The sequence below is a fragment of the Falco cherrug genome, chromosome 5 (assembly GCF_023634085.1).
Source record: "Falco cherrug isolate bFalChe1 chromosome 5, bFalChe1.pri, whole genome shotgun sequence".
Lineage (NCBI taxonomy): Eukaryota > Metazoa > Chordata > Aves > Falconiformes > Falconidae > Falco > Falco cherrug.
The window spans coordinates 39072590-39144678 of NC_073701.1; the positions used below are offsets into that span (position 1 = coordinate 39072590).

A 72089-nucleotide genomic window follows, 5' to 3' on the forward strand; every position below is an offset into this window, starting at 1 on the left:
ATTAACCATAGAATTCTTACCCAGGTAAGAATATTGCTTTTATTGCTGTTACCTTATTGCTATCTGCCATTCTTAGCACACAGAGTATTCACTCGTGATGTGATTGCACATGTTCAACGGAGCCTTTTTTGAACTGTCCGTTCACTGTAAAATGTGTGGAAATATGCTCAATGAATGTTGCATACATCTGTGCGTGTCCGCATTGTAATGCTCGCAGAAAAGGAATCTGCAGCAATGACGCTGGAACAAGCAGCTACAGCTGCTATGAGCATCGTTCCACACTAGGCGTCTCCCTTAACGTATTTATTCACAAATATTTACTCAGCTAAGTGCTGTAGGGTTCCACTGTCCGACAGAACATAGCGATCAGGTGTAGGTAAGGACAGCTAGGTGTATTTGTACAATGGAGCAGTAAACTTGCTACCTATGCAGAGGAAACAAATCTAACTTGTTTTGGAAAAAAAAATATTGAATTTGTATATTTGGTGCAATATGAAACAGTGGAGACAAACATTGCTACAAAAGACCTAGTCACCGCCTCCGTTTTAGTTTGAGTTAATTGATGCTTAATCCCCCTTCCCGTAAGCAGTCAAGTTTAGGTTTTCCATTAGGGGTACTAAGACCCAGTGGCAAATAGTTTAACTTTTTTCTGTCAACACTACAGAGAAGATAAGCACAACATGCACAAAACCAAGGCTTGAAAGGTGGTTCTGACATGAGTTTTGTACCTGAAGCATGATGTTAGTAGAGAAATTAATAGTTCTTTGCATGTTTGGTACTTCAGAGTTTAAGAAAGGTTCTTGTTTATTATATAATAAATAATAATTGCTTATTGTTGAAAACTTGCTTTGAAATAGAATTTCAGAACAAATGAAACATTGCTCCCTGGGTGTCTTTTTATAATACAAACACTTCGAGACTGGATGGCTGAAGGCTTTAGCTCTGTTAGGATATTGCTGGGGGTTAGTTCCACATTTCCATCTCTGAAATCCCAGGCAGACATGGGTCTGCATGCCAGACATGATAGATCTTCTTCACCTGTACAACTCACGTGTTCAGTGTATGCAGAGTAACTCTGACCTACTCACGCACTTGGTGTGTGTGAATTCACTGTGTAATGCACTCAAGCAGGTTTAGACATCCATCGGCTCCGGACAAGGAGGTGTTTCAGGCAGACGAGTGTGTATGGCTGTTACACTATCAGTGTAATCGCAATTAGTGCTTTGTCAGCAAGGAACTAAATGAAAGTGGGAATTGTCACCTGCTGGAAAGGGGCTGACTCAGGAAAGAGGGGACATTCTCAGTGTACCCTGAAATTTTTTTTGTCCAGATTTATTTACAATTTTTCTACCCCCTCGATATATTTCCAACCCCCCACCCCCCGCTATTCCTCATAGGTCCTTAAATTATTGTGGGTGGGAAGCAAGACAGCTGACTATGGTGGCCATGGGGGGCAGCTAATGGATAGGAGTGCAAAGAGGTAGCAGAGCACTCCAGGAGGCAGGCCTGGCAAAGCCCGAGTGCTGTCACTGGCTGAGGAGGTTGCATGTGGTCAAGACCTGTCACTGCTTGGCTAAGGGAAGAGTCATGTGAAAGAAGGGCAGGGGAGTGCTGCAGTGGGAGAGCTGGAATAGCATTGTGGTGATACTTGGGCTCCATCAAAGGGAATCTGGGGGGCAAAAAAGTGTGGGGGGACTACACACAAGAAGACTTGGGAGATCAGTGGGAGGAGTATCTCTGAGTTACTCTCACCCGAGTTGGACCCACCCTTTACCCACCAAATTGTTCATGCCTACTTTAACATACCAAATATTCTTCCTATGCTGTTTCTCATCTTGGCTACGCACCTTGCCTTATTCTTACCACAACCTGGTACTGGAGAAGTGGCTTCTCATCCCAACATAGAAAAGTAACTTGTTTAGAGAAAAATAATATTCTGCAATCCTGGAGAAGTTTTCATGCATGTGTGAAAAATCTTACTTTCTCCTTTCTGTAGCACTGCACTGGCTACTCTGTACTTCAGAAGTCACACTTTGTGTTTGTCTTTTACATTTCTGGCATTTCAGCAGAAATATTAGAGAAGTGACTCCTGGGATAGTTTTTAATTGGACCATTTTATAAGATAATCCCAGGCTTCCAGATAGATTATTACAAGTGCAATTGTTGGTCTGGTTTGGGATGTCAAAATGAAAAGGTTGGGCAAGATTTACACCTTCAGGCTTAACATCGAGTTTTCCTTGAAATAAACATGAATTTGTGGGTAGATAAAACATGTCCATTTTGAGGAAACATGCTGAGAATTGGTGGTAGGGAGGAAGAAACTCTCTGCAGCACTGTAATGTGTTTGGGTGTCACCTTTTTGCAGACAGAATCCAGCTTCATCCAAGCCTGAGAGAGGAAGGAAGGGAAGAGGTATCAACCTCCCTATCAGCTCTTTACAGTTTTGATAAGTCACTGCTGTTGCTAAATCATATGCTTCCCTTTTGGTCAGATGAGTTGACAGTAGTGAAACTAACTATAAGAAAGTAAATTAAAAGCAGATCAGAGATTTAATCCCTATGGGATATTTTTTTCTCCTGGATTTTGGCTGTGCCTTATACACATCTTGTTTTCATAATCTTTTTACTTAATTGTAGATAGCTGCAGATTTCTAGATTTCAGATCTGGTCAAGCCTTGCTATGATTTTTGGTATCACAGACTCCTACGTTGGAAGTTTGCCGGCTTTCATTTTTGTGCCTCCGTAACTAAAAAATCAAAAGCAATTGTTTGGTTTTTTTGGCTGCAGATATTATAAAACACATATATGTTAGTCCAGTGTTACAGGTGTCAGTACAGACTTCTGCTATTAGCATTCACAACTGAAGCTTGTAGCCTGCTCCTGTATATACCACAACCAAAGCCTTTTGCTAACGATACCTGCACCGAGCTCTTCCATTTCTTAGAATGTTTCAGAACGGACATCTGCAGCAACAGGAACCTCCTTACAAACCTGATCGCTTGTAGGGCCTATTAGTCATCTGAGCTATGCACGTAGAGGTTTTAGACTAGGGAATTCAAACGCTGGGGGCTGGGCATTTATTTATTTATTTATTAGGATGTATGAGCAAAGCAGCAAAAAAAAACAACCCCAAAGACATTTCTTCATGCTAGTAGTTCAGAATGTTTAGTCAGTGGCTCTGCTTATAAACCCTTTTACGGGATTCCTTGTCCTCTTCTAAGATATATGTCAGAGACAGGTGGAATGAATCACATTTGAGGGATGTCTCTACCTCTGTTGATTGTGGAAACAATCAGTGTAAGCTCTGCAGCTTGCTTTTAGACAGCTGATGGTAGAGGCAATGAATCCATCAGACATCTACCTAAATATTTCAGCTAGTTCAGACTACATTTGCTTCACGGCAAGCAGGGTGAGCTTGGGTCTGCTTGCAAGACTGTCTGAATGCATCCCTAATTCATACTGACCTTCTCATGGCTCAGCATAATGGGCTGTATTTCTCATCAGACAGGTATCGCAGCAGGCAGAACGTTCTTGCGAACTGACCCAGAATACTCTCTGGGTTTGAAACTTGTTTTATTAAATGCTGGATACGGAAATGGTCTCCCTAGTGCTTATGCAGGGACAGTATTACTTCTAGCTAATAATCCTCTGCTTACATATGGAAGGATCCCCTTAGATCTTCTAGGCATAGTTAAGCATTAGGAGATTGGTTAGTTTTCTTTTATCCCATTTTCAGAAAAAATCAGAAAGAATTGCTACTTTCTGAAACAGTCTCATCCTGTACTAAAATACATCTTCTATCAGCATAATAACTATTTTAAATTCTGAAATTATGCTTAAAATCCCGTATTATTTCAAATGCAGGCAAAACCACCCTTCCTGATTAGTGTTTATTCTAGAAACCTTGTTTACTCATGAGATATTAACTTCATTGAGAACTCTAAAATCCCTGAAGTTAGTAGGTGAATAAACAGTTTCTTCTGCAGATGTGGCATGTAATTTTGTGCTTTCTGCAACAGTTTCCAAAGGTTCCTAAATCAGATTGGAAGCTTGGCTGAGGTAAATATATACAAAAGTTATGATGTATAGGACCAAGAGGTCTGCAGTATTATTCATCAGGGAACTGCAGGTAGATTTTTATGTCATTTCTTCCACCCATGGGCATTCATTGACCTTTCCTGTATGACTTGCCACTGTAGAAAGAAAAGAGGAAAATGCAAGCTGGTGAGCTTTTCACTTTATCAAGGGCTACGAAATCCTTTGATCCCCTGTAAAGTGCCAGTCAGATCAGATGTCACAAACAGAAAAACAATGGCTAGCATAGCAGATCCACCAACCTCAGCAAGTGAATCGTACCAACCATGAATCTCTATTATTAGATCTTACATCTGGATCTCTGGCATAAGTGAACGTGATGCAAGAACCTGTAAAAATCACATGGCACCCCTTTGGTTACTGTAATAAAGAGACAGAAAAGACTTCTTGGATCTCCTACCTCAGTTTGCTTCCAGTGCAGAGAAATATAAGGGAGCCCCAAGGGTAAATGTGAGCGATAAAATTCACTAAGTTGACTGAAGGAATATCAATTCAGTGCAGTAAAACAGCAAATGCTGGGAGACCATTCAGTTAAAATACAATGCATGGTACCTGCAGACATGCATGTGGGAAATGTTGTCCTCCCTGCCCTTCTTTTCAGTCCTAATTCAGCAATGCATGTGTGAAATGCCTTGCTGCATCAGGACCAAAGACATTTAAACCACAAATGAGAAGTCTGTCTACAACTACATGCAGGTGACAGGTTTAGGGACACATTATCCTGTGATTAAGTGGCTATATGTTTTATTGATCAATAAGGGGCATGAAAAGTGATCCTTACACAGTTATTTCTTCCTGCTTCCACTTCAAATTCATTGAGAGTTGTATTTTGCTTATTTTTTTCTTTCATCTTATTGTTAAATGTTGGCAAAGACTAGAATGTTAATTTTAGTGTGTATAAATAATTTATTGAATAATAATATATGAAAATGAATTTGATATGCTTCTCTATATGAATGACATTCTATTATTGAAATTTATTAATCAGCACATTCCACTGCATCAAACCTAAATTTTTTGAGGAAGAGGAGGGGAGGAGGTGGAGAGGCAGTTTGGAAAAATGCAGTACAGTGGGCTGACTAAATCTGAATACTTGGTCTCTGAAAATGCAGCTATCAGTGTAATTCAAATCATACTGATGAGATACAGAACAGCTATACGCAGTCATAATACCAATTTATGTACTGTCGATATTAATAGCAGTGTCTGTTTGATAATACAGTTTTAAAATAGGTACATACAATTTTATTAAGTATAAAAAGACACCGTGCAGAGCACAATATAATATATTTCATCTTTAATTCTCTCAAACTCCACTGTCTTAATTGATATTGTCACCAATGACCACTGGATAGTATTATTCCTCTGCATAGAATGAGGCTTCTCTGGATAAATTCATGCTGTTTGGTTTTAAAAATACAGTAATTTCCTTTCTATGGCTACTTACACTAATCAAACACTGTCAAGACTGTTGGCTGGCCTGCATTTGGTTTCTAATATATGCTATGATATTGCCAATTTCCCCTGTTCTGATTTGCCTCACTCTGAGAACAGATCCTTCAAAATATTAATTGTTTCTGACTTTGTTCCAAGTTCACAACCAGAGCACTGGTTCAGACCATTTCTACATTCTTCACATCACTAAACTTTCACTGACATCAGCTGGAGTTTTCAACGTGCAAGGACGTCTCCCCTAAGCTCCTTTTCTCCCCCATCTTTTCTAATGAAGCATACAGGGCATGCTGAAAATGATTATTTTTTTAGAATTTGGGGGTTCCACTTTCATATTTTCTTGAAAGTAGATGACATTTATAGCCTTCCAGCTTTGACTGTTTTCTTTGGAAAAGCAGACGTGTAAACTTAAGAACTTAGTTATATATTTTGTTTGCACATTCCAATTTGGTTTGATTTAAACAAACAAAAAAAAAGTCAGAATTTTAACTTCATTTTTTTTTAAATAATAATGTGCAAGTCTTAAAATAACTTACACTTCCTCCTCTCTAAAATATATTAACATTAGACTGGAAAATAAATTAAAGAATACAGAAAAGCTGAGTTTATGCCGTCACAGTAATATTTGCCAAACAAAGCTTGGTCTTTTGCTAACATTAGCTTACTACATTTGCAATACATGCTAAGCAAAGACCCTAATTCTCTAACAGGTACATTCAGACAATATATATTTTATGGAATAAATATATAATATATCCAGTTATAGATTTCTGAATAGTAACTATAATAGATACAAGCAATACCTACGTTTAAAAATACAGTTCTAGGATTCCCTAACTTTACTACTAATACAATTAAAATTGACCTAAAACTTTCTCACTCTGTTGATGCATAATAAAATATATGGAAACACCAAGAGTAAAAAGCCAATTGCTTCTACAAATGGAATACTTTATAAATATAGTAAATTGCTATTTCCAGAGGGAAAATTGAAAATTATAAACAGGAAGTTAGGTTAAAACAGCTCTACAATATATAGTACAAAGTGGCTATGAAGCGTGATGTATGAGTTTGATGTCTGTGGCAAAATTTTGAACTGATGTAGTTCATTTCTGGAGATAACTGTAGAGAAAGATTCTGTTCCTAAAAGCAGCCAATCTTGGTCTCCTTAAAACAAAACTTTCAGTGACTAGAGAAATCCAACTGGCCAATTTTTCAGAGAAAGGAGTGCAAGATTAGATCAAACAGAATTATTTGGAAGCCCTGGACTTCTCTATTTCATAGGGTTTACCTATCATGTTCTCATTAGGAACAGAGTCACAGAAGTACTACATATTTGTGACTGCTGCGTGCTGAAAAGCCTTATCATGAAGGTACCCTCCCTATGGCTGTCTTAACTATGTTATTCTTGTACTGCACATTCTCCAGATGAATTCTGTTTCATGTTCCTGTAGTTGTTTCCTTTTGCTGGAATACTGAAGTACAGCTCCGGTTGCTTGATTACTGAACTCGTGATCGAGGCTTTTTTTTTCTTGAGAATAGCCTAGAATTAAAGAAATACATTTCTCAATGCAAGCACAAGGAATCGAGGAATTAAGTTGCTGGCTGTCTCTGCCTGCCTTTTTTCCTTTTTAGTTTAAAGAAAAAACTTTATATCAGTTAAAATACCTTATTCGCTAATGAGAAGATTTAAGTAGTTAAAAAAATGAAAAACTTCATGTGACTGCCATGTGTATGCCTCCTGCAATGGCCACATTTTATACGGAAACCCAAAACTTACTTCATGAAATGCTACTGTTTTTACCTCCTGTCCAAGTTGAGGCCCTGAGGTAGGACTGAGATCCTACTCAGAGCCTTTGTTTGCCTCAACAAAACTGGAATTCTGGTGGTCACAGGACAAGAGGGTCTATAAGGTGGATGTTCTCTAAATATCAAGAGATCAGCGTCAACATTAATAACAATGAAACCATCCCTGGGAGCTTCGGTTTCTGACCATTTGGGGATTATGAGTCACTTGTAGACTCTTACTGGTACAAACACCCTGTTTTGGAAACACCTTGTATGAGATGTGGAGGATTGGGATGTAAGTCATTGGCAAATGCTTCCTACTTGATTTCCTCTGGGCAAATAGAGCATATTTATAAATGTATTCATGTCACGCACTCACCGATTTCAGAAAAACTGTGTATATGGAGAATCTTTGTACTTCACACACCATGTATTTTGACTATGCTGGGAAATTTGCAAAGTCTCCTGGAAGCTACTGCAGTATTGAATGTCAGTTGAGTGGATGAAATACTTCCTATCCAACTGGAGTTCAGTAAGCACTTGCAGGTTCCCTGCAAAGTAACCCCCGAGTGAAGTTTGGGTTCCCTGTAGCAGGGAAGGGACTAGGAAGACTTTTCTTCATGTACCAACAGCAAATCTTGATGTTCTGTTGCAGAGTGGTAATAGGCTAGTTGAAAATACATTAAACTGTGTCTAAATCTTATAGCATATTTTTACTTGTCATAAATGCTCTGGTTTATAATTAAAAAAAATGTTCCCAGTAACTACAGGCTTATGCAGTCTTGCTCGCAGATAAGATGGAGCTGCACAGGTCTCAAGGTGATCAGTTGGAAATTGGCTCCAGAATTTATTAGCGTCTTTTGCCTGTTTTCAAAATGCATTTTTACTGGGATAGACCATGTGGATATGTGCCAAAGAATGAGTTCTTCCCATCCTCACCACAGCAAGTGCTTGCTGGGGCCCCGAGGGTACTGCTAGCCCCCTCTGGGGGTCCCCCCCCCTGCCCATGGCCCAGGACCCCATGGCAGCCCCCCAGGGCCATCAGCCCCTGCCCCAGCGATGCCCCAGCAGGGCCGGTCTCCAGCTCCCACAGCCCGGCCTGGCCATGGGCCCACTGAGCCTGGGCCACCTGCAAGGTCACATCCCAGCCTGCCCCCATCCCCAGGGAGGTGTTTGATGCCCGGGGCTGGGCCTGGCCTGGTGCCCCCCGGCTGGCCCGCTCCTGGCTGGGGCTGGGATGGCCTCTGGAGCCCAGCCAGGCCCTGCCCTGATGGACCCCCAGACCCCCAGGAGCTGTTGGCCCAGGCAGGGCATGCCATCGCTGGACTTAGGGCAGACCAATGAATCCTCTCACCTACGACATATGGTTTTGCTGTGTAGTTTGCTGCTGTTGCTGCTGCTGAATGAGCAACTGCTGCTGTTGCCGGCGCCGGGCTGTTCTCAGCTTTTCAAAGCGAGCCTCCATCTCCTCCAGCACCTTGGGAGTGTAGCGAACCACCAGCTTGACGCTGTCCTTAGCTGCCTTCAGCAGCTCCACTGCCTTCTCGTGGTGTTCTCCTTCCACGCTCTGGGAGCAGGGAGAACAGAATTAATAAAGAAAATTCTGCTTTGATCAAGAGCTCTGCCCTCTTTCATACAGAAAAGCTTTTGGGGTTTTAGGAAGTTTCCATACCTTACATTTTTCAAGGTATCACTAATTGAAAGTGTTGGGTTAAGTAAGATTTATGATTTATGCACTGCTGGAAACGTATTCATTTTCATATTTTAAAATAACACAAATCTGGTTTAGGTTACGTTACAAACCTAATTTCTGATCTGTGTGAAAAGGGGGGGGGGAAATGCTCAACGAGCTTTATACAAACAAAAAAGAAAGTTAAAAAAAAACCCCAAACCCCACAGTACAAACTCAAATAAACTGATTGCACAGTAGAAAAATAAAATCCTATTTAAACGTTGGAAAGAAATGAAGAAATTGCAAGTTTGAAATGGCAATTCCTGTTTTACACCCTGGCCCTGTTTGGATCCCGCAGGGAACGCCATGTGGTGATTAAGCAGTTGCTGAGCGGCAGGCGGAGGAGCATGTCTGCTGCTCCTGGGGCAGCCCACGTCTTGGGGTTAAGGGCATTGCTCAGGCGTTGGCTGTTTATGTGATACGGGTTCTCTATTGGAAATAAACTAGTCTTTATCTGGTTAGTTGTAAGCAATCAAACACTAATGACTGAAACACTGGAAGTTCTGGCTGAAGGAATATGCATTTTTCCCTCCCTTTCTGGAAAATGTTATATATGGTAAGATGATATCTACTGTGAAATCAAAAGCATTCCCAAAGGGGCTCAAGCTCTGATTTCTACGCTAACATTGTTTGAAACAGTAAGTTTCCAAAAGGGGGAAGTGGCTTGGCTGTGAAAAGAGTTATTTAATTTCTACCATTAAGCTGGACTGACTGGAGTGCTTTTCAGGCATGTGGATTGTTCCACACCTTAAATTTTCTAATGGTGTATGATGGCCCACATGTGTTGTAGGACATATTCCAAGAAATGAAAGTATCTCTGCGCAGAAAAAAAACCCCACACAACTGAGATCTTCACAGGGATTTTAGACCATTTAAGAACAAGTAATTTTCTACCCACATAAAATAAATCAAAGTCTTACTACATGCTGTGTTTCAAAACTCTTATGTATACCATGCTATTTAAAACGAAACTATACCCATAGGCTTCCAAAGAGAAGCAGCAGCATTCAAAATATTTTAACTTCAATTATGTGAAAAGAATACCTTAGCATCATTATGGTAACTGTCAGAAGAAAATTCTTTCTACTTTAATCTCTCCTATTTGACTGAGTAACATTGTACGAGAACAGTGAATAAGAATTACTTCTGCAGTGGCACACACTGTGTTAGAAATAATGATTTTAACATTTCAAAAAGTAGACACAATACGCTTCTACATGAATAATACAAACAACACAATTCAAGCTTATTGCCTTCCTATTTATCTTCCTTCTCCTGTTAAATATCCTTCAACATACTAATACAAACAATTATTTCATGTCTGGATTAACGGATTGAACTAAAAGTTCTACAGAAATGTTAAGATGCTTCAAAATTTTTAATGCAATTTATAGAAAAAATGAATGTCATTTCAGGTGCTGGAATAATTGCCAGAAACACAGAAAACCTTGAAGTAAATATAAATTTGATTGCTGAAATAAATGACTTCATGTTTTTGAACTGTATGTTCATGAAATTCTTCCAGCATGTTTCCTATTCAAAGAAGGTCAAGAAAATTCATTATCTGTGATGACCAGATTTGTTAGAAATTGTGATTGGGATAAATCTGCTGAACAAGCACTGCTACCAAAAATTAACTTGAAGAAAAAAAGAGTTTTCTTACAAATATTTGAAAAAGAGTTAATTGTTGGATAAAAAACAGTGAATGTGTCTAATGCTCCAAAGACAGCTAAAATAATAAGCAATAGAATTTTGTGAGATTGCTTTAATGAACAAGTCACAGACACAAATTAAAACTTTCCCATGTCCCCTACCCTGTAACTGCTCAATGTTAGAAGAGGCGATAATAACTGACACATATTGTAACTAGCTGTCTTTTGTAACCCACTGCTTTGTGACTGGCTTTGATACTGGCTTTTGTAAACACAGTCTTGACCTTACGAGGAAATCTGTAAGATTTGGCATTTTTCTATATTTCACGTTTTGCTTGTGAATCGCGGTCAGTATGACACAACATGGACATTCAGAGGAAATAACAGTGTATTCAGTGTTGTCGTGATTGCTGCACAACGGTGTGAATCTAGAACAGGCTATGAACAAAAATCATAAGCTCCCAAGCTACATGAAATACCCATTTCACATAATCACAGAATGGTCCAGAGTTGGAAGGGGCCTCTGGAGATCATCTAGTCCAGCCCCCTTCTAAAGCAGGTTCACCTACAGCAGGTTGCACAGAATCACATCCAGGCTGGTTTTGATTGTCTCCAGAGAAGGAGACTCCATACCCTCTCTAGGCAGCCTGTTCCAGTGCTCCGTCACTCTCAGAGTAAATAAGTTCTTCCTCATATTCAGATGAAGCTGCCTGTGTTGCGGTTTGTGCCCGTTGCCCCTTGTCCTGTCGCTGGGCACCACTGAACGGAGCCTGGCCCCATCCTCCTGACACTCGCCCTTAAGATACCTGCAGGCATTGGCAAGGTCCCCTCTCAGTCTTCTCTTCTCCAGGCTAAACAGCCCCAGCTCTCTGGGACTTTCCTAAGGGAGATGCCCCAGTCCCCTCATCACCTCCGTAGCCCTCCGCTGGCCCCTCTGCAGTAGTTCCCTGTCTCTCTTGCACTGGGGAGCCCAGAACTGGACACAGCCCTCCAGATGTGGCCTCACCAGGGCAGGGGGGAAGGATCACCTCCCTCAACGTGCTGGCCATGCTCCCGCTAATGCACCCAAGGATCCCATTGGCCTCCTTGGCCACCAGGGCACACTGCTGGCTCATGGTCAGCTTGGTGTCCACCAGAACACCCAGGTCCTTCTCCACACAGAGCTGCTTTCCAGTTGGTCAACCCCCAGCCTGTACTTGTGCACGGGGTTATTCCTCCCCAGGTGCAGGACCCTACGCTTGCCTTTGCTGAACATCATTAGGTTCCTCCCTGCCCAGCTCTCCAGCCTGTCCAGGTCTCACCGAACAGTAGCGCAGCCTTCTAGTGTATCAGCCATTCCTCCCAGTTTTGTATCATCAACAGACTCACTGAGTGTACGCTCTGTTCCTTCATCCAGGTCACTGATGAGTAAGTTGAACAGGACTGCAGCCAGTACCAACCCCAGGGGCACACCGCTGGCTACAGGCGTGCAGCTGGACTCTGCGCCACTGATCACAGCTCTGAGCTCTGCCCTTCAGCCTGTTCTCGATCCACCCCACTGTCCACCCATCTAACCCACACTGCCTGAGCCTACCTATGAGGATGTTATGGGAGATAGTGTTAAAGTCTTGATGAGGTCAAGGTAGACAACATCCACTGCTCTCCTCTTATCTACCCAGCCAGTCATTCCATTGTAGAAGGCTATTAAGTTGGTCAGGCATGATTTCCCCTTGGTGAATCCGTGTTGACTGTTTCTGATGACCTTCTTTTCCTCCACATGCTTCAAGATGACCTCCAGTATGAGCTGTTCCATCACCTTTCCAGGGATGGAGGTGAGGCTGACTGGCCTGTAGTTTCCTAGGTCCTCCTTCCTGCCTTTTTTGAAGAGTGGAGTGCCATTGGCTTTCCTCCAGTCCTCAGGCACCTCTCCTGTCCTCCATGACCTTTCAAAGATGATGGAAAGTAGCTTAGCAATAACATCTGCCAGCTCCCTCAGCACCTGTGGGTGCATCCCATCGGGGCTCATGGATTTGTGGGTGTCAGGTTTGTTTAAATAATCTGTAACAAGATCCTCCTCAACCAGGGACAAGTCTCCCTTTCTCTAGATTTCCTCTATTGCCTCCAGGGTCTGGGAAACTTGAGGGCTGGCTTTCAAAGAGTTTTATGGTTCTGACTTCAATCAGCAACTCTGATTGTATCTGTTCTGTAGGGGAATAACAAGATTGTGTACTTTAATACTTCATACAACTTAGTAAATTGCATTTAATTAATGATTCCCTGTTTTCTTTCCCATTTACCTCTGGCCTTGTTCTTCCAGTTTACAGCCAGTATTTTCTAATTGGAAATGAAGGGTTTGACTTTGTTGCTATCCAGGTCAATGGAAAACTCCCATTGACTCGAATAGTAATGATATAGAATTAAGCCTAAAGCTCTGAATCATAACTTAAGAGGGGAAAATAACAAAGGTAAAGTAAAAGATAGTGCTGCTAAATATGAATCCTACTCCCCAAATGTACTTTACTCAGGTCTTAACTACAGTTTTCAGCTGCTATTAATACAGTTGCTATACTTGCTCTTAACCTCTTCATTGCTGCTTGCACTCATGATTTCCAAGGCATTACAAACGCTTCACCTGCACAGCGACAACTGCACAACTGAAACAGCAGAGCCCCTTGGAGTAGGGAAAAGAGCTCATACCAGCATAGGAAGTTGTTTTGCTGTTCGAATTCTTCCACCTCTGCAAACCTCTGAAACTGCACTGGGAGAGGACTCCTGCTATATCAGTCATGTCTGTACAAGGGATTTTGCTGACTGGATTATGCTGGCTGGGGCCATTGTGAGGATCTGACACTCCTGTTACTTTAGAACCTCCCACCAAACATGGGATTTAATAAATTTGTTTCAGAATGTATAACTTTATTTAATATCTAATTTTTTATTACATATATTTATATATACTTAAGCCTTTATTTCCATTATTGCATTGGCAGATTGCATCAAAAAGAAGGATGCAAGATACTGTAAAGACAAGTACAGCTAAAAGAACTGCAAATATGGTGTGGGAAAACACAAAACATTACTATATCCATGTTCACAGACTTGTCATAAACATAAAAGAAAAAAATCCCACTCTTGCAGACAAAAAAGAGAATCTGATTGCTACTCCACAAGTTGAGAAACCAAGGAGAATATTTCTATTAGGTATCTGTGAACAAATGCTTGGGTGACAAATTAGCCATTATAAACCTATTTGGCATTCCTCCCTGTATCTGACTCACACCAGGTATCTGAGAAATGCAGAATATTTGCCAGATATGAACAGCCACCAGCAAGTGTCTTTGCTGAGCCATCTGCAGGGCTTACTGCTTTCAATTTCCTTTACATTTAGGGGGTATGGGACAGAAGTATGCAACAAAATCCTCAGGAAAATAAGAAAATACTTTTTTAAACATTGGTGAAACAGTCATCCAGTCGTGCTGGGATGAAGAATGTGGATTGTGAACACACAGCTCTAATTTTATGTTGATAATTATAAAGTTGGATAACCATCAACTGCTGAGCACAAACAGGTTACAGATATTTCATTTTCATTTCATGTTCCACTGCTGAGCGGTCTGTTGTATTGTACATACTGTATATTACTTGCTTTTCTCCAGCTACATTAAGAGAAGCACAGAGTGAACTAGTCCCAGTGAACAATGTTAAATTTAGACCTTTTTCTTCCACTCTCAAGCTGTCTGCAAACAAATTACCACTTCTCTAATTTTTGCCTTTTTATGAATTATATTGTGTGAACATAATTCAGCCCAAGATTGGTTTATGAAGAGTTGCTCAGAGGCATTATCTCAAGTATGCAATTGCAATCCAAACTTCAAATTCTGTTATTTAGACTCTGAACACAAAAATATTTTTTTGCATCTCTGAATTAACTTTCCCGTGTGCTTACATGTAATTGGGGTTTTTATATTGTGGGGTTTTTTTGCTACATTAGCTTAATACACATTCTAGAGCACATTCATGAATTTTTTTGAACAGAGTATCATAACATAGAGATGACAGCAGACTCAAATTCAATATATTTTGACATCTGAAAGTTCACCATTTCCCTCCCTGGTATTTGGCTAGATGCTGTTGACAGTAAAAGTATTTTTCAAGAACCATCCATCAATTAGTGAATATAAACTCTTTTTATCTGCCTTTTTATTCACCTGTTGAAAGAAGTGCTGAACAACAACAGAATTATTTGATCTACTTCCAATCAGTGAAGTTAATGCAATTTACTTCATTAAATGTTCAGCGGATTTCTGTTTGCTTGAGACTAAATAATCTTTTCAGTGGGTTTTCTTTACTTTTTTGGTATCTTTTCTTTCTCATTGCATACTGAGGCAAGCAAGCTTCCAGACCTATTATTTCTCTTTTGAGAACGTGATGGTTGATAGAAGTGGTAAAAAGTCTGAAGTGTTGCACTAGCATTCTGTTTCAAGAGAAAGGGAATAGCTATTGTTGAAAGAAACAGACGATAACATGAAAGAATGTCAAACCCAGCATTTTTTTCATTCTTTATGGGCTTACAACAAAGAAGAAATTTAAGTTGGAAAGTCCGATATTTATGACTGGATTCAGGAATTGCTCCTACGTGCCTTTGGTGCATTTAAATATGAGGTTTAGATGGAGGTTTTGCATGAAAAAGGATTATGTTTTCATTAAGAGAAGTATAGAGTTATATGAATGACTATGCTTACCTTTTCAGTACTTCACATTCCCTTGTAAAAGGCAACAAAAAGCAAAATGAAAGGCAGAATGTGACCCGTATCATGTAGTCAGAGCTTTTTTTTTCTCTCTATTCCAACAGCCCTTTTATTTTTACATCCATATTGACATTCACAGTGAAACTACTGCGAAACACTCCGCCCTGAAGTATTGACTTACATGAAAAACGGCTGTGTAAAAAATGTACCTTTTTATCGAGAATACATGCTCCCCATATGTGTACATTTGTACTGCTGATTTCTCTGACAATGATATAGCTGGATGAATGTTACTGAAAGATATCTGGAATGCACCTTCCATTGCAAATCAGTGCCAAACGTGCTTACCAAATTTCTTTTCATTTTATGTGCTCAAAGGCTCTGAAGGTTACAAGACTACACAAGTGCCACTGAGGCATCACTGTGCTTGGAAAGGGCTGTGTGGCTCAGATGCTAAGTTGTGCAAGAACATCAAAGTCTGCTATCACGCTTTTACTGCAAAAGGAATTTGCAGAATTATCAATTAAGAAAGACATAGCTTTCTTGGAAATTAAGCACGTGGTGTGGATTTGAAATGAAGCTGTACAACCACCCTGCATTACAACAGGAATTGTAGCGGCACAAAGTTGTCGATGCAGCTTTGCCTCGCTGCACCATAAATGCACACTGAAGGTCTCTCACGGAGCTCATTCTTTTTGTTTCATTTGGCTGCATTTTAAAACACAGTATTAGAACAGATGTGAAAAATGAAAATCCAGATGAAAATGAAAGTTCTATTAAATTTCCACATACCACTCCATTAACCGAAAGTAGCTGGTCCCCCCGTTTGAGCCCTCCATGCCTTTCTGCCACTCCTCCAGGAATGATGCGAGAAATATAAATAGGTGAATTTTGTTCCTTTCCTCCCATGACATTAAAGCCCAGGCCTTCATCAGTCTTTGGCAGCTCCACCACTCGTGGGTGTGAATGGCCTTCACTTGCAGCAAAAGCAGCAACTGTTGCCTGGAAGAAAAAAAATGTGTGATTTGGCTATGTAGGGAGAACACTGATATACATTGTGTTGTTCATTTGCAGGAAGAATTAATTCCTGAGAGAACATTTTAGTATCTTACTCTGACTTTTTCTGATTATCTGAGAGCATTTTAAAAATATTGTTCCATGCCAATGCTTTTCAAATAAAGGAATAAGCAGAGGAATACAGAATTTTGGTGACTTGTCAAAGATAACACAGAAAGTAAGCAGCACAGCCAGAAGTAGGCACTGTGTGAGTAAGCCTGACTGTGTAGTGGTGAACCCTTACGATCACTAGTGCATTTCTTCGTTGCCTTTTCACAGGAAGAAAATCTATTACTGTGGGAAAAGATAATGTGATCTCTGCTGTGTTACTAGTTGAAATAAAATGGATGAACTGAACTGTTAATTCTCTGCTCTGCTTTCAGAGGTATGGAATTACTTATTTCATTCTTTGGGCACAGAAAAAATCCCTGGAAGGATATTCTTATTTTTAAAAGTTTAATTTATAAATTTTGTGAAATCTTGCAAACTAAGTAACTCCTGAAACAAGAATACGAGTTTTTTTAATATAATTGGATCAAAGCTTCTACTGAAAAATTAAATCTCAAGACAGTGGAAAAATCCTATATGGTTAATGCTACTCTAGCAAAAAAACCCACCACGTAACAAGCTGTAAAGCTTGCATCCAGAAAAATATTACATCTTTTAGTTAATTTTTCACTAAAAGTATTTTTTGTACTTATAGATCTTACTACATCATTAAAAAAACATTAAGAAAATCTTTTATCCTTTTCAAAATGTGTTTGTAGTCCAAATTGCTTGGACAATTCTGCGTGTTACACTAATGTTTTTTGAGCATCTTAATAATGCTTATGCTTAGTAGAAGCTAGTGGATGACATGACATAATGGATCATTCTCAGTTACATGTTTTTGCACATGCAGACCTTGTCATCATGCATACATTTTATGTCAGACATGAATGCACTAGGAGAATGCAATGCAGACAGCCCAGAAATAACCAGGAAATATTGCGATATTGAAACATTGCTCTGTAACCCTGCTGTTCTATATGAATAAGAAATGAGAATGGCAAACACTAATTGGATTTCTACCCATTTACTATACAACATAGCAATAATTTCTATGTTTACCTGCAGTGTAGACAAATCAGGATTTCATATAAACATTTCTCTATACAGAACCATAGAGCTTACAAATTTACATTGACCATTAACTTTCAACTAGAAAAAGGTTGAAATCAGAACAACAGCCTACAGAAAAGAACGTTCTATTTAGTAAGGAAAATACACTGCAATTTAGTGTATATTAGGTTATTTGCTGGCTACTATACAGCTTGCTTCTTTAAAATACTGTAGATATCATTGTATAACACACTCCCAACTTTCATCTTCTGATACAGCTTTAAATGAAAATGGTACGATCTTAGGTCCATTAGGATTTCAGGGAGTTTTGTCACTAACTTCACAGGAGTGGGACCATAATGAAGTATCTCTAAAAAAAGATTTATGGCTTTTGCACATTTACCTGTTTTGCATAGTATCTGCTATACTACCCAGAAGACAGTGCTGCGTACAAAATTATAATGGGAAAAAGAAAGCCATGGTGGATCTCTCTGGAAGCATCTAGCTTTGTGCATGTTATGAAAATACAGAGCATATTTCGCACTGGCACATAGAATGGGCTTTTTTATGTTTGTGTGAATTCCCTTAGAAAATTATTGTTTTAGTAGTAGCAGTAATGTAGCTGTCGTAGTCCAAGGATATGAGAAAGGCAGATCCACATGGATGGAGAGACAGTACATTTCATTAAAACAGGTAATGCATCAGAAAAAAAATGGGCTTGCATTTGGCTGTGGAGTCTCTTGATCAGGCTATTTTTGTCACTGTTCATCCTTACCACTTGCTCAGTACCTACAGTTCCCATTAATTAAAACTGGAATTTTGACTGTTTAGTTTCTATCCATCTCCCAAATCATTGTGTCCTCTCTGGATGATCTGTATGGGAAAATAGTCCATTAAGATATTGGTTGTTGCAGGCAGATGTCTACAGAATGAACCAGTAGATTTGCTTTTGCAAAGCAACTTGTCAAAAAGCATTAAATTCCATAAAATCATTCTCTTTTCTTAAGCTACAGAAGCAGCATAAAGGTTGAAATTTTCCATTATGATTGTTACCTGGGAAGTAGCACTGGTTCTAGACTCTGGGCTGCCACTGATGTCTAAATTTTCTTACAGTGTACACACGAATACCTGAAACACACACGCGCACAGTCAATTACTAGGTCACTTTGGTAACATGTATTTCAACAGTTGCACGTATCCTACCTTTGCAGTGGCCCTGGCTCGGAATTCGGGGCAGCCATTAACAGTTATGGTTTCATGCATGTATTGATACACCTAAAATGTTCATGAAAATAAAACAGAATTAATTATAGAAGCAAAACAAGGACTTTATATTAACCCAGACAGGACAGTCCCTTTCCCTCATAAGACTATGTTTCATTAATGCTGTATTTGTGCAATCACGTAGTCAAGGGTCTGCTAAACTTGTGCGTGCTTAGATTTACAGATAACATCAATCTGTGTTTCTCATGACACTTTGCAAAAGTAACTGTACGTCTTCCAGCATGATTCCCTTCCCATGTCATTTCCCAAAACCAATTAGGTTCTATGTTATAAAAAATCGGTGTCTCCAGGCAACTGATTTGAACGGAAACGATCTGAATTGATTTGAGTGATGTCTTAGCCTCCAACAGTGGCTTCTTTGTTCTCTGAACTTTCCTATGAACTAAAGATTTAGGAGATTGACATTAAAAAAAATAAGTAAGCAAGCCGCTCAGCATACAGATGCTGAAGAATGGAAGTGAAAATTAAATTTTGGAGAAAGTTCACAGTACTGGTTTCCACCAACCATAGCCAGGAAAGGCAAAAAGGGCTGGCAGTCCAGTAGGTCAGACAGGGACAATGGTAAGATTATTCTTTATAAAGGAATTGTACATTCACATAAATAGCATACAATCAACATTATCAATATGGACAACTTTCTGTCTATTGTTTTTTTCTGGTATACACTCTTGGTCCCCTTTCTGTGGTCCTTAATTCTCCCTTTTAAGGAGAAAGGAAAAGGCTCTCTCACACTGACTTTGTTCTCTACATTTGTCATGCTCTTAGATGAAAAATATCATAAAATGCCTTGATACCAGCTAGTTATTTTGAAAGCAAACTTAAAAAATAAAAATATTTATATATGACACATGGAATATTTTTTTAAAGACAAAGGTGAATGCAAAGAAATAAAACATTTTATTTAATTTTCTTATAAAACCATCAAACTGCAAAAAAATGTTCCTATATGCCACTGATCTACTCTGGCCATTTTCTTGACCTACTTCATCAGGAGTTTTGTCTTTTTATGTGCTTTATGTCTCAGGCTGAACTCCTCAGAGAGAACCTTTGTTGGCAAGGTATGTTAGCTTTTACAGCAATCTCTTTCTTAGGGTCCCTGAGGAATGCTTTGTACTCAATTATACCTTCTAAAATATATTTACCTTTCCCTGATTTGGTGATACTTTAGCAGGAGTGCCAAAACTTCCCTCTTTGGCAATGTAAATGTTACTTTGGCAGAGAAGGTGTCAGATCCTGTACTTCATTGTTTTAAAAACAATGGCTTGTCCCATTGATAGGTAAAACTTCCCCGCGCCTCTGTCCTGATGACTTGTTATGCAGTATCATAATGATCTATCTCTCCCCACCGAGCCTGTTACTGTAAAACTTGCACACTGATGAACATATTGCTACAAACATCTAAACGGAATTAAGATGCGTGGCTTATTTCTGATCTCAGTGGACAGGCACAGTGGAAATCACAACACTCTCGAGTAGTAAAAAGTTTGGGATGATTGATCTCCAAACTTTTTTTGAAGGATATCATACACAAGAGAAAAGCAAAAAAGGAAAGGAGATAACAAATGTGATCCATTTTGGAGATCTAAAATACGCTAAACACTTTGAAAGTACAGCAAAAAGATTATTTGCCTTAAATATTATCAGCACATAAGTCATTTTAGGACTTAATTCAGAAAAATTTGGGCCAGTGAAGAAAACTGAGACAAGGGGAGCGTGCTGAGAAGTTTCCTGCTTTCCCTATTTGAAATGAAATCATGCTTCCATTGGTAAAATTGATGCTGACCTCAGAGGAGGCCAGGACTTTGCCCTTATTTTTAAAAATATGGGAAAAGAAAGCTCTTTTATAGCCTCTAAAAGATCTCTGGCTTGTTCTACATTTGTACTGGATGGTGCCATCATAAAAATGGGTTGAGTTCACATACTGCACATTATCCTGCACAGATCAGTGCAACGTTTATAGTGTTATGTTGTAGGACATATTCTTATATGGGAACGACTACTACACTATATAAGAAGAATACAGTGTAATTGCAGTACTGCATCAAGTACTTCTTACTTCAAAATCCATATTGTATTGAACCAATGATAATACCTTATTTTCTTGCTATCTGCAGGCTCCCCTTCGTCTTAAAGCATGAAAGCAGATTGTACATACTGTTTTTGGTTGCACAGCTATAAATGCTGTGGCTGGCTATAATGTCTAAAAGCATATATTTGATTGTTGAATGATTATGACATTAAATTGTTTTGAAAACAGGTCACGATAGGAACAGTTACTAAAAAGTTCTTTAAAATATTCATTACTAAGGTAGAATATCAGAAAGGCGAGCTGATAGTAATACATTCATGTGACTGTTTCCTAGGTTTGATGTCATATAACTCCACGTTGCCTGCACCCTACCAGTATTTAGCTACCAACATCTTGGCAACTATTTGTACACTGGTGAAGGAACAAGCTCACTAGTGTGTGATTGGTTACCAATGTGTTAAGAAATCAACTGACTCAAAAGCCTGTGAAAAATATGATCAATGATATCATATAATCCCTGAGTTCAACTGTAAATTCTCAATGATAACAGATTTTAAATGGTGTTCTTCAAATAATTATCAGTGATCATAATACCTATAGCACATTTCTTTGGAAAAGAAGTCTTGCATGTCAAATTTCACTCTCTATAAGCAACAGATGCAACCAGTCTTGAATATATGCTTGAGGAATTTGCCAATCTAATTCTCCTATTTGACTGTTACATAAAGTTTAATGCAATTTGAGTTTAAGAAGTATAAAATATACACCTACAGAACTTTTTTATTATTAAGTCAGTTTAACAACTAAACACAGATTGACTGTACCTGTTCCACCAAGCTCCTTAAACTCTTTGTAGGGTTCAGATCTAAACATCACTCATTCTAGCAATGCACAAAAAGCACACTGAGGTCCACAAATAATTGTTGTTTGCCTGTAGCCACACTAACCCCTTTATCTATGTTGTTCTCAGCACCACCTTAGCCATGACTTGGGCACAACGAATCCATTCTGTTGCCTTTTCTATGTACAGAGAACAGATACAATGAAAATCTCTTTGTTCTCAAACTAAATAAGGTGGCATTTAAAACCTCCCAGAGTGGAATACAGCTTCTTGTTCAATCAACTGTATATGAGAAATTGTTGAAATTGTTTTATAAAATCATTCCTTTCAGTGCCTACTGTTGTCTGTACATCTGATTACTTTTTTAACTTACAGTGGTTCTGCTGAATCTAACAATGTCACCCTTAAAATGCCCTTACAAGATCTTCTGTAGATATCGTTATTTGGACAAATGATCAATACAGAGGAAGACATAGATGCAGAATTTAACTGTAAGTATTTGAAAAGCTCCTTTAGGATATTTACTAAAGAAGTCTTTTAAAACAGTGACCTTTGTTGACCATGACAGATGAATCGTTCTGAAAGACATCATTGTGTAATACAAATGAGTTGAAGGAGGACAATTAACATATCACAGAATCACAGACCCGTTGAGGTTGGAACGGAGCTCTGCAGGTCATTTCAGCCAAACCCCTTGCTCAAGCAGGGTAACCTTGAGCTAGTTGCCCAGGATAGTATCTAGACGGTTACTGTATATTACTAATCTGAGAAAGAGCAGTATATCTATTTTTGTACATACAGCTATTTCTTTTTAGAGTGTCTAAAAGACTACATGGGTGTTAGTATTTGCTGACAGACTTCATACACAGTCTGATGGTCTAGTGCCTAGGGAAAAGAGTTTCCACAATTCATTAACGATAGAGATTAAATTACAGGTGAAATGTCAGCATTTCAAGATGCAAAGCTGCAGCTGTAAGGTAAATGGTAATGTTTCAGATAATTCCCTTCCCTCCCCATATCTACCAAGATTCTCAGTGCCTGTACACTGAATGTTCATCAGGTAAAATCATGCTGCAGACAGGGGTTTGTTTACACAGCTCTCATTTGTGCTGCGGAGCTAGTTGTAGTTGGCTTTGTTTTCTCTTTCCTGTGGTGCAGAGAATACAACACTCGCATCAAGAAATACTCCTGAAAGCAGGAATACAGATCTCAGACTTTTTCAGCTTCTGCAGGTAGTCTCCTCAGACACCATAATCTGAAGATACTCTCCTACAGTACTCAAAAAATACAAAAAGAATGAGTGAGGAAAATTACACCTAGAATATCTGAACTTGGAAGTGAATCCTCCTTGTACTGTGGCAGCTTTTGCTGGCACAGAGAAAGGTACATTTTATTACTTCTCCCAGCAGGAGCTGTATAGAGTCAGATGCAGCAGGTATTATTGTTACGACGATGGTCCTCATCCCCATGCATTCAGCTGGGAGGTAAAGCAGCTGGTTTAGCATTACTGAAACACAGGAAGGGGTACTGCCTTACAGGTAGTTTAGGAGCTAGCCTCTCAACAAAAATTACTCCATAGGGACTCATAACAAAGCAGCACATACAAGGCTGGCCTATTTAAGTCAACACGAAGCTTTAGGAGGAGGTCCAGGAACAACAGTGCGCTTAGCAGCCTGTTTTATAAAGGTGGCCAGAAGCAGCATTCTGTTTACAACCTGAATGACGCAGCATCTTTTCTGCTGAATTCTCAAACTTACAATGTAATCAAACAGATTTTGTTCCATTAACTTCCGTGAGAGGTATTCAATGCTTCATCCCTGATGAAATATTAGGTAATTCTAAGGGCAACTGTACCTGCAATAAGGATGCTCAATTGACTTCAGGACAATTTGGTCTGAACAGCAGAAAGGAAGAGGCATGAGGCAGAAACCACTTCAGAGCAATGAACAAGTGTTCAAAAATCCCACAAACAAAAGCCAAGACAGCGTACATTGCAATTCAGACCTGTGAATTAGCAGGCCCAGATAAAACTTTTCTGAGATTTGTGAGGAAGTAAGTTTTTTGAAAATGTTGAGAGTTTCTTAGCATATAACGTAGCACATGTAAGTAGTAAGCAGCTGTGCTATCACAGTGCTTGTGCTATGATAATATATAAAATGACATAAAACCCTTCCTTCAAGAAGTCACAACCTAAGTGCCATAGGTAAGCAACCCGTAAAGAGATTGATAAATAATGTTTAACCCATATATTGGCATAATCTGCATTTAGTTTCTTCAGTTCCTCTGCCATATTTTTTATTGCTTCAATGTAGAAAAGAATTGTGTATCTATTTTTGGAAGAAATCTTTCAAGGAAGGGAAGACAGGAGCCTGACAGACAGTACAAAGGGAGAATTCACGAGAACAACCAGTGCAAGGAAGACATAATTGGTTCATTCCATTTAGGTAGTCACGTCAATGGAACAGTATACATGTGTGCATCCTTGCAGAACTGAGGTGAAGCTATAAAAGATACATTGTTATTTACTTACACCTCAGCATAATGCTTCTGCCATCAGCTACGCTGAATCCCTGTTTTCCTAATTGCCTTCATATGTTGGAAAGGATGAAGCAGTATTTCTCCCTTCTATGATGTGAAGTGGAATGGAATATATCAATCAGTCTTTTACCATGGTGAAAAGGGCTCATGTCTGTGTATATGTGCTTTATTCAGCACAGCTGCTGACCTCTCTCCTCCCCTCTTCCCAAAATCTGCAGCCGATTATCAGACCTTCAGCCTCCTTCTAACCTAAGAGGTAAGACCCACATATCATCTTGTTTGGTGTGTGTGTATCAGTCCTTGGGGCAGGAGGATGCTTGCCCTTGTGACAGGGAGACGTTACAGTGCAAAGGTGCCCTGGAGAGCTGCTGACCTCCACTGCGGTGCCTGTGAATGCCTTGTTTCTAGGGCAAACTTCCATGGGCAGCACAAGCCAGTTGTCTTTCTTTCTCCTACTTTGTTTTCATCCTTTTTGCCTCTTCACATTCTGTTTGGCATTTTGCCATTCTCCACAACCTCTTCCCTGGATTTTTCATTCTTAAACCAATACATTATGTCTGTGAAGGGGAATGCATTGGTTTGTGTACCTGGATAGACACCCCAAGAGCTGTACTTCCAACACTCAATTCAGATCACACTTTTACCACACCAGCGAGCAAGGACGTTTTAAACGCTACAAAGATCAGGAGGGACTCTGCTCACCTTTAACCTCTTGCACACCACAAACCATGCAGTCTCATCTGGTAATTTCTGCACCAATCCAAATTTTTGCTCGAACTATGGAGTCTTTAGAAACGTCTGTGAATTTCAAGCTTCCAGCTTGCTTAGGAAATTGGTTAACTGGTTAAGCGCATGCCCATTTAAAATGGATTATTTCTAAGCTAAATTTATTCAATTTCAAGTTATAACTGTTGGAAGTAATTGAGTATTTTTAATCTCTTTCAGTAATCTTCCCTTCTTCTCCTCCACTGGAAGTGTATGTAGGTCTTTGTCTCATTTTGGATACCTATGTCCTTTATGATAGGTTTGTTGAGATTTCAAACAGTATTTGCTTTTCTACAAAATAACCCACAAACTGACCCAATTGTCCACTTAAGATGACATCTGAACAGATGATGACATAAGAGGATGAGGACATAAGAGAAGGAAAACAAGTCAAACACAACCAAAAGCATATGTAAGCAGTGTGGAGGTATGCAGCTTACCAGACCATTCTTCCTCTTTCATGATGACTTTTTACCTCTGTAACTTTACTCAAGCTCACAACCAGCATAGTGGAGTGCTTCCTTTCAGCCATAAACCCGTGGTAGCTCAATGAAATCAGAAAATCTGTAGTGATGGTGTATTTAGCTTTGTATCTTTTGAATATCAAGTGAATTTCTGGGTTTGTGCCTGTGTTCTGCTTTTTCAAATTATCTCATATGATAAGCGTGCTCAGGAAAGCACAGCGACATCATAAAAGCATGTTTTCTCCAGCAGAGCTACAGCCTCTAGCTAAGATACTCTACTAAACACAGTCATACACCATAGTCCAGAAGACAGTAGTGCCATGGGGAAGTTAAAAGCAGGCTGATTTTCATTTCTATCTATCAAGTTGACTTAGGAAAAAATGTTAATATTCTTTCTCATTGTATTAATAGCTGCTTTTATCTTTGGTAGTTAATAACAAAAAAATGGGGAAGGGACTATTTTTGAAGACTGAAGAGAAAGAGAATTTGGAAGCCTATCCTTCTAAATCACAGTCCTTGCGAGGGACATTGACAACCTTAGAAAACCACTGTCTGTGGAAGAACACCACAGACACCATGTATACAAACCACAACTTCAAGGCTACAATAAACTTAAGACTCTTCTTAAACAAGATTGTTTCAGCAAATTCATTTGAGCAAATCAATCACAGAGGCCTGTTTTGTTATAGGCCTATGCCACATCTTTGATTAATCCCAACAGAAGCAGAATTAGGCAATGTCACACCCAGGCACACAGTGTATACTGCACATCAACTTCATTCTGTCCCTGAGAGCACGCTGACAGAAGGCCGCCTTTTGTCAGTGTCAAAAGGACAAGTCAGTCGATGCCTGTGAGGTTGAAATGGTTGAAAAGTACCCTTGAGAGGAAGGCATGTGCTGCATTACAGAGCTAACTGGAAGTACCAAAAAGTCTGTGTTACATAAATTATTTCTTGCAGGTACAGAATTTAGACAACTCATAGAGAAAGCTGCTTTGTGAACAACTAGTATTAATGAGCTATTTATATCTGACAGAGTGTGGTCATTCAAGGTTGCTGGCATTCTGAATATTTTTATATAAGCTTTCATTAGCCTGTGAGCAGTTATGTTTGCATCGGGATAACTGTTGGTGTCTATTTTCAAAACAAAACATCTGTATTATTTTCACAATTGTCCTACCAATCCCCTTCCATGAAGTAACACTGCACGGATGTTGCCACATGCAACAGGGCTGCTAAGCCATTAAGAAGCTCAAGCCTGTAAATGAAACTCAGTCTTGTTTAACAACCTGAGGAGATGAGATAGTTTTAATTTCAGAACATGTGGAAGAAATATTATGAAAGTTGGCTTTTACATTTTCATAGAGGATATTTTATTGAAAAGTTTCCTTCTTTGGGGGGCAGGGGTTATAGAGGAAACTAGGTCAGTTTTACCAAAGTGAAAAAAACGATTTGAATCTTGATGCATTATTAAGCTGTCCTTAGGCAGTAGGAAAAAAATCAGCACAGGCCTGAAACATTGTTAAAAATAAATGAAGTATAATCACCGTAAGGGTATAATATTTTAATTTAGGGTGGAATACTTTATGGAGCCTCCAGTTAAAATATTACTTGCTCTGTCATTTTTTCATTTTTTTGTGTGGAAAAGGGTGGTGCTCACTCTGCTCGGATGGTATCTGTGTTGCTGTCTGAAAGCTGAACCAAGTTTTGGTCCCTTGCCATAGGAGGCTGTGCCTGTCCAAGAAACAACGCAACAGGGATTACAGGCTGGGGCCAGAATCTCCTTTCTCCCTTCTGCGTGAGCAGAAGAACATAGCAGATGTACCAGGAAATGCATGCTGTCACATCCTCTGCACATATTGGATAAGTCAGCTGAAAAACTCCTGGTGTTGCTGTTAGGACACACAAGACCTCTGTGTGCCCCCTCTTCTTCCCTCCAATGTTGATTCTGGCTGGAAACATCACTCTGATACCATAAAGTTAATAGGAATTTGCCTGGCACCCTTTTAAGAGTAATGAAAAACAGACTTTTATTTGCAAATAAAAATTACTTATATGAGGAACATCAACAGTGTGATTGGGTCATTTAGTTTATTTCATGTCCCTAACACACTGTTCTATACTTTGCTCTAAGTCAATGGCAACTATGGGCCAGAGTCTTTGAGGACAATGTTATAGGTGTCTCAGAAATTGTATGCTTCACAGTCACTAAACCTTAGAAAAATACTGTCCTGAAAGTCTCTTTTGCTGCTTCTACTGCAATATACTGGGATTAAAAGAAATACTAATGTGTGACTCATAGTTTATAATTTGAAAGTCTCTTAGACCTCACTGCCAGTTACTTTTGAGTTCAAAAATATGCCAAGCCAAGCATTAATAAACACCAAGTTCCCCCTGTCTGTATATGCTGTTGGGGCTGCTGTATGCAATACCCATATTCCCAACTTCAACAGGTTTCTCAAAACCTTGCCAAAATTAGCACCTGGATGAAATGACATAACCTGAAGCCGTCATGCAAGTTCATCTCAAGTGTTTCTATCAAGCTGAGAAGGCAGGGAGAAGGAAGGAAACTGTTGATGTTTCTTGTCTAAAATACAAAAAAAAGATGTAGTGGAGTTTTAAAAACAGTTTTACAATTTCTTTTCTTTTTTGAAGGCACAATTAAAAAATGGAGATTAAGCAGCATTTCTCAGGAGCCTCCTCACTGACATCAGTTAAGCAGAAGCAGGGGGATACTGAGGCTCCGTCAGGGCGGAAACAGTGGTGCAGTGGCTTCCAACAACCTGTCAGCATATATATTCCTCAGTAGTTCACCTGATTTCTCTCAAGAGGAAGAAGCAGGCTTGAGATGAACTGCAGCAGAGCCTATTCTGTTTATTCTTAAGAGTTTATGTAATCAAGTATGATAGTGCAACAATAAACTAAAATGATAATGTGAGGAAAACAAAAGAGATGCAGAGATGCACCACTCATGTTCCACTGGAGTCACCTTCTTCAGTACATGCAACTTCAGCTGTGTGTAGAACTAAGAACATCCCCTGAGCACCATTCTTCAGAGTTTCAGGATATAGGGCACAACTATCCAGATAAACTGTAATATGAACAAGGTATGTTATTTCTTTGATTCTATACATTGCAGCACTGAAATATTTATCTTTTGTGAAAGGCACAACTACGTAAGCACGGCAAATGTGAGTAGACACACAGCCATCAGCCAACTCTGAAAATTGATCTTTAATCAAAACCAATGGATGAACACGCTGATTAGAGACCAGTGAAAGGGTCTGCCCCCAGATACTGGGGTACTACATCTGTGAAATCAATGTAGGTAGCTATAGGCAGCTAAAAAAAAAGTGACAACAGCAGCTGTTTTAACCTCCTGCAGTGAAGTCATGGAAAGTGTAGGGGCTTAGTAATTGCACAGAGACTTAATAATGCCTTCTCTCAGACAATAACGCTTGGGCAGGTCGGTAAATTCATATAATCGCCATTAATGAAGGCCGTCTGCTGAGTTACAAGGTAATCATTACAGAAGTTCTCATTCATGCCATCTAGGGCTTGCAAGCAACAGAGTAATGCTTCAATCACTTATGGTAAAGTGGTAAATGGAACTTCATTAGTTTTTATCTTTTGTATTATTTCTGGTTACATTCATCCTGAAAAACAGCATACATTTTAACAGTAGGGTAATTTTATTTAACAAAATATTTCCTGTGTTTGCTTCTAACAATATTTTCTGGTGAATTTTTTTGATGCTTAATACAGCATGGTGGCAAGACAAAAAGAAGGCAGCCCATCTTTTGAAATTTGATTTTTTCCTGCCCTAATTTAGATACATTACAAATCCTTCTCTCAACTCATCATTATAGATACAGTACTTCTAACGAGGAGAAGGAAAGCAAAACTCTGTACAACATGAAAACATTGCTACTTTGTCATACCATCATCTTTGAATAAAGCTGAATAATTCCCCTTTCAAACACTGATGGAGGTACTTATTTAGTGGACATTTTTATCACTGTTTTATGTGGGTTTTCATTGCTGGGACAATGGTAATGGAAAAGGGATGGAAAGGTACAGCAAAAAATTCTTGCAAACACTACACAGCCCCAGAATTCTGGTAAACTGGACTGGTTCAGCTGACATTATAATCCACCCTGATATCTAAAAAGAAAATAAAATGTTGGAACTTTATAATTAGCATCAAGAAATGCAAATTTTAATGAAAAGATACAAATCAATCCATGCATAAGCATGTAAAAATCTGAACAAATCTGGTCAATTTGCAAAATCCCATGTTTGCTACTACATGAATGCTGCTGCTAAATTAATGTGCAGTAATTTTGAATGAGCTGTCTGGAATACCAGAACAAGGTATAACAAGGTATCAGATTAGCCTACGGAGAACTTTGCTTCCCAGCCAGTCTAATAGGGTACGATGCTAATATAACCATAACTCTTTTATGACCTGAGTTAAAAATCTGAGCTCATAAATCTTGCTCACTTTACTCGTATGAGTTGTCCTATTGCCCTTTTGTTTACTAATTGCCTTATTAGTAAGTCCAACATACCACTTTTGCTTAATCTTGACCAACACTTGCATTTGCATGGGTAAAGTGACAGCAGGCAACTTTCGATGTCAGGCTTCCCACTGAGCCTTAATCACAGCTCTGTGCTGTGATTTATAGCTGTAAGCATTCTCAAAAAAAAAAAAAAAAATTCCCCCCCCCCCGAGTTGCCTGTTATAATTCAAAAACTTCACAAGCTCGGCTCGCCCTGTGGGGATGAGAGACTGATTGGAATTGTGTTTTTCCTTCTGTAACAAATATTCAGCTCCCTGTGAAAAGAAAAGAGTAACAAAAGGCAAGATTTGAACTCTGGGGCTACTCTCAGTGTCAACCAAGACAATTTGGCCTGGTGAACCTGTATTTTTACAGGGAATGGGATTCATCAGGCAGGAAACAATGGAACCCCGCTTTCAGAGGCTAGGTCTGGGAGGCAGAGGAACAGCATTATATTGCAAACTGAACAAAGACATCTTGAGATTCTTGAAACACAACGAAACCAGGATTTTAAATGACCTCTACATTAAAATCCAGAATTAATGATTTTAATAAAAGTATTAACAAGAAGTTTCACCTGAGTCCAGTTAAATTGTTATATTTAGTACAGCCCTTTAAAATGGAGTACACCACCATACTGGGATATCTGAAATAAACAGCTATGGGTTCCAGCCAGCCTCCTGCTGTCACACACTGCATCACACTGTAAAGTAACAAGTACACTATCACCAGACTCAGCTTTCAACACTCAGCTGCCTTCTTTTGGTTCCCTAATATTTGCAAAGACATGTATCAGGGTTAATAACGAAAAGTGCAGGTAGGCAGCTTGAGGAAATGACCAGATAATAATGCGGTGCATATCAGCAGCACTGGGATTCCAGGTGTTCAGATTGCTAAGGCACAAAAAGGAAAATTATTAATTAAAGGAAACCATTCCAATACTGACTAGGTTTGTTGAACTGTCTTGCCTAGCATGTAGTGAAACTATGTTTTTAATATTATAGAACATAATCAAATGTATCTCTAAAGTAAGTGGGGGGCATCCAGAACTCATCAGAAATGTGTCAGTGTTCTGCCACTGCCATTTTTTGGCCTGTTAAGTCACTAGTGGTCTTTAAATGTCCAGGATGCTCTGTCCACAACATAATGTTATATTAAATTTAAAAGTTTTAGACTATTGAAGTAGAAACTGAACTATTTTCCAAGACATATGCTGTTTCACAAATTAATTTCATACAAAATACACAACAGCATTTTGTGTTGACTGCTCCTCCTTGTAAGAAATGATTGCCAGTGACCCAGTCCTGCAAAAGTGCTCTTCTGTGATGACCTGGTATTTTGGTGGAGGCCATAAGATAACAGGATGAAATAATGGTTATTTTTGTGTGTCTGGTTGACATACCACATTTTTATAAGGACTTTCTGATCTGACTACTTTTGGTATTAATAAAAGTTTCCCTACAGGCATTTACCAGTCAGATTTTCTTTTAAATAATATCCACACAGAAGAACATTAGATTTAATCTTGAAATGGAAAATGGAGTAGTGAAGGAAGGCTGGAAGGAAAGTGAGATACACCTGAATTTTACACATTTAATATACAGAAATAGAAACTTGAGAATCAACCTGAAAGAAAACTTCTGCTCCTCAGGAGATGTGTGGTTTATCAAGCTGTTTTGTTACTCTCCTGGCATTTCAGTACCGATTACCAGACATTAACAGTAAATGAAATTGCCGTAATATGCTAAGGCTTGCCACATTTTCTTGTTGACAGTTCACTGTGTTTTGCTCGACTGTTTGTTCTGCCTTCTGTGCCTACAGCTCTTTAAGGTTTCTTGCCAGACCAGAAGTCCACCTTATCTTATAGTTCTCGTAACTTCCTTTTTACTGACTTACAATAATTAAAGTCTTTTTATCATTTCAGGTTGGCTAGTTTTATGTTGCATGTGAATATACCTTCTCAGCAGTTCAATTATGCATTCACTTTTGGAGCCTTGCCCTTCTTCTGTTCCAGTAACCCCCTGGGAATCAGAAGACTATAATATGGCATCAGCTTTGAATGAACAGCAAAAACACATGGAAGGGTAAAGGACTTAATGGTATAATGGACAAGATTCATGCATCTTTTGCCGGGTGACAAGGCTACAGAAGGCTAATTAATCTTCATATAGCTAGTGAGCTTTTGAAAAAAGTAATTTTAAAGCATAATTAATTTTTTCTTCAGAACTCAATTTTAATGTGACCAGACTTCGGTTAACTTGTTTCCTAGTCTAGGGGTCTTCAGGTGAAAAGGAAATACTGAGGCCATTACATACTTCAATTTTTTCCATTATTTTCAGAGCTATTATATATTCTTGCCCAGTGCCAGACAGAGTATTTCAGTTGGTGGTACTTTTATTTAGCTAAGTGAGAACCATTAATCACCATTTCATGACATAGCATCCTAGAAAAATGCCAAAGTACTTCTATTTAAATTTCATTCACTCAGTCACTTTAAGAAGATTTTATTTCTATGGGATATTAGTGTAGGGATTTGAACTGGCAGGTTGATTTACTAAATAAGTTCCCATAAATACAATTAATTACAGTCATTTAATAGATTCCTACATATTAGATTCAAATGTATGCCATCTAACAACGTATCTCATACTTTCAAAGGCTAATTGATTATAAAAGTGACCTCCTGCTTTTGTAAAGAACTTCTACTTGTAGAAGGGACAAGTCACATTCAATCAATACTGTGTGGATTATATTTTATCTTTGATCTTTTCACCTGCACTCAGCCCAGCACTGAGTTTCTCTGGGACGTATTTTAACAATCAAACTCACTGGATAGTTAAGTGTCTGTAATTTTTTAGATTGGAAAAGAAAATGTTTATTTTCCAAAGCTCCTCAATTACAGAGTCTATAGGACTACCGCAGTCAGCCTTAACCTCTTTTACTAGGTTTTATGACGAAAGAAAATCAGGCTCAGCTCTTGTATTATACAATGAACACACCACACTGCAGATCTGAATCTCTGCATACATATAATAGCCTCTTACAAAATTTGCGTACTAATACAAAGCCTGCCACTGCCCTTCATCCCATTTTGATTACTCCTACCTACCGCTCACACCTGGTCTGTTTCACTGTGTTCTCCAGGAAGGCTCCTGTGTTCCAAACAACTCCCACTTTTCTCCTTACTTCGCTGTGCCTTCTTTTGTAAGGTCAAAAACTTTTCTCCTCTAGTGTATGTAGATGCTAATAGAGGGAATTAGAAGCTAGTCACCACACTCTCACATCTTGCACCTGGGTGAAGATAAACAATGGGAGGGACCATTTGCAGGGAGAGTTCATAGAATCATAGAATCATTTAGGTCTGAAAAGACCATCAACCCAGGACTGCCAAGTCCACCATAAGCCATGTCCCTAAGCACCAGATCTAAGTGTTTTTTACACACTTCAAGGGATATTCTACCACCTCCCTGGGCAGTCTGCTCCAGTGCTTGACCATCCTTTCAGTGAAGCAATTTTTCCTCATCTCCAATCTAAACCTCCCCTGGCACAACCTGAGGCCATTTTCTCTTGCCCTATATTATCCTATGACCTATTTCTGTCTAGCCTCAGCTACCTCAAGCTCAAATACAGTCAGAAAAGAATGTGCTCTTCAATTAAGTAGCTATCAGTCTTTCATAAACTCCAGTGTACATGAAGAACATGCAAGAAGGGCATCTCTGATTAACGGCATGACCCAGCTCAGATATCCTCCAAGCCCTTGCTGCAGTGCTTGGAGATGTCTAACAATGTAACATGACCAAAATAGTCCATGCCCTTCTAAATATTTTTTTTTAAATGGTAGAAATTATTTTCTGCAATTTTCCAACAACTCTTCAACCGGTGAAAATAAAGAGCATTACAGGTTAAATATTTGCCAAGGGCTTAATGTAAGCAACTGGAAAGAGGAGCCACATGTTAAACAACCTTAAGTACTATCAATATATATGGCAATTCTCCTACTCTCCCTAAACAAAAATATTTGTTACTGGGACTTTTATATTTGAAGATTTTTTTCTAAAAAAATATTTACATACATCGTGATAAATGGCATTAATAATTTTTTGGGTGTAGAAATTTTGTTCTCTGATAGTGATCTATTAGATAGATAGGTTATATACAGATAAAACACATTAAGTATTTAAATAGAAATAAATGTTTTTGCTTATGAAGCTGCTAGAACTGATCTAACTACTAATTCATCATCACTCAGTTCTTGTGTAATAAGTAGCTCCAGGCTTCCTAAAGTGACTATTATTTGGTTGTAAGAATCTAACAGTTATTAGATAGTCTGTCACGTGCAGGTTGTCTTTACACGCCACTCTATAAAGAACTTCTGTGCCACTGAGATTATTTTGTCAAAATCTACTTTCAGTTCACTGAACTGAGAGTGCATTTCTCTAACTCATTTTCCTACTTCCTAGGCACTGTACCTGTTTCAACAAGCTTTGTGTTTGTTTCTGCTAAGACTGTTTTCCAGAGATGAATATAAATTTAGTAAGATTTCACTGATGATGCTGCAAAGACTGAAAGTTGCCTTTAACAATTATGGTACCAGGCTCTGCTATCTGAAAAAAGTCCCCAAACCCCACAAAAGCAACCCCACAACTTTTCAACGCCCTGTGGTCAATTAAAGAAGCATTTACTAGGTCAGCTGAAAGGACTAGTCAGAATATCAGCTTTTCAGGGTACACAGCACCATTATTTATTGTCATGGAACACTATTCCCTTTAAAAAGCCTTGACAACTGCCATTTAATTAAGTGGTAGCCTCTCCGTTTCTCACATTGAAGAATATATTCCATAAAACAAAGAGTATGTTGCATTTTGCTTATTAAGCTGATGTCTGTTCCTCTCTTTCTTTCTTCCAGCCACCCAGCAGTCCACTCAATCAATGTGCTGCTGCTGCTGCCGCCTAGTTATCAGGAGTTCAATTCTGCCACCATGGAGGGAACATTAGATTCCCCATTGATTTCAGTGAGGGAGCATTAGTTCCAGGCAGCAGACAGATAAACTGGAACAGTTTTTACAGATTTTCTGCTGAAAAGATGTTGCCTTCTTTAGGGCATTTCAAGCTGCTTCTGTCTGGCACTCAGTTAAGCAGGTAAGAAGTCTGACAAAATGTTGTATTAACTCGTGGTTTCTGTCTAAGAAACAGAAGTGTTTGTAATTTAACCGCTTTAAAGATGCTGCGTGTATTCATGCAGGAAGTGGGGTGCTGCTTCTCTAGTTTGACTAGAAGAAAACAGTCATCATTTATCTGCTATTGAGCAGAGCTTAGGAAGGCCCAGACCATGGCTGGCAGGGTCATGATCACAGTTCTTAGCCATCTGACAGGGGTTTCTGACATGTGGAGCAAGGCCCGCGGGGGCTTGGCTACTGACTTCAACGGCAAGAGTCCTGTCGGCTTCAGTTAACTGCAGCGCTTGCACCATTTGTCTCTCGCAGTGTTCTGATTTTATCAGCACATCCCTATCACACACCTGAGCTCCAAGGAGAAGCATTTAAGCTTGCACTGACCCAGCTTGGCACGTCCCCATATCCCAGCACAGTGCTGTACAGGTTAGCACAGACCCTGAAACAGCATGACCAGAATACTAAAGTACTAATTAATCACCCTTTCTCCTTAGCACGGCTAATTGCCTCAGGCTTGATGCCTTGCTGACGCAACTGTTCTGTGTCTGCTTTTCAGTAACTACAGCATTCTGCATAGTAGCAGGCAGCTACAGACACATCTCACATCCATCATCCTTTACACAAGGTACTTCTGCTTCTCCAGCACTGAAAGGCAAGTACATTTTTCAGGAGAGGGATGTTATTCTGAGAAGTAACAAAAAATTTCAGTTTCATACCTCTCTGATAGCTGTACAAAACTCACTCTGCAGCACCTTCTTTAGGGACTGTAGCTTGTGTACTGGTACTTCTCCAGATTCTTGCAGTTTCTCCAGCAACTCAATTGCTCTTGCAACATCTGAGCAGGGAAAAAAGGGAATACAGATCAGTATAAACAGTGACTAGTAAGTGACTAAAGGGACACACTGATGGGCATTTTAAATTTAACATTAGCTTTACCAATGCATACTATATTAATCTTTGTTATACCAGCCTCAGCTAGGCAACAACACTGCTGTTCAGAGATCCAAATCCCAAAGTATGGACAAACAGCATGTGCACATACAACAGACACACACACAGAGGTTCAGTCTTAGTCGCAAACATTCTTTAGAACAAAGCTACCAGTTCAAAGCAGCTAATCCATATTAGCAGACCTAAAATATTTCTTACTTTCTGCATAAGAGAAAGCAGCACAGGAACAGTATGGGGGCTGCTTTCAGAAAATTGGAGTACTCATGTAAACGCCTTCAGGGTGACAACACCGAAGAAAAATATTTGATCTTCTCATAAATCTAAATCTAAATATCAACTACTGATAAATAAAGTCCTTTAGAGACAAGCAAAGTCTGCTAGGGAAGAATGGGAAGTCTGCTAGAGAAGGGTAAACACGTAAGGCTCTCGTCTAGGTCTCCAAAGACCTGACCTGCCACACAAACCCCATATGACCCACAGAAATACATGGAATATTTTTGGTGGCCTGAATTCTCCTTAAGCGCTTGTGTGCTGTCAAGGGAAAGATCGAAGTGTCTCTGAAGCACAGTCCAGAGGGCTTAAGTGATTAGCCATATTGGTGATCCAGTTGAACAGTGCTCATACCCTCACTCTCACAGCATTTTTCCTCTTTAACACTAGTTCCTAATTTACACAATTACTATGACACATATATATATATAAAAACCCAAACAACCCATGAAGTGCTCAACGATCCTTTATGGGTGGGGACACAGGGGCATAAGAAATACTGGCCAGTCTCATGGAGGCTAGCCTAGTCATGTCAGGGACACACTGACTTCCATGCAGGATTGAGCTGAGCAATACATATCCTGGTCAGTCTTCAGGATGATAGAGCTTAAATACAGGGTTTTCTCCTCTCATGTCATTTAATGCTGGCTTGCGGCTTTTTCTGTAGATTTGCTGGTACAGTTGAACATGGCAAGTCTTGAATGTGTGGTCATTCTTACATCTTGTAGTGTCTTTTGCATAGCCACCAGAGCCACTACTGGCCAGTCACACCACTCTACTAAATATAGGTCTGTATCCTAGTGATGAAATGAACGCATAGTACTAAATGATATAACAACAGTTGAGGCATTTAATTCTCTGCTTTAACACAGAATAAAGAAATAAATGCTCTCCCTGCCAACTACACAAATCCAAAATGACTACGATGGCTAGAAGCAACATTATATAATTCTCCTTTACGATGACAAAGATTTTACTGTTTGTGACTGGGAGATTATGCTAATTGAAACAGTTCTTACAATCCTTGGCTTGTAGCTGAGCTATACTGACCAGATATACAACAAAGACATGAGAAGTTTTCTGGAAATAGAAAAGAGATGACAGTAGATGAGCTGCAACAGGAACAAAATCATAATTGTATATTTGCATTTATAAGAAAATAATTAATATCCAGCTGCATCAATGTTAGGAAAAGAGAAGATGACATCTCAAAAAAATTAAATTTTAATTTTTTTGACCAGGCAACTGGTCAACATGGTAGGTTGTGCCATAGTAGATTAACACCCAAAGAATTCTCAGGCTTTGGCATCTGCCAAACAAATAGCTCTAAGTCTGAGAGGAAGCATGGCAGAAAGCATGCAGTGTTTCTTTTGGAAGGATATTTCCACTTACTGGGCTGTAGTTTGCATCACAAGAGCAGTCTTGGAGCTCATGAACTTTCAGATGAAACTAACCCTAACCCCATGTTCAAAGACTGCACTTGCGCTTTTTCTCCAAGCAGTGCTTCAACTGCTAGTGGGCACCCAGTCCATGTTACTAGATCACAGCTCGCCTGAGATAATCTCTGCACAATGCACACAATGTGGTCGTGAGGTCCTCAGCACCTCGTTTGCTTTCCTGATCTGCCTGTTTCTCCACTCCACACTATCTGCTGGCAGAGACATAGCCAGTATCATTCAAAAGGGGTCATCTGAGAGACATAAACCTTGGTGTGAGGGATTAATGAAGCAGGTTTGTGAGGTACATGTATGGAGACACCAGTTGAAGCTGTATTTGCAAATAGAAAGGGAAGAGATGATGTGGAGGTGTACCAAGTAATGCCCTTCTAAAGCACTTACTGAAGTGGTGATCAGAAAGCTAAGAAGAGATCTGGGAAATAAGGTGGCCATGCAAATCAAGAAAAAATGAGATTCTAGAAAGAAGAATATGACCGATGGCAGCAAATACTTCAAAAAGGATGTTTTTGAGATTTAAGAAGAGGTAAGTACACTCTTTAGCAAGAACCATGTCAATGGAGTGCAAAAGAATGGCAATGCATTAAAAAATATGATGCAACAAACAAGATTTTTAATGTTCTTGGTAATAATAATGTCACAATGATTTTCTAACAAAACTATCAAACAATTTACTTTGGATTTTTTTCTTTTAAGTCTGTATCTGCCACCCAAGACTTGCAGTTAGCTAAATACTAAACTCACACTCCCCAGTTATTAGTACCAATTGGTGCAAACTGCTATGTCAGACAGCACAAAGCAATTAGGTGATTAATTCTGAAGGAGCTTCAACAGCCTACCATAATAGATCAGATAAGGCCTCTAAAATTCATGTGATACATGATAGCTACTCAGTAATTCTAAATCAGACTGGGGCCTTTTCCAGTGTCAGTTCAGGTAAGTTTCGAACTCACCGTCTCACAAGCTGTACTTGTAGAAGGTCAGTGCCACAGCTGACAGATTGGTTGCTGTTTTGCAGTTGCCTAGAAGTTTCATCACTACACCTGCAAATTCTGTGAATCACCCCATATTTTCTGTGGTCCTGAACGAAATGATATTCAATGAAAAATTTGTACTAACTGAGAAATCTGGTCTGATCCAGAAGGAAACATAAATAGCTTTAGGCACGTTAATCGATCTAAAAGACTAAATATGGGTCTAAACATTTCCCTAGGGCATGGACCAGACTGTAGATGACAATTAAGCACTTCTAAAGTGACAAGTGTTACAACACAAATGATAAATTCAAATTCTGGTTGAAAAGTCTGGCACAGGTGTTTAGTATGCAGTCTCACAGGCAAAACTGGGCACCAAGTTGTCATTATTTGCTAATACTACATTACTTAACTTTGTGATTCAGAAGTGGTTGGGAGTACAGAAAAAGCAGAATATTCCAAGAGCATTCTCATTCTCCACACTTCCAAATTCATCCAACATGCTAAAATACATGAATGCTGCTGCCCAAGTTCTCGCTTTGATTTATTATTCACCTATCATATCTGTTAAGAATGAGCTTACTCTTATTCTTCTTACTCTTGTCACAGTTAGGCCCACAGCTTGATCAGTTTGGCAATGGCTAGTGGGATATTGCTCATGGTAGAATACAGAATAATAGAGCTTCATCGGATAAAATTACAGGATGAAAATGAGGCATGTGTTCAGGGCCAAAGCTGTTTGCTGCCAGCTGATGCTTTGTTAGGAGCACGTGTTTTTAAACACAACTTCTGAAAAGGATTGTTTTGCCTACTCTCAAACATTTTCCAAAATATGAGCTCCATTATGCTAACACTAAACTCATGCCAATATAATTGAAATCTATCTTCATTTCCCATCGAAATTAGTGGGAATTTTGAGTAACAATGTGGGTAGCATTATTCCTCTGTATACTAAGATGCATACATTTTAAAAGCAATATGCACTTATTATATCCAACTGTAACCACACTTTTTTTGTTTTACCATTTTTTTCCTGATTTCCTCATAATATGCACAATTCCTTTCTCTCCCATTCTGTTTAACATTCACTTCCCTTTTTGTCTTCTCATCATCATGCTTGCCTACAGCCTTTCAGTAAATAATACTGTTTCAGCATGGTGGGTCACATTATCAGTGAAATACATAGAAGGCAGGGGGCTGTGGGTGGAACACATTTTATCAAGTGCACTCATCAAAAGAAAAGCATGACTCTCAGAAAAAAGAATCTTCATTTTAAATGTTCCTTCTGTATTTTCATTTGAATGAAGTTTCACTTACGTTGCTAGCAGGACACAAGCAGAAAGTTACTACTATACAAACCCTAACAAAGAGAGGAATCACTAGAACACAGAACTAGCAAAATACCATACTGTGATACAAGTGGAACACTCTCATGTAATACTAAACAAAGTTGAATCATGTATACATAGCCATACAGCAGTTGAAAGAAAAGTCATCTGGCTTAGTTATCACTTTGTTCTGTTATATATTGTTTTCACTTGCTGATTTTTATTCAAATAGCTAGCAATGCACAATGTAGACTGATATATTTAATTTGCTGAATTCTTTGAAAAGTCAATGCTATTTCCAACACTTTGCAATTCAGCTTTTACAACTTGAAAGCAGATTATGAATCCACAGAAAGAAACCTGGCTGGTCCGGACTCGGTGCTCTTTCACTTTACTGTTAAAATTGGGTAGTCCAGGCTTCAGCATTCTGTGGAAGTTGTCCAGTCTGGGGGTTCACTCCGGTAGATTTTGTGCAGGGTTTGTTTGTTTCAGTTTAGTAGATAGGTTGAAAATTATTAGGAAGAATGTAGCAAATTATTTTAGCATGCTAAATATGTCCCATCTAATACTACAGTGACTCTTGAAAAAGAACACACGTGCATGCTTTATACTGCAAAATGTGAAAACTGTGGTATATCTACCAATGTCTAACCTTTCTCTCTTGTGTTAGTCTATGAGTGAGCTGCAGTCCTTAAAATAAATGTATTATCCTCTGACTTATGAGACTATTAGGCAGTTAAATAGTAGCAACAATGCTGTGTAATACTAGTTTGGGTTCAAACAGTAATCACTCAGAAACACAGTATTTCTTTGCTCTGATAACTGCTCTAGAAATCATGTTGTTGGGTTGTTCCCAAAGCCAAAATACAGTGATCACTTGTTTATTAAGAAGATATTAGAGAACAGGTTTCTCATCCTCTTGAGGTCTTTCTACGCCTTGTTCCTGTTAATTCTGGAGACCTTCACTGAATTAGTATGCCAGTTACTAGGAAAAGTAAATGTGCTGCATCAACACCACCCTTTGGTACCTCAGAGATATAGAACATCACTACAAACTGACAGCAAGGATACTCAGTAAGTCTCTAAAATATTCATAGCTTCACCATGGCATTACAGAATAATAATCCTGGAATTTTTAAGCTCTGTTCCATCGTCTTTGAAGACCTTTAATAAGGCTGAAGGTGAAGAATTTCCATGATATAACAGGTCCTTTCAAATGTCAGTCGTTTTTCATTCCTCCAATACTTCCATTCAGGTTTAGTTATTCCTTTAAGATCATGAGAATGCATTCCAGAATTCTTAATGTTATTCTGTGAACTTTTAATCATAATTCCCAAAGCCGATACAGGATGCTTTATTGTGTTTAGCAGTCTTCCCCAAACACTAACAAATGGCAGAGGTAATCAATGGTTGGGCAATTAGAATTCCATGGTGATTAGCAAAGTTCATTCATAATTCATAGCCAGTAGCCCCAGTACATTCTATCAAACTGTTTATGTGACTACATGGTTCAAGTACCAGCTTTGGAAAATTTTCAGCATGTATCTTCTGAAAATTTTCTGTATTACTAGAGCTCTGCTGTCAGTCATTACTTTGTACCACATGGCAATTCTTACTCTGGTGTCAAATACCAGATTGTCCAATATGCCTCCATTCACCTCTTTGGTTCCTTACTATCAGCACAGTGCTCTCCTGGAATACAAAAGCTCTTCTATTAATTTAATATATTTATATAATCTAATCTGGAGAGTTCAGAAACATTAAAGCAAAGAACAGCTTTTTTTTTTGCCCATTTAAATTGATATTTATCTTGCCTCAAATTTCATGCTAATCAGTAAGCATAAAGGTGTACCTCATCATGGTAATTCAGACTTGATGTGCAGGGAACAATGAGCTAAGCTGTTAGAAAACAGCAACATTATTCAAGACTTTATAGTGGTTTATAGAAAAAATAATACTACCAGTGCTTTCATACTCTAGTTTAGATGATATGGGTAGCAGTTACAGATTTAACGCAGTGTCACTTTATACTCCCCTGGTTAAGCATCACTATGAATGCACAAATAAATATGACAAAGAACAACCATACAAAGCTCTCATGATTCATCTTGCAGTGAGGGTTTCAAGCCTCCACGCTTCTGATGTAGACATTGACAGCTCAGCGACTCACCCTCGACTGCTGTTACAGTCAATGAGGAAAAACAGACACTTTGAGGCTACAATTCATCTGACCTATTTTAGATGAGATGAATCATACTCTGGGAGTGCCTGTTCCCTTTGTTGACTAAAAAGGGAGACTCGATGATTAGCTGAGATGTACATGCCTGCATCCTACGTATTAGACATTTACATCAGTATGATGAAACCCACTCTTACTGTCCGGATATATAGTGAATGACTCATGCAAATTTATCTCCATGTGGTCCAGGAGACACTGTACTTCGGAACAGTTACATTTGACAAGAACAGCATCATTAACAGGCAGACCAACATGTTTTTTAGTTAATGCTTTTAAATATGTCTTAACCAATGGTTTTATGGACTTTTTCCTTCTTATGTATGAGAAAAATCAACCATGAAATAGAACTGAGTGTCTCTCTTGTCTGTCTCCTTTTGCCTGATATGAACTGACTGCCCCCAATGACATTAACAGCTCATCCCCATGTGTTTCTACATACATTCCCCCACTGCCTGGGGTAGGCTCATTTTCTTTGGCTGCTCATCGGACCATGTTTTGGTCTATATGTTTCTATGTGTTTGAGCCGCACCCAGGTTTTGCCTGGGTGTAGCTTCTCAGGCACACCACGAGCATCCAAGTTCTCTGCTTCACTCCATTCTTAGAGACCCTATGACCCAGCTGTTGCACACCCCACGGCAGTGTTATATACCATGAGTTTTCCAAGCAGTTTTGGCAGGAACACGTGAATATGACAGCAAAGGTTTGAGACGTTTAGCAAAATTACTTATAGAAAGGACACAGTTTATTCGCAGAGAAAGCAGTGCCACCTGTGATTCACATACAGACAGCAAACTATGTGGAGACCCCTCCATCCAGCACCCTCAACACCACAAAAGCCCTTCAGGGCTCTCCAGCCATTTCAGTCATTTTTGCCGTTTCAGGCGTTCTGCCTGAAATACTGAAATACTGCTGTTTCAGACATACTGCTCCCGAATACTCTGCTTAGCTTGTTTAAATGCAACATTCAAAAGATTCCCTTAAATGAAAAATTATGCTCCTCTATGTTCTCTGAACCTCACAATGTCTACAACGTCTTCAGTAATCTCCTCGCTGCTTCCCACTCTTCTAAGTTTTAACAAGTGATTTCTGTTCTCCTCAACTAGGGTTTTTCATAGTCTTAACCTACCATGAAGGCAAACTAGGAGAACTGGATTTGCTTTACTTTGGTCAATCATCTTAGAATATTAATTACTCTACATAGATAGACCCAGTCTTCTGTTTTTTCCTCGAAGCCTTCACATAACCGATGTAAGTCACTGGACCAATTTTGTCAGCAATTTTCAGATTTGGTTTGTGTGCATGCGTGTGCATGCATGTGTGCATGTGACAGAAAGAGATATCAATCTACTATCACATTTCCATTATTGCTTTTTAAAGGAATAACCATAAATCACAAAACAGTAAAGATGGAATTAATGCGTAATTCAGGATCATTTCAATAAGGTGAGTTTCATTGGCTTAATTTGAGGCCTGAAGAGTAACAATACAATTCAGAATTTTCAAAGATGGGCATTTAAAATTAACCTTAAAACATGATAATTTTTAAACAGTGATATATTTTTTATTCCTCCAAATTATTAGTTTCATTGCAGTTTCTAAAGCAATCAGGATGAGACGGTGCATAAATAGAAATTCAAAAATTTTCACCAGAACATTTTGCCACTTGTAAGAAATAAGACATTATAGATACACCAACCCTTTACATTTGAAACTGCTTTTGTATAGTAGGTATTGAACATAGCATTGACATGAAAACAAGTTACTAAATTATCCTTTAAGAGAAAAGATTAAAAAATAAAGCTGATCATGCATATAGAAGAGCACTGAAATTTTTTTAACACAGTACTTAAAACAGAATGTTATGATTTTTCCCCTGCATTAGCTGTAGAGACAAGGGAAGGGAAGGTAAAATTCCTTTTTTGTTGCCCTTTGTATATAGTTTAGACTTTATATGGCTTAATCATACCTGCTTTTTGTGATCGTAACTATGATTTATAGCTAGCCACTCACCGCTGAACAGAACAGACAAGACATGATTCTGGCCCTTTTTTTTGACTAGGGAGAGTCAGCTACAAATATGATATAAAAAGCAACATTTTAAAAAAAAAGTTTATTTTGTATTCAAATAAATATGTATTACATATACAGTGAATATGTAAGTATATATTCATTCCTTAAATAAAAAAATTAGCCTTTGCTTGCCATAGGAAGCAGGATATTTTTTCACTTTAGACTTTTTGTTATTTAATTCTCAGTCTTTAAGCAATTTTTTTTAAAAAGAGAGATCTCAGGTGTTTAAAGCAGTTATTTGCCTACACAGGACATCTAAAATGGAGTTCTGTCTGACTTCCTGAAACTATGAAATGACAGAAAGAAAATCCTTTGAAGCCAAGCTTTAACTCCCTGAGAAATTCAGTATGGTGAACAGACCTGGGAATTAAGCTCCTACAAGTTCAACTATGTGAAAGCAAGGAAGCTGTCTGCTGCCTCCCATAGCCATAGGTATCTTGTAAAGAGATGCTTTGATAACTCTCCACCAGCCTCATCTGTCTCCTGATCACAACGCCACTTGATCTTGTAGGATCAGTTCTGCCTCAGCGGACTCTGTTCACCATGCTGGAGTGGAGCTGCTTTAAACAGCAGACAAAAGCACCCTGGACACTTTGCTGAAACTGCAAAGGTAAACACTTTAGAGGTTCTGATCCCAGATTACAAGAAGAAAAGGTTGGTACATTAACATACCCCAAGGACCCTACTTAACAGAATACTTGTTTTTGCATTTTAATTCGCAAGCATATAGGAAAAATATGAAAATCAGTGAAGGAATTAAAAAGTTGACTAAGCTAGAGAAGCAGAAAACAAATAATTACAAGGAATACTCTTGGCTGAACAAAGAAAAACATGATGAAAAAACCACACTTTTAGCTGAAATCCATTCTCTTGCTCCTCTGCCTAAGCAAAAGCAAGTGTTTATGCATCCTATGTGCACATCACAAAACAAAAGTTTTGGCCATATGGGCAACCTCATGCCTTTCCCACACTGATACTTTCAGCGTGTGTTTTTAGTTTGCATCAGAGATTTTTTGTTGGCAGGGAAGAAGACAGGAAGAGGGAAAAAAGGCCCCAACAGGTGCCTCGCCAAGGGAGGCAAGGTTAACTTAGGGATGCTAATTCTCCTTCACAACAGGCACTGTGTCTGAGCCAAAGCAGTAACTCTCACCTCTCTGCTCGTATGTCATTACCAGAGTCTCCTGCTGCCTCTCCTCAGTTCTTATCTCTCCAGCTAATCTTAGTCTTAAATCTTTCTCTGTTATTACCAGAAAGATCAGAAAGATGGCTGTGGGCTACTGGCACTTGTACACTGTGACAATACAAACCATCACCTGAAGTCTAGCATCCTGATTTTATCTTCTGTTTTTCTAGGCGGCTTGAGACTCTGGTGAGACAACAGTGAAAAGATGGCATTGGGCAATACAACGGATGCAACGTAGTCGTTACGTACGCATACCTAACAGGACTTTATCTGTAGGATCAGGTAACGAGAAGAGAGTTAATATTCTCTCTTTGATTTTAGTGGATTTAAGGATATTGCTTTTTGCAGATTGAATCCCTCTGGTAGCTGGCTACATACTAGTCATTTCTCAGGAAAGGAAAAAAACCCTGTTCTTTGAAAGTGTGTATGTGAATAGCTATGACAGCAAGATGAAAGCAATATAAATAAAATCTTTTGTTAATAAATCCCTACAAAACTAGGCAGTACAGATACACTGCTGGTAAGTATCAACAACTGACCACTGTTAACTTTCAACTTTGAAACAAATACGATCTTAGAAGAAAGCTGTGACTATGTTGAAGCACTGCTGCAAGTTACTAACAAAGCTTTGCAACAGAAGCCCCTGTGAGAAACAGAGCTCACTGTCACCTTTGCAGTGCTGTTGCTTTGTGTACTACATGTTGAATGACGCTGAGAATAGGAGCAGATCTGGAACTCACCTCGGGTTGCAGCCTGATTTCACAAAGTACCTACTTAAGATATGAGAAGCCCCCCGCATACTTTGACACAGTTTTACCGTTAGGATGCAAAAGGTGCTGTATAAATTAGTAGAAACTCCAGAGCTATTACTCTTGAGTTACAAGACTATCAGGCTACAGAGGGGATCAGATATACAATCACCTCTTTTTCCTAAGACTGCTTCATAGGTGTTAAAGCTGTCATGCCCTCTTCATGTTTCCCTGGTCTGGCTCTGTATAACAAAGAACAGCTATATTATTCTTTTGTTCCTGTGCTGATTCAGTAAATGCCATTTGACAAACACACTGCTGCCAAATCTATTGAAATGTGAAGAGATAATGGTAAGTAAATTTCTGAGGGCTAAGACTGCTGCTGATGGCCATGGTCATCCACCTGATCTATTTCAAGTACATTCTTCCCCAATGCTTAACTGATTGTAAAGGGATTCATATCTTAAGGTCTAGGAGATTTACTCTTTTTCAGAAAATATGGCTGAAGAAGAAAATCAAAGAGTTAGTGGATGTGAAGGATTAGTGATTAAACATGGGCTTTTATTGAAAAGAACCAGTAATAATGTAATTTTTGTTCAGCAGAAATAAATTAAGAGCCTATTTTGGGCAACGCTTTTCCTTATACAATTATCCATGTTTATACAGAAACAATTAAAATCAATGCTTTGATGCTCTGTGTATTCATGGATACTTCACTGTTCCATCTTCTAAATAATAAAGAACAATCACTCCTCCGATCTCTTCTCGAGACACAGCTTCCTAATCAAGATTTTTTCTCTATTTTTCTTTCAATTATTAGTAAAGTAGCACTAGCATAGCAACACATTATGAGTTGTGCGTACGTTGTGACAATACAAATTGCCACTTGAAGTCTAGCATCATGATTTTATCTTCTGTTTTTCTAGGTGGTTTGAGACTGGTGAGACAACAGTGAAAAGATGGCATTTGGGCAATACAATGGATACAATGTAGTTGTTACATACACATACCTAAAAGGACTGTATATGTGGGCTCAGGTAACAAGAAGAGAGTTAATATTCTCTCTTCAGTTTTCTGGTAACTTAGCTGAGTTGTATTTGAGAAATTTTGGGTTCGTTTAACCACTCCATTTTGGACCCTGGTAAAACAAGTTCTCAAATATGTATATATATATATCTCCCTCTGTATTTAACATATCGAAGTTCCAAGCTTGTGGTTGAAATACTTAGGAAAACATTGTTAGTATGTAAATGTACATTTCTGAATCAAATCATCTCATCAGAATGGAGAGTAAACAGCTGAATGTTTCTAATTCAGAGGCTGACTCTCCAGCAACAGTCTCAAAAGAAGATTAAGCTGACTGTGATTAAATTTAAAAATGCCTGGATTTATACATACATGTACTGTTTACAGCACGTTAGTAAGCATTACTTTTAAAATATCAAAAATGCATCATGTGAAACAAAACAACTGTGCATGATGCATGACGGAATAGACTTACAAATGTACAGTTACATGCTTCTCAAAACCCTGTGTCTGCCTTTGCTTGGATTCCTCTTAAATGCTCAACTTCTCATTACTTGTGCTTCTGATGAGTAAAATAAATAGCTTTACATAATTTGTATTTCAAATTCTACTGCATTATCTACAAGAACATTATTTTGTATCTAAATAACACCAATCAGCCAAAAGCTTGTATCTTTTTGCACTTGCACAAGTGTCATCTTCATTAAAGATATGCATGTACATGTCCTGAAACACCGAACTCAAAGGACAGATCATCCTCTGCACAAAGCTGATGACTTCAGTAACCTGTCACATTTTTTAAGAAAGTTTCTGTCTAATAACATCAACAGAGGGGTCCAACTCAAGCAATAGGATGGCATTAAGCAAATTGTTTGCTTACAATTACATTAAGATGTTTTTTTTCTGTAGTTCCACAAATATCTCTCAGACATCAGTGTGAAACTGAAGCAGCATAGGGATGTTATTTATAAAACAAATCCTTCTTTTTCAACATTATGTAGATAAAGTATACACTTACTACATACAAAAATAGCATCTCTTGTGCCTTCTAATCATTAACACTCCTGCAACTTGTTGGTGAATCTTGCACCTGTGCAGGGGCTTGTCAAAACCTCATCCACTTCACCCAGCTGCAGGAGCAGGTCCCCATGAGGGATGAGAAGCAGGACACACAGAGGTGAGCTCAGCTTACCACGTGGCTCTACACAGCATAAATTAGACTAAAATGATTACTTCACTGCTACCATGTCTAAAGAATATTTTCAGCCTGACAGAGCAGGAGGAACACAAGGTCCCTGCATAGCCATCGGCTGGCCAAAGTGTGGTCACTCTTTCAAAGGTGCCTCACAAACATTTCCTGACTGCACATCCAGCTTCTGCAGAGATGCGTCTTATTATCAATTACATGTTTCTGAAGGAAACATGACTGGAAATTTAAGAAATTTAAGAAAACAAAGATGACAATGTTAAAAGATGCCACGAGTTTTGTAGGTGTTTCCGTGTGTCTCTGTACAGGTATAGTTCTCTCAGTTTGCACGTCACCTGAAGTTGCTCCGGCCTGGAGGACAGGGTCCCCCTCTGAGCAGGTGAGGCCAGCTGAAGATGCTCCCGTAGGCACCCAGCCCATCTCAAGCATGTCCAGCCCAGCATAGAGCTCCTGTGCCACCATGTGCCCCAGTACCTCTTCAGGTCAAACCCATGCTGCCAGACACATTTAAGCTGGTCATATCCAATTAACTTTTCAAACCATGTGTTTTTACACTGCTCATGAAAACCGAAGATGACATGTAGGTAGGTACTTGCTCCGCCTCCAGCTCCAGAGCTCCAGGAGGCAGCTAAACTGCACACTTAACTAACCAACACTTGAACTGCACAGATCCTCACAAAACATCCCAGTCATCACCCATAAATATCTTAATCCATGCCTTCATAAAAACACATTTTAAAAAATCAAGTACATGTTGACAGACTTATGTAAAAAACACAAACATTTCAGCCTATGACTACAATTGTCACTTTTTTTTCTGTTCCTACAAACAATAGGCTTTTTTCTTTTTCTTGGAAGAATGAATTTGGTTATTTATGTATCCTCAGTTGGCATACCAAGCACAGAAACGTTAAGACTTAAAGCGTGCGGCACTTGCAGAAGTATTTTTCAATTTTAGCATGCTAGGCTGAAGAGCAAGAGAAGACATCCCTGTGACAGACAGGGAGCCAGGCAGGGAGCAGCACATCGCTTAGCACTGCTCCACAGGCCTTCACCCTGCATGAGAGAGCTCTGGCCTTATGGTGCTCCTCTGTCAAGGACTGTATTTCACACTTAATGAGTCTGATTTTCTCTTCCTGGTGAGTACGTTGCATTTTTTTCCCCCTAAGATAACATACATTATATTAAAATATGCACAGTCTACTGTAATCTATGTTCAATATAATTTCTGTTATATGCATATATATGGGCACAGATGGGGGAAAATCCCCATTTATGTAGGCTATGAGGATGTAATGAGAAGAAAAATTATAAGAAGAGATGACAAGGAAGGAAGGAGTACTCTAGCAAGTACCAATGTATATTAATGGTCAGGTGCCATCCGGTACCACATCTGGCAGGGTTTGCCTACCACCTCTAACAGCTGATGGCAATTCCAAATCCATTCATATTTTTATTTACTGCCACTGAACATGGTGCTTTATAAAGGATTTTCAAGAAGATTTGGGACACACACTCCACTGGAAAAATACTTGCTTGAATTCATAAAAAAACAACAGAACTCAGTTACACATTACAACCAAAGAGCAAGAGTTCTTTCCAGTTTCCAAGGATGTATTCGAAGGCAATAGAAATTTGGTTGGCAATAGCTAATAGCTATGACCTTGTTAGAAAACTTCACAGGGATCAAAATAACAGCCCTGTATAGTCAGTCTATTCAAATTTCTTCTTTTATCCTCAGTCACATGAAGAAGTGAAACCATCGGTGACACGAATAGTAACTATATAAGGAAAAACATAATAGGACACGGATTATTAACAAAAGACAGTTGAAATCCCCCCTTCACATGAAAAGACATTCCCTTGCTCTTAATCATAAGAAGGTCTTTGCGCAGGCTAATTTTATAATTTTCAAGAACTTTTCAAAAGTGCCCTTTTAAAGCTGATGTTTTCATGGTCCTATGCAGAGGTGAACTGGGATGAGGTTTTGCAGCAATCTGGAAAAATACATGGTCAGCTTTCCTTCAAAGCAGATTCTCATCTTGGAAGGTAGAGCACAAGTAAAAATCAAAGATAAGCTTTATGAAAAATTTGATGGAAGTTTAACAAAATAAAAAAGTTCAGACAGAGAAGAACATCAATTATACATAGCCAGAAAGACATCTGCTTCAATTTGCACGCCTCCAGATGACCACTCCAGGAAAGAGTGCCAAGGGAAGCACAGAAATCTATTCCCTCCCAATGTACTTCTGGGAGCGTAATGGTACTTGCAGAAAATGTTTCCATCAGATGCTGCTAACACACCCTTTAAGTGATCCCAACCACAACAAGCTTCCTTTAATTCCTAATTGCTCACAACATGTACCTGCAGCACACAGGAACTCACACGAGATCCTCAGAGAACCACAAAGATGCCAAGCTGACTGGGGCAGATGCCATTACCCTTGGAGAAAAGCAGAACATTGCCACTGGATGTGCATGCAGCATTTGAGATGTTAAGCTGGTGAGGTGCTGATGGTCACGGACAGCAGAACAACAGAATATTAGAGAAGGAAGTTGGGTTTCTGAACAGTGAAAACGGGTAAGGGTTGTGGGCAATGCACACAGCGATGGAGTTAACTGCTCTGAGGCTTTGAGAAGAGCAAGGCAACAGAAGATGGCACGCAAAGGGAGGTGCGGGGCTCTGGCTACTAAAGTGCTGGTCATGGGGTGGGCTGAGGGAAGACAAAGGACATTGAGAGAAGAGGCAAAGGCAGCACTGCCCATCCTATATAGAGAAGGACAAGATGTAAGATGTGAGGAGTGGTGTGCCAATACAAATAGAAACTGTCGCCAATACAAATAGATACTGTCGGAAACTGCCAACTCACTGCAACTAGAGCACTCTGCAACAAAAATCAGTGTCAACCAAGTTCTTACTAAAGACATACCTGTGGAAGAAGTAAAAAACAAATTGTACAGATATTTTTAAATGTTTCCCTTTTGGTTTGGAGTGACCACTTCGTTTTTTTGTTTTTTTTTTATGGAGGTAAATTAAGCTGGGAACGTACTTAAAAGCCCATAAGCTTAAACAAATGAAAAAAGAAAAAAAATCTCAACCTTACTTTTTCTGCTTGCCATTTTATGAAAGACAGCACTGTAACTTTCTGACTCAACCTGGAACAAGGTGTAGTTCCCTACACCTTCAGGGTTTAAGCTTCGAATCAGCCTAAAAAGCTCCCCCAGTTAGCTCTGATGGACACCAGAGATTGCCAATGAGGTGGTATCGATTTAGCATGTGAGACATGTGCAATAAAGATAAGAAGGGTGCACTTTTTTTTATGGAGAAGACTTACTTGGCTGTTGGAAGACACCCAGCAGGCAGGCTCTTCACCCTCCCAAAGCACCCAAACACTGGGGCCATCCTCCCTAAGTGGTACTCACATGTAGCTCCACTGCTTGAGTTTTCCTCTCTGAAACAGTTGCTGATTCCTTCCCCTCCCCCCAGCAGAGCACCACACAAAGGTCAGGCAAAAGCCTTTGAGATTAAATAGTAAGTGATTAAAATTTCCATTATTTTGTGAACTTGTTCCACATATTAAAGAGCCCTAATGGAACTTGCACACATTTGTGCAGGTAGAAAGGCACATGATGACAAGAATTAAGGAAATTAATTCCTGTGCTTTGGACTGAAGTAATCTTCCAGAATGTAATTGGCTTTCAATCATTCACACACAACATGCCCTTCACCTTTAAATGGAAATTCATTTTACCATACAGGTTTTGAATTCCATTTATGTCAGGCTTTAAAAAAGCTCCTATCTCCACACTAGAATATTGTGTATCAGTTTTTGGCCAGGAGGAGACCATGTCAGACTGCAATTCGGATTTCTAATGTATGTAGCTATATGATGTTTTACTGTTTCGGTGACCCTTAGCGAGGCAAATGCAGAACCCTTCCTGGACAGAGATCAAGCAGCAATTCCCCCAGCAATGCAAGGTTATTAATGCCACCTCTTCTGAAACGCTCGCTATTTTCTTCTGCGCTGAGCTCTCCATGGGACACGGCAAAGTGGATATGAGTGTACAAGACTTTTCGAGGCTGTGCCTAGATCACAGCAAAGCTGTGCAAAACACAGTGACAGTAAACGTAGCTGCGTCTGCTTTAATAAAAGCAACAGAAATCTGGAAAATCTCACCATGTCACACTTTCCTTTTTTCACGGCTGTGAAAGATGACAGCAAATACCTGGAAGCAGTGGGCTTGGTCTAGTGGCTTCTGGGGCTGCTTCAGCCCACCATCTTCAACTGACGTAGGAGCAACATGTTACAGATGACGAAGTGTATCCCTCTGACGAAATGGCTTTCTGCAGGCCAGGTGCAGTATTTACATCTACATCTTATCTGTATTTCCCTTTTGCACACCACATCCTATCATTCTGTGTTGTTATATCTCACTCGCACTGGTATCAGCCCTGGCTGATGACCAGGGAAACTGTAATGTTGGCACCTCTGCCAAATGGTTAGGCATATCCTGGACAGAGACAACAGATGCTTGTATTTAAATTGGGACTAATTTGCATTTTTGTGTATTGTGGATGTTTTAAAGCATAGTTTTAGTAATGAAAAGGAATGTGTAATTCTGAAATAGTAATACTTTCTTTTGAAAAGCCAGGTTTGCTAATGGATTGCCATCTGTTCAACCCTTTGCCAGGAAATAGATTTGTCCTGCTTACTGAAAACAGTATTAGGGTGAAACTGTAGATTACACAGTGGATTTCTGAGCAGTTTAATTTGAAGTGCATGCTAGCATTTTGTTATTTCAATAAAATTAACTTTAGATCCTTCTTTTCTACTAATGTTGGAATTTTAGCCATATTTAGAGTACTTTGTGGGCTGTTCTGTTCCCAAATGGGTTCTAGAAAAGGTGCCTACCTGTCCTTTACTGTTTTGAAACTGAGTTTGTCAGGTTTCTTTTGCATAGGATTTACAGCAACAACCTCTCTGTTTTGCTTAGAAAGCCCATCTTAATCCTCTGCAACAAAATGTTTAAAAGCCCAAGGCACTGGCCTCAATCATGCTTTCAAGACTACAAGATTTATGCATGCTGGGAGCCTTTTGGAGCCCAGGGATGAGAGTTAGGAAGAAGGACACCCCGGCAATTCAGGATGCTGAACTTGGGAGCTGTTAGACATCTCTAACGAATGGAGCTGAAGGAGCAAACCAAATCAGAATGGTAAGTTACTCTCCTCTGTAACCCACAGAAATCTAATAACGTTTCTGCTGAGCCTTATTACAGGCACAAATGCACTGGGAAGGAGAGGTCCAATTTTCACAGCCTGGAGGCAAAAGTCGAATTTTCACATAACTTCAAGATTTCAGCACCCTCTTGTATCACTTCGGTCAGGTTACTGACACAGCCCCAAGGCTGGCAACACACCGACCGCTCCCCCTATCCCGGCCGGGGGCTCGTCTACAGGAAAGCGACGACGCGCCGTTCTGTGGGGCAGCATCATTCCGGCCAGCGAACAGAGAAGTTGCCGTCACCCCCCGCCAGCCCCCCAGAACGCCCCATTTTGCCGACGAACGACCGTGGCTCCCCGGGAGGCTGGGGCTCCCCACTCGGGAGAGTGGGCACCGCCGGCCGGAGTCGCTGCCCCCGCCGCGGCCCGCCTCCCCCCCCCCCCCCAGCCACCTGCGGGGGCGGCGGCGCGGGGGCTCCCGGCTCGGCCGCCCACGGGGGAGCCCTGCAGGGCGGAGGCGGCGGAGCGGCCCCGCGGCGCGGAGAGGAGCGCTGGCTGCCCAGCCACATCCCGCGCCCGCGGCGCCGCCGCGCTCCCGCCGGCAGGATGCCGGCCCTACCCCGACTCCCTGCCCGGGCAAAGTTTTACGTCCTCCGTGCCAGCCCTTCTCCTGCCGCCCACCCGAGCCCCGCGGGGAGGCGCGCCCCCGCCGCCCGCCGGCACGGCCGGCGGCACCGGGAGAGCCGCTGCTGCAGCGCCCGCCGCGCTGGGGCTGCGAGGCAGGACCCCGCGCTGCGCCGCGGCCGCCCCCCGAGCAGGGCGCGGAGCGGGCGGCGAGCGGCGGGGAGCGGGGAGCGGCAGGCGCCGCGCTTACCTCTGTCCAGCGTGAGCGGCTGGACCGCTGTCAGTGTCGCCATGTCTGCGGCGGGGCTGGAGCCCGAGTGACGCGCGGCTCCGGCACCGGCGTGGAGTGCGGGGAAGGGCGGGGAGGAGGCTGCCAGGGAGAGGGGGCGGAGGAGGAGGGTGGCTCCGTGGGAGGAGGAGGCGAGCGGGGTGGAGAGGGTGCCCAGGGGCGGGCGGCTCGCCGCAGACGGGGCGCCGCGGTGCTGCGGCCGCAGGGCGGCCCTGCGCGGCCCGGCACGGGCTGCCGGCATCGTTGCGCCTCCGGAGCCGGGCCCGGCGGGAGGCCCCCGTCACACCGCGGCCGCCTCAGGGACGAGTCCCGGGGCCCGCGGGGGGACCGGGCCGTGCGCGGGGGTGGGGGGCGGGTCGCCGGTCGCCGCCGGTCCCGCCGCCCGGGGATGCCGCAGCGGCCGGCGGAGCGAGAGCGAGGAGCGAGGGCGGGGAGCTCCGCAGCGCCGCGGGGCGGGGAGGACGGTGGGGGCTGGATCGGGCGGCCCGGCCTCGCCTGGGCCGGGGGCGGTGGGGCGGGGCGCCCCGCCCCGTCCCGGGCTTGGGGGCCTGCTCAGAGTCGGTGGAATACGGTGCGTCTGGGTGAGGCGCTGCTCCGAGGGTGGCCGCGGGGGTGGAATACGCGTGCGGAGCCGGGGGAGGAGGTACCGGGCCCCTGCGCCGGGCCTTGGCCGAGGGGAGCGTCCCGCAGCGCTGCTTTCGGCCGGACCGCGCTCGGTCCGGCCGTCACCTCCAGCTGCCAGGTGCGGCCCGCCCGTCCGCCGGGAGCCCAGCCCCCGCCCACACGGCACACGGTGTGCGGCTCGGTCCTGGCATCTGCAGAGCCGGCAGTGCTCATCGGTGTGTGGCGGCTGCCTCTTGCCGGTATGCTGCAGCTTGCGTGACCTTGAGGCCTTCGCAGAAGACCATCCGTGAAGGAGGAAGCTCACACCGGAGCTCTGTGAGGTTTGCCGGTGGCCCTCTGGGTGTCAGCCCTCGTTGTTCAGCTGAAGTCAAGGGAACCTGGTCAGCTGCCGTCTCCGAGAAAGGTGTGGTGTGGCAGAGTCCCACAGAGCTTCTGCTGCCTTCCCTACGGCGTGGAGGAACGACGTCTTCTTGGACTACTGCCCTGTGTAGGGTCGGGGTGGAGTGTCGGAGCTCTGGGTTGGGGTGCAGTGTCGGAGCTCTGGGTCGGGGTGGAGTGTCACTCCAAAGGGAAGGCAGCAGAAATGTTGCCCAGCGCCGTCTGACAAACTACAGGCGGCTTGAAAGTGCAGCGGTTCAAGGCGGTGTGTCAGTAAAGTCTTTCAACTGCAAGGGTGTTTAAGCACTAGTATGGATAATTGGGTAAGCTGTGGAAATGTGGCCATTAAAAGTCTTCAGAGGAGATTAAAAATACATTCAAGCCGTTTTGAAATTAGAGAAGTTTAAATAGCGTATGTGAACCACCCACTTCCTCTGACATACTGATTTCAGCACCATTTTCTCTAATTAATAAACAATAAACAGGAACCCATTTGGGTATCTTGCCAAGAAAATATTTCAGCTGGCTAAAATAACCAAAGTTTGTGGCAAGCAGTCAGTTTTTTAAATAAAGATTAACATAAGGGTGTATATTATGTATTTCTTATGTACTTGCATAGCAGCTGGATTGACATAAAGTGAGCAGCTCCTCTTACGCAGTCACATGGCTGTGTATTGGATTTGTAGTCCTCAGCAGAGAAGTACACATTTCGAGCTGTAACAACCTAATGTGACAACTCCCAAACTTTTATGACACTTGAAAAAAAATCTATTAAAGATATAAAAGTGTGCTTAAGTAATATTAAAATCAAGGTGCCGAGTTAATTAGTCAACCAAATTGCTTTCCATATAGGGCTTCATAACCCTCAGACTTGCTCTTTTAAACTGCCATTTTGCAAACAGACATTTAGAAGCAAAATACAGTTATAACACTAACTTTTCTATCAATAAATATGTAGTGTTAATGCCAAATATATAAAGTTTTAGAAACATGTAACTTAGAAAAATCAATGTTTGGGCTTGAGCAGGGTGCCTGTGGAAAGCAACAATCTTATTCTGGGTTTATCCTTTTTCATCTACCACTGGTCAGATTTTGTGTGCTCTGCCACAGGGGGTAATTGGCACTTGGATGAGAGACTTGAATGGGAGTATTAGCTGCACTCAGGGAAGATGAAAAGCAGCATTTGCTGAAATTAAACATTTTGTAATCAGCATAGCTGCACAGTTAATGCTTAAGAATGTTAAAGACCTAGCTGAGGAATACTTTTAAAGACCTAGCTGAGGAACACTTTAAGTGGCTGAAATGGGAAAATTGCAGTTGTCCAGCTGAATTCATCAACTGGAGAAAGGGAGTGGAATCGGGCAGGAAGCTGTGCAGTAACTCTTCCTTTGCCAAGTCCATGAGAAATAGTGGACCTTAACAGCAGAAGTCAGCAGTCAAAAAGAATGAGTGCCAGCCAGTCTCCGTCTTGGAGGGTGGATCTTTTTAGATAGAAGCAACTGGTCTAATTCTCATCTTCTTGTTGATTTCTTGGGTTATATTGGAACTTTTAATCCAGTATCACATGATGTTTACCAGACCAATGAAACTGGACTGAATTAACAGATTTTAAATTGTATGGACTGGAAACTGCCAACTGACATGTCTAAAATGTAGTCAGTGGTCAGGTGCAAGTGAACAAGGCTATTGCTAATAAGATACCCATAGACCTTTTTTGGCTAAATTTTTAAACCAAATTCAGTATTTTGTTCAAAGATCTAAAATGTTGATATAAAGGCTTCAGTGGCTATGCTTTTAGATAACACAGGTTATTAGAAAAAAATAGTAAACCATGAAGGATGTTATGCAGAGAGTGTGTGAAATCTCCATCCTTCAAGATTTTCAAACATGACTGGGAAAGGACCTGGGCAACCTGCTCATACTGTGAAGTTAGCCTGGCTCTGAGCGAGAGATTGAACTGGATATTTTCCAGCTCCTTTTCAACCTAAATTATTCTATGGTTCTGTAATAAACTGTCGAAATTACTGGTAAGAATTATCTGAGTAGCTGGATTAAATTGTTATATTAAAAAAAAAAAAAAGCAAAAAAAAGCAAAAAAAGCAATGTTTTTTAATGCCGCTGCAAGCAAGTGATGAAGAACACAATGATTACTTCCAGGACTAGAGATTTGGGGAGGGGTGTTCTTATGTAGCAGGCTCAGCGTCGGTTCTTGGTGCAGTGTTGCCAAAAGGCCTAAAGTAATCATTAAATATACAAATGAGAAATGGCAAATGCAACTAGGGAAATTACACAACATGCCATGTGTACATAAAAAAACTGACTGGAATACTGTGTCATACGGGAGGTGGGCTGTGAAAGGTGTTTGCCTTTCAAGATAGAAAATCAGTTTTGATGAGAGTTTTAAGGACCTCAGTCAAAGCTTATCAAAGAAAGGGTTAAGAAGGAACTGAATCACAGTGCATAGGTCCATGTATATGGAAGAGGCATAATAGTGGAGGGATTTATAGTCTTTAAATTTATAGTCTTATAACATAAGGTGTTTCCACGACTGGAAGTTTAACAACTTCAACCTTTAGTAAGATGTACTATTCTAGCAATAAGGATAACATAGGGACCAATTACTCACTGTTGCTTGAAATCTTAACAAAAATCAGAGGTCTTTCTAAAAGGCCTGCTTTGATCTAACTTCTGAAGAAAAATAGAATGGCTGAAGTATTCAGGAGGTTAGATGAGATAATGATTGTGATCTGTTACTCATGACTCTTAAGACCCTTTGGCTTCACTCAAGAATTGGTGCTACAAGGGCCGGAGAATTATTTCTACACAGCACAGTGCAGTACAATGTGGGAAAACCCAGCACTGCTCTGAATGAACTCGTTGGCTGTCAGAGTAGCACATGTCCTTTCATCCAAAGCTTTGCGTGGGATAATTAATTAAGATGTCACCCTATGACTGGAATACCGTGGTAAATGAAACTATTTGCTTCAATACTAGAGCCACCCCTACCAGAGGTGGAGGCCCTATTTATGATGGCTACAGAGGTGTGTGGCAAGAGGCCATACCACAGTGGTACAGCTAAATCTGTGAGTTACACAGCACTGTTTTATACCTGTTAGCTGTGTTCTGGATATTAATCACTGGACTACATGTCTTGCCAGGGCTAAATTTCACCTTGGGTGTAGAGGAATTATAGGGGAATGAAGGCAGTTTAATTAACATTGATAATATACAGCTGTGGGCTGGCTTCAGGGGCCGTGGGTTGGCTGATGTGGATAACGTGCAGCTGTGGCTGGTTCCTGCTAAGTAGTTAAATAGCTCTAACGGGTAGGGAAGAGGAGCTGTAGATGAGGAGAGACCTAGAAGAAGCAAAGGGAGGAGAGAGTGTGCTCCAGGAGAGACAAGGAGAGGTCGTAGGAGAAGAAGGTGGGATGAGGGGAGGCTGGCTGGAGGAGGAGCAGCAGCTGGAGAAGGAAGAATCTGGCTGCAGTAGAGGCAAGAAGCAGGGTGGACTGATCTGAAGAGGATGGAGAAACAGCACGAACAGTAGATGAAGTTTTGAAACCTTGTAGGGGATTGATGGCTGTGCTGGGGCAAGGTGCAGGAGCTGCTTATTGAAGTTAACCTGTTATGGGATGGTAAAAGCCTTGTTGCAGCCGGCTCGTTTGGATAGTGCTGTGACACTTGGGTACTTACATTTGGGTTCCTATGTTTCCTGTGAAAATTTAGTTTGCTGCAGGAGTTTTCACATCCAGCTTTACATTGGAAGTTTTGTTGGGCAGCTGCTTTATTTCACCCTGAGGTGAATAAGGTGAAAAAAAAAAGTATTTTTTTTACTATATTATATAGTTACATCTTGTTTATGCCCCTCTTTTATAAATGCGATGTGTTATTCCACTATTGTTTTATTGACTTGATGGCTCTAGGGAGTGTCACATACTCAATGTGCAGGATGATCAGCTCTGTCAGTCATTCCCCTGTTAAATATAGTTTGGTTAACTTTGCACATGTGTGAAACTCCAGGATATTTCAGAGAAGATTCCAGGTACAGAGAACTTTCAAGACTCTAGATCACCTCGTAGGACTGAACCAGAACATTCATTCAGCCTTTTTTCTTTTTTTGTACTTCACTTGTGCCTTGCACTTTAGCACAACTGAAAAGCAAAGATTGCAGTAGTTGTTGTGAATTCTCAGAAGAGTGAGGATTTTTGTCATCATTCAGATTTGATATTTGAGTGGCATTTTGCATCTGCAGGGGGAAGAGTCCTTCCTTTTTAAAAATCTGTTATTTCCATGCAGTTTCCATGGCAGAGCTTGCTATTTGAGAAATCGAGTGGTTTAACAGCAGTTTATTGGGTGAAGAACTGCATCAGTTACCCATAAGAAATGTGATTTAGTGCTTTCTGAGAACTATATGCATTTTTCACAAGTACAATTAATTTTGTCCCAGGAGAGCCATGCCATCTCAACAAATATTTCAGGTGAGCTGGAAAGTCCTACTATGGGTGCATGGCTGTGTATAGTTCAGTATTTTTCTACTGTTACTACATTGTACCACAGGACCATACTTTCCTACAGGACTCATTTTACATTCTAATATTAGTGTAATGGGTTATTTTTTGTAGGTAGTGCAATTACTGTTTTCCTGAACATTGAAACCAATTTGGCCTTTAAAAATGCTTTATTTTTTTCTGGTTTTGTTAAGGATTCGGCTGCAGTTGACAACAGGGCAAACAGGATCAAGCTTTGCTGAAATTCTCATTGCGCTACACTGAAATTCAGGTGTAGGATCTACTCAGTCCAGTGAGTTTCTACCTATAGTCTATAAAAGCTTGTAATTATGTAGTCTTTTTAAAAAGAACTACTGCAAAAGCTAAGAAAAACAAACCTGTTGGTAGGCTTAAGTTTGCTGTTTGGGGAAGTGAGCTGTGTCTTAGTGGGCAGGGTCCACCCTTTCTTTTAAGCAGGGAGGCAGTTTAAAAGCAGTTACAAATCAGACCTTCAATCCATGATCACCTTTGGATACCCATGAAATCTGAAACTTGAATCTATTGCCCTTTGTTACCATGATTTACTTAGCTTGACTTTTTTTTTAAGGATTGGATCTTGACTTAAAGTTTGTCAGTACTAAGGACATTTTAGAAAAGTGTAAGTTATCCTCTGTGAGGCCACAGACATCTTCAGTTAGCTGGTTTAATGGCAGTTCAGGCTTCATCTGTGAGCACTGTACCTGTAGTCGTAACATGCCCATAATGCACGAATTCACACAGTGTTTTCAGTGATTTGAACAACTGAATGAAGACATTGATTTGCTCTCCTCACAGACCAGCATAAAGAATTATCCACCTACCTTCTTTGTCCAGTCTATTAATACATATGTTGGATTGATTCAAAAATTCTATGTGACTTCTTAAAAGAACAGTTTGAGGGGAAAAAAATAATAAAATTGTAGACTTACCCATGGGAATATGTTTATTGATTGTGCTTCACTGTGTTTCTCATTTTTTCCATCAAAACATCCCTGTACAGAAGGATGACAGGGAAAGAATATGTGGTTGTGAAATAGATACTTAACTTTAAAGGAAGTGAAACAGCAGAAGAATATGTAAATTTAAATAGTTTTAGAATTACCAGTGGTGAGCTAATAGTGATAGTTACAAGGTGCATAGTCAAGTATGTAGGCATAGGGGGGGGAAAAAGTGCAAGACAAATCACAATTCCATGAAATCACCACAGCTAATTAATTTGGGAGTGTGAACAGTGCAACAGATAACACTGGCTATCAGTCTGTATTTCCTGAAACTGTTAGTCATGCATTAATTTTCATGTGAGATCAGTGACATTATGATATGCATCTGAAAATGGGTGGGATTATGATTGCAAGGAGTTATTGTAATTAACTCTGATTTTAGTATACTCCGTAAGTACCTTTTTGAGCCATAAAAATTAAAATATGATTAAAAAGCCCTTTTGGGATCTAGAGTGTATTTTCAGATCTTAATTTGGCAGTGCATCTCTACTAGATACACCCATTGACCTCATCTGCTATCTACCAGTGAGTACTGGAGCTGCACTGCTGAAAATCCTCCAGGATGAGGCCTCACATGCGATGACATACAGCTGCAAAACACCTGGAATGGCATAATATTGTTACCATAGCCTATTACTACAGTTCTTCCTATTGTCATGTGAGCTGCTCTTGTTATCACTTGATATCTCATATTCTAGGAGAGAGGGAAGAACTTTCTAAGTCTGGGTGATCAGAATAAGTTTGGGTCCAGCAGTTCTGCCTCCTGTCTCCAGATCCAGTTCTGCTGTGCCAAATGGGGAATGTCCCCTGACCTTCCCTACTATTCTGAGTTAATAACTACAATGGAGCACGAGACCTGTATGATGTCTGTCATTTACTAAGGCTGAGCTAAATAAGTGTTGCTGAACCCAAAAGGACTTCATAGGGTTGAACATCCGTGTTGCACTCTCCAGTACTGTGTGTGAAACCTGCGTGGGCAGTCAGGGTTTGCCTTGGTTCTGCATCACTAAGGCCATGTCAGTGGATTTCAGATGGGGAGAACTGGGTATCAGAACACCAGACAGCCCAGAACTAAGTGAGGACAATAGCAAGAGAAGAGAAGGGCACTGCTATCAGCAGGCTGTGGGATGGGAATTTGCTAGACTTGTCATTTTTTTCTTTTGGTTTCTGCCTGCAAAAGGTCTCAGTTTTGCAGTTGATTCTTTTTTCCTCTTTTTTTTTTTCCTCTCCTGAAGCGAGACGGAACAAACTATTCTGAGCTTGAGTTCTCTGGCAGCAAGAAGGGAAACTCTTTATCTCATAGATGGGCCAGTAAGGGATTTAAACTCTGTTTTCTGTTTTCCCTCCAGAGATACCTGTGGATTGTTATTATTCATGCAAAAGAAAAGCTGTGTCTCTTTTCCTAGATTGTGAGGGATTTTGGAACTGTCTTTATGTAAAACTGCTGAACCTGGCTGTACTCTAGGGTATTTCCAAGAGAACAGGACTATTATTATGATCAGAAAACAATTTCAGAAGAGCAGGGGGATTTGAGGATCTTGATTCAGGTTCATCTTCTGCTGTGGGATTAGAACCATCAGTTGTGGAGCTGGAAGGATTTTCTCCTCTATATCCAGACCCTGCAACACCATCCCCCATTAATTATGTGCTTTACATTTTCACTCTGTGTAGCTGTTGAAGGAGAATCTTTTCCCACAGCACACTGCCCATCTTCCAGGCTGGTAATGTTGAAGCTGAGCTGGCTTCAAGCATAAGTAACTTGGTCAACAAAATAAAGAGAGCAGCACATAGTGTACCCCTGCCCTGTGACTGCCTTCCTGAAACTTACCATCATGGCAAAGGGGAGCGCTGCCTTGCTGGAGGGGAACACTGTTGTGCAGTGAGAGACAGCAGTCGCAACAGGGGTTCTGACAGCCCCTATCTGTGTTATATGACAAAATGCTGCCTGCTGACAGGGTAGATCCTTATTTCATTTAGTAGGAGAAGAAAGTGTGGGACCTCATCAGCAGCCCACAGCCCTGGAGGCATTTCTGGCTACTTGGACCTGCATGGGCCTCCTCAGCTTCTGTGGCTGTTGCTTTTCTAGTGCTGTAAAACCAAATACTGCAACGCTGAGGGCTGAAGACACCAAAATTCACTCTTCTTCAGCTGTGAGCAAGCTCTGTACTGAAGGAAATGGCTTGATAGAGAGTAACGTGGTAGCTGGTATATGGTCATACCGTGAGGCCCGTGCACAAGGGGGCAGAGCTGAGCCCTTGCCTTTAGTTCTCATTAGGAACATCCTAAAATTAAAGAATGTTCCGAAACAGCTTGAGAAAGCCTGCAGGAGTAATGAAGCAAGCTAAATTGCTGTGTCATGGATCACAGAGGGTCCTCAGCTGGTCCTGGCTGAGGTCCCCAAAAAGCAGCAATATTGTCATTGGAAGATGACACCTTTTCACTTCCTGAGACCATGCTGCTCAAATTTCATGTGTTGGCTGGCCTTCCTCTTTGAAGGGGTTTCCCATCGGGAAGGAAGAGGGCTATTGGCTATCTCCTTCTCTTTCTGCCAAAATGTGTTTCTGGCAGAGGAGTAGGATGGTCTACAGCTGATCTGGGCATTTGATACAATGTTTGATAAAACTGGTACCCGTTAAACCTTGAAACATATTGCAGGTTGGGAAGTGGCTATGGTTCAAAAGGTCTGGCAAGTGAGCTTAAAGACAAATGATTTCTTATAAAGAAGTAAATTTTAATTGTTTTTGTGTCACAATAAATATTGCTTGGATAGCTGTGTCAGGTCTGACAACTTGATGCAGTAAAACTGCAAATGTGACACCCATCTACAAGAGGGCAGGAAGGAGGATCTGGGGAACTACAAGCCTGTCAGCCTGACCTTGGTGCCAGGGAAGGTTATGGAGCAAATCTCTTGAGTGCCATCATGTGGGACTTCAGGACAACCAGGTGGTCAGGCCCAGCCAGCATGGGTTCATGAAAGGAAAGTCCTGCTTGATGAACCTGATCTCCTACAACAAGGTGACCCGGTTAGTGAGTGAATGAGAAGCTGTGGATGTTGTCTACCTAGAATTTCATAAAGCCTTTGATGCTGTTTCCAACAGCATTCTTTTGGAGAAACTGGCTACTCGTGGCTTGGACAGGTGTACTCTTTGCTGGGTAAAAAAACTCTATGTGGCCGAGCCCAAAGAGTGGTGGTGAATGGAGTTAAATCCAATTGGCAGCCAGTCACAGGTGGTGTTCCCCAGGTCTCAGTACTGGGGCCAGTTCTGTTTAACATCTGTATCAATGATCTCGACAAAGGGATGAAGTGCAGCCTCACAAAGTTTGCAGACAACACCAAGTCGGGCAGAAGTGCTGATCTGCTTGAGGGCAGGCAGGCTCTGCAGAGGGAACTGGACAGGCTGGGCCAATGAGCCAAGGCCAGTTGTATGAGGTTCAACAAGGAGCAGTGCCGGGTCCTGCCCTTGGGTCACAACAACCCCACACAATGCTACAGGCTTGGGGAAGAGCAGCTGGAAAGCTGCCTGGGGAAAGGACCTGGGGGTGCTGGCTGACAGCTGAATGGAGCCAGCAGTGTGCCCAGGTGGCCAAGAAGGCCAACAGCATCCTGGCTTATACCAGAAATGGTGTGGCCAGCAGGACAAGGGCAGTGATTGCCCCCCTGTACTTGGCCCTGGTGAGGCCACACCTCAAATACTGTGTTCAGTTTTGAGCCCCTCACTTCAAGAGAGACATTGATGTGCTGGAGTGTGTCCAGAGAAGGGCAAAAAAGCTGGTGAAGGGTCTGGAGCACAAGTCTTCTGAGGAGCAGCTGAGGGAACTGGGGTTGTTTAGTCTGGAGGGGAGACCTTATCACTCTCTACATTGGATATCAGCAAAATTTTCTTCACCAAAAGGGTTGTCAAGCATTGGAACAGGCTGCCCAGGGATGTGGTGGAGTCACCATCCCTGGAGGTATTTAAAAGATGTGTAGATGGGGCACTTAGGGACATAGTTTAGTGACGAACTTGACAGTGTTAGGTTAACGGTTGGACTTGATGATATTAAAGGTCTTTTCCAACCAATGATTCTATGACTGTCTCTCTGGAGACAGACTGTGAAAGTTTGATTCCCCTTCCCCCTTTCTTTGATAGTGATGCTATTATTCCTTGCTTCCCCCAATCCAGTTAAAAATACCATGTCTGATATACTTAGAGGTCTCAACGCTACTGTTGTTAATGCCTGTGTTGGTATTTCTGATAAAGGCTAAAGGCTATTTACATCCATAAATCTACTATAGTGTATTCAATAGGGTATTTAAGTGGAGTTTGTGCTGTGAGACTGGCCTACTAAGGGACTTTGTTAATAATAAGTGCAGAAAATGGTTTTGAACTGTGTTTCTATGGCATTCAAGCCCTGAGAAATGAAGTCTAAAACCACTTTCGGTGACACATGCAGGAACTGAATCTCTGTGTATGTGTATGCTCAACAAATGAATTGCAGTGAGGCATGAAAGATATTTTAGGATCCAGTGCTGCAAGATAGTGAGCTGTGCTAATTCTCTTGAAAGCTGAGTAGGAGAATGCTCTCCTGGAGAATTTTTGGGGTTTTGAACTTGCATTATTCAAAGCCACTCCTGTTCCCCCATGCAAATACAAATTACATGGAGTCAAGCTAAAGAAAATAGAATGGGCATTATTTGATAGGCTAACTAAACAAAACAGCATTGTGGACAAGCGAGGAAGAACAGCTAGCCTTTATGCTGAGCATAGCAAGTAACATTTGAGACATAATTTATCAATTGCATTCATTAGTTTATAGGGTTGATGTTACTAGTAATGGATTAGATTATTAGCATCCACAGGGACAGAAGAACTGAAGAAATCCAAGAGACTAAGCAAAGCAAAGATGTGTTTTGCCCATCAGTGGTTTCGTAAATGTTTCAGTACAGAGAAGGTCAATGCTCTAGGGCAAAGCAGAACTGCAGGTGTTAAGAATCTCCTCGATGAAGCTTCCATCACCAGCTGTTAGGCATTTTAAAGACATTACTTCATTTTTCACTAACACCAAAACAAAATGTAGCTGGCACTGGAAGGCTTTTTAGCTTTGCATCACTGAGAATTAAAAAAAGAGAAAAATGATTGTTTTGTTCCAACCAAAATGAATGTTGTGGAGCCCATTTAAGCCAAGCTTCAATTATCTTAAAAATGGGAATTTAAATATTTCTACTAGTGCAATGTCAGGACGCTGCAGGCATTGAATGATATTCATTAAGGACTTGCTTTCCATCATATAGAACAGCATAAAGATGGGTATGTTCCAGATGTTGGATGTAGCAATTTAAAATGGCAAAGGTTCCCACCCCCATTTTTATTAAGACTACTTTCCTAAGATAACGAAGTAATTTCTGGGAGCGAGATTACGAGTCAGCTAAAAAGCTGGCCTGTGTCGCTTGGAGATGCGCAGAATATAAATATTGTAAAGCTTTAGAGAACAGATGGCCAGAGATTTCAGAAATGGTAATGATCAGCTTTCTGCTTTGGACTGGTCAGTCAGTGTTAGGTCTAGAGGCCACATTCAAGCTGCTCTGAGCAATATTTGGATCTAGCATGACTCTTCAGTTTCAGAGGGCTTCCTGTAAGGATCCATCCTTGGTCATTCAGCAATCCAAAAGAGTGCCATGACATCTAGTTACAGAAAGTGTTGCTGCAGAGGGCTCCATCACATCACTAGTAAAGGAATGAGACAGCTGTAATGAGATGAATTTTGCTTACTTTGGGCCTTTGTTTCCGTCTGGGTTGCAGTGACAAGGCTTAAGTATCTTGACTGTGGTCATCACTGTGTCAACGATAGATCACACTTGATTACAACCTTCTGATTACTCATACTTCTTTCTTTTTTTCCTGACACATATCTGGGGATCAAGCAACACTGAATGAACCCAAAAGGATTTTTTGGGTGTAGACAGACTTAAAATATGGCAGGAGAGATCATCAGTAGTGGAGGATGTTTCAAAGGAGGCAAATTCTTCAGAATGGTTTCTTCTTTTACTCCTTTCTGAACACAGTGGAGCTTCAGCTTTAGTCAACTGCTGTAACGTTTGAGACTGTTGGACTTTGAGATGTATCAAGAAATATGAATTATACTGCTGTCTTCACATAGCTTATGGGAAGCAAGGAATGTCTATGTGAACTGTTATGTATTTCATTCTGTCAGCAGTCCAACAAGGTTCCAAAAATGTGGGACTGGTTGAGGAAAAGTTGAGAAACTGCGTGGATGAGAGCTTTGGAAATGAAGGGATCTCTAAGTGTTCATTCTGAAAGGATCTGAGTAATTTCTGAAGTCTTCCAGAATAAAGAAAGTATCTCGTAACCTTTTACAGCAAAAATTGCAAGGAAACGCTTGTGGGGCTTTTTCTAATTATCTTTGGAGTTTCTATTAGCAACATGCATATGTTCACAATCTCAGGCAATAGCACACTGATTGGGTATATGCACCTCTAAAGCGTATTTTGTGTTTGTAGCTTTTTAGCACTGGATGATGTAATCTTGCATGGGGCTTGTGACAGCAGCTACCTAAAATGGTGTGTTTTCTTTCATGCTCTGATCTGTTTTCCACAGGCAAGAGACATTAATCAAAATTAGAAATTTAAGTCACTGCTCCCACTAACCACTCACAGGATTAGAAAAGACAGCAACAAATACACCAGTTATTTAACCATAATTTACCTTATTGTGTCCAGAATAGCTAACTACAAAGAAAATGCCATTTATTTTTCAGTAACACACAGAATAATTTATGCATTGCATTTGAAGTATGTGAACTGCAGTGATAAGTTAACATAAATATTCAGCATTTGAGGAGACAGGAATCCCAGCAAAGGAACAAACTCTTTGTCCCTACCTTTCACTGCCTGTAATCAGTTCTCCTTGCTGGGTGACTGCTGCTATCCTTGATGATTGGCAGAGCAGGCTGTGAGGCTGACTGTCAGCAAAATGACATGAATTACATATCACCTCTCCCTTTCTTACAAACCCCTTTGTCATTTATATCTTAGTTTTGAATATTATGAGGCCTGATGTTTTCTTTTTCTCCAGATCTTGAAGAAAAGAGTACTTGTTACTTTGGCACACTGTAAAAAACCACTTTCCCCTTTAATATAGGGAGATATATATATACACAAATTTATTTATATTGATATAAATAATAAAAGTTATTTCTGTAAGTTTGAAAATAGCAGCTATATTTTTCTTCCTTTTAATCTGTGATGGTGCATTGATGCAATTTATCTTTCTTCCAGCCATTCACCCCTTTGCAATCTCAAACTGTCTCAATCTGTTCCCAATCTGTTGCATCTGAGTTACAGAATAGGTGCTTGAAGTTCCACGGCGTTGCACTCAAAATCTTGTTATGGGAAAAAGGGAGGATGTCATAGGCGTAGACAAGAAGAATTTACTGTTAATCTAATTGAAGTCTTAACAGTCTAATCAGCAAGGTTTCAGCATCCCAGGTCTTTTCATAAGATGAGTACAATGCTGCTGTTAATGGCTTCTTTCTCCTCGTTCTTGGGTTCATTTTCATGCATTTACTAAAACACACTGCAACTTTTTCTTGATTAATCTGCAACATGGCATTACATCTGAGTTTGCAATATATGTTGTGGTTTACATATGATGCAGATGCGTAAGTTTTGTTAAGAGTAATGCTGGTTTTGCACAGCTTCCAAGGTTGCATTCCTTCAACAAGCGGTAGCTTACTACTGATGAGTTGTTTATAGCCCTGGAGCCTCCAGTATGAACCTGTGACCACACTTTCAAGGTCCCTGCTGTCATCTCATGCTTGTACTCCTCCATACTACATTATTTTAGTTTAAAAAGTAGTTCACCCCCTACAGTAACTGTTGCTATTGTAATCTATTAGTTACAGAAATATATGACAAATATGTGAGAGTATTTCGCCACACAGTTGTACAATTGTACCAGGAGAGGTTTAGTTTGGATATTGGGAGAAATTTCTTCACTGAAAGGGTTGTCAGGCATTGGAACAGGCTGCCCAGGGAAGCTGTTGAGTTACCATCCCTGGGGGTATTTAAAAGACTTGTAGACAGGGCACTTAGGGACAGGGTCTAGTGGTGAACTTGGCAATGTTAATTAATGGTTAGACCCCATGATCTTAAGAGTCTTTTTCAATCTCAATGATTCTATGATTCTGTGACTTCTTAGTGAAAACTAAAAGAATTGGAGTCACCTGGTTGTTCAATAACTGCTTTTACAGTTAAATAAACTAAAACATGGCTCCAGACAGTCCAGGACAAGACAAAAGTGTTACAAGACCTGAAGTCATTGTGAAGCCAAAAAACCTCGGAATGAAGAAAACTGCTAAGAGACTTTTTGTACTTTTAGCAGCAAAGTTTTATCTGTGCAGGGGGTAGTTCGCACCACAGAAACTCACTCTGAAGCACAGGTGCGAAACAGGCTAATTTACACATTTGACATACATGATTGCAACATCTCTACATACATTATTCATGTAATTAAATCTCATTGCATATTAATGATAGGCGGAGTCTAGGTGGAGCCTGGGAGGAGTTTAGGTGGAGTCTTCTCTTGGCATCGGTTTTGGGAGGGTCGTTCCAGCCTTTGGCCCCGCTCAGGTGGTCTTCCTCAGGGTTGAACTTTTCAACTTTATTTCATAAGTGGCTCTGCCAGAATCTTGTACAAAAAATCTTGGCTTGCTACCATTTTCTTCTATTGATATGTCTAACTTTACCTAATTTATGAATTCTAGTACCTGGTACAGCAATCTCTAACAATGGCTTAGGCTTGGGTACAGTGAGCAAGAACAGGGCGATTCAGCACAACATGCTATGTATGGTTCCTCAGTAACAAGAGCTGAGCAATTTTGCAAGACAGAATGGGGCTTTTAGAGGGCTGAGACTCTTCTCGGGGGGGTCTTTAGGTGTTTAGGCCTTATTCCTTTTGGATTGTCAGTAGCTTAGTATGATGACTGTAGTCTACAACCAGGGGGAATCCCCTATTTCATGGACTACAAGGCTGCAGACCGGCTCCCAGAAGTTGAGAATAGACCCACAAGAAAATTATATACTACTACAGAAAGTTAAAAGCAGTATTTGGGCATCATGAAAGGCGTGAAATCCCAGCTCCATTGAAACTTTCAGGTGCTCAAGCCTCTGCTAGTTATCCTGAACGTGGCTATGCATGTGCTTATGCTGCTTGGCTGCTTAGAACATGTCTGAGACCCGAGAGGGATCTCAGATCAGGTGTGGGCTGCCTTCTCACCTTCCCAGATGCAGTTCTGTATGTGTGTTTTGAGAATATCTACCAGACAGGGTGTCAAGCCAAAGGCAGGTGAGAAAATCCGGTTTAGGATGTGAGGATGACTGACTGGATTGCTCTATCTGTATGTTACAGGATTGCATATGTGTACCCAATTCCTGCATCATTTTAAGTCCCATTTAATCTGCCATTTGTAAACTTCTTCCCTCATTATAGAAGTCTTCTATAACAAAGATCACAGTTATTCTAAAATACCTGGATTATAATATAACTAGATCTCTTGCACAGTGTATTGGGGTATTATTTCATAGTGTAAGATGGATCTTGCATGAGGTTTAAACTAGAAGTTCAATGGTACATGGGTTGTGGTTGTGCAGGTTAATGTGTTCTTTCTCAAGTGGTAAAGCAAAGCGCAAAAGACTGAAATCAGTTCTAATTTTCTTTCAAATGTCATTTTTCCATTAATATGTATTTATTAAAATTAATAACATTTCATTTTTACTGCTTGCTAATTTTTCCTCAGCTTTCAATATGACTGACTTCTATGATCAAACTTACTACTTTTCCTTTTATTGTCCTTTCTGGAAATAGAAGTTTGTCAGCTTTAGCTTTTATGTATTCGTTGAGCATAGGTCCCTCTACGTCCTGTCAGTACGATTCTTGTTACAAGGGGACAAAATGTCATCTCCTTATTGGTCCTGTTTATAGTATTTCCTCATAACAAGTAGTTGTAGTAATTATGTGGTGTTTTTAATCTTGGGCATTTCAGATGAGTGCTTCGTTGAACTATTCCATTAGCAAAGTATTTCTTTTTTAAAAGTAAAGGAACTTGTAATATAAAACCTCTGTATGCTGTCTCTGCTTATCATTCAGATCCTGCCTGATCATTTCCTGGCAGAATTTATCATAGCATTAAAAAATGAGTGTTTTTCAAAGTTATTTTATTAATATAATCTAAGCAAAGTAGCAAACATCTGAAGAAAACCTGATAACAGGGCATTTTCTGAGAAGAAATGAGTCCTTTGTGTGTTTGCATGGCCCTGAAATCAATATGAATAAATTGCTGTTAAGCTTGTCTTTTGAATATATCTAAATTTTGTGTTCCATCAAACATTTATCTCATATAGAACTGAGGTAATAAAGACCATCAGTTCACCACAGACAGGTTGATTCACTATATATTTAAACATAAAACACCGACAGATGTAATCTGAAATATATAAACCTCCAGTTTTACCCGTTGTTATGTTTACTGACACATTGCTGATAAAGTTTTATGTTGGTGATCTAAATGTGATAAAAATCAGCAAAGCATTTTTGAGAATTCTGAAAGTACCTGTCATCTTAAGTGTTTGCAGATGGCAGGAGGATATTGAAACCCTGATTCACCATTTGAGGATGGTTACATTTTAGTGCTGTCATGACCATTTGCCTGGGTACTTACTAAA

The 72089-nt window shown here is 40.4% G+C and overlaps 1 protein-coding gene across 1 annotated transcript; it reads right to left on the reverse strand.

The window, feature by feature from the left end:
* Positions 1-4976: 4976 nt before the first annotated feature.
* LIN7A (lin-7 homolog A, crumbs cell polarity complex component) lies at positions 4977-55223 on the reverse strand. The gene is made up of 6 exons (XM_055712680.1): positions 54802-55223; positions 35972-36090; positions 18806-18877; positions 16238-16447; positions 8693-8901; positions 4977-7089 (listed from the first exon to the last, which is right to left on the reverse strand). Exons 1-6 carry the CDS (start codon positions 55079-55081, stop codon positions 7047-7049), a joined length of 933 nt encoding a protein of 310 aa, XP_055568655.1. The 5' UTR covers positions 55082-55223; the 3' UTR covers positions 4977-7046.
* Between the last annotated feature and the right edge of the window lie 16866 nt (positions 55224-72089).

Coding starts and splice junctions, on each gene's coding strand:
- LIN7A (XM_055712680.1), bottom strand. CDS start 55,081: ATGCCGGCAGCCCGTGCCGGGCCGCGCAGGGCCGCCCTGCGGCCGCAG. Junction 18,878..35,971: donor TTTGTACAGCTATCAGAGAG/GTATGAAACTGA, acceptor TGAACATTTTAG/GTGTATCAATACATGCATGA. Junction 16,448..18,805: donor GAGCCAGGGCCACTGCAAAG/GTAGGATACGTG, acceptor TTTTTCTTCCAG/GCAACAGTTGCTGCTTTTGC.